The sequence below is a fragment of the Nerophis lumbriciformis genome, linkage group LG27 (genome assembly GCF_033978685.3).
Source record: "Nerophis lumbriciformis linkage group LG27, RoL_Nlum_v2.1, whole genome shotgun sequence".
Lineage (NCBI taxonomy): Eukaryota > Metazoa > Chordata > Actinopteri > Syngnathiformes > Syngnathidae > Nerophis > Nerophis lumbriciformis.
In genome coordinates, this window is record NC_084574.2 from 542858 (window position 1) to 614946 (window position 72089).

The window sequence follows — 72089 nt, forward strand, 5'->3', positions numbered from 1 at the left end:
GACGCTGCTCCTGCAGCACCCGGTGGAGGTCTTCCAACAGGAGGTCCAGGAACATTTTCTCTCCAACGGATGGCGGCTCGTCCACCGGCTGGAGGCGTGGCTGGAGCTGCACGACGCCGCCGAGAGGAGTCACGCCGCGTCCTCCAGGGGTCACCACGCTAAGGCAGAGCAGGTTCCTGTGGCCCACGGCAGCCCCAGGAAGCCTGGGGTCGGGGCGAGTATCTTGGAGGAGGAGCTGGAGGATTCAGGACTGAGCCCCTCCACCTCTCAGCAGGAGGCCAGCCACACCTCAGACAAGTCTATAAGCGGGGAGAACAAGGGCCACGCTGGCGAATCTGTTTCCGCCGCCGCCGGCGATGCGGGGCCGGTGGTGCGACCGAAGAAACGGAGAAAGAGCTACCGCAGTTTCCTCCCGGAGGGCAGCGGCTACCCGGACATCGGCTTCCCGCTCTTCCCGCTCTCTAAAGGCTTTGTGAAGAGCGTCCGCGGCGTGCTGCTGCAGTATCGAGCTGCGCTGGTGGCCGCCGCCATCCCCGATTGCACTGAGGACAAGTAAGTGCCTCCTTCTCATCAGAGCAGAGGATCTTTTACCCATGGAGCGCTCTCGCCTTCCCTGCTGGCCCCATTTCTCATGGCTCCGCCTTTTCTTCTTTAAAAGCACCTTTCCTCAGGAGCGCCAGGCCGCCACCTGATCTCCTGTCTTTGTTCTCCTCCAGTGCCGCGCGTAGAGAAAAGGACCTAGTCTGCACTGGAGAAAGCCTCACCTGCAGCACACACAGGTAACCACACAGGTGTTCTCTTGACGGAGCAGAAAACAAACCGTGCCATGAATCCTGATCCACCTCATGAGGAGGCCATGTTTTTAAAGCCGCTGCCACTTTGTAGCACTACTGACACCATCCTGCACTTACCCTTACCTGACTCCCCCTTTTTTCTATGCTTTCTGCCAAATCCCACACTCAAAATGTACTGAATGTTATCAAACTGCCAACTGCTTCTCCATTGCTTTCACCGCACACGCTGAAGCACGCAGCAAACTCAGTGTGCCAACTGCACTTGCTTGCAGAGTTCCTTCACAATCCTTACGTGCGACCAGAACACATCTTTCTGTTAGTTCCGACTCACAAAGAAACGCCAGCAAAAGTCCGCTAACAATGGAGGTCATGGCAGTCGCTCTATTCTGCCTTTAAAGCGCTGTAAAACTCTAAGTATATGTGTCATGTAGTAACAGGCACATTCATAATAACATTGCATATTTACCTATTTTGCTCATTTGGCGTATTCATTTCTGACGCATCACATTTTCTTCTCCCTTCGACAACAAACACTGAGCGTCACGTAGCGGTATTGCTAAGTGCTAAACAAGAAATACAAACAAAATAAAACGGTCACCTACTGTACAAAGTCTGCTCGCACTGATGGGATGTTTATATCTTCCCGTTTAGATGAAGAATTAATCATAAATTATCATTAAAAAAAATAAGAGCCGGAAAGTCAAACTTGACCAACTTCCTGCTTTATGGCCACAACCTTCTTCTACACGAGTAAAAGGCATGATTTATAATCTAGAATTACCGTATTTTTCGGAAATGCATATTAAAGAAGGAAAAAAACATACATAAGTGGCATTTTTGGGGGAAATGTATTTGATAAAAGCCAACAGCAAGAATAGACATTTGAAAGGCAATTTAAAATAAATGAAGAATAGTGAACAACAGGCTGAATAAGTGTACGTTATATGAGGCATAAATAAGCAACTGGTATGTTAACGTAACATATTATGGTAAGAGTCATTCAAATAACTATAACATATAGAACATGCTATACAATCTGTCACTCCTAATCGCTAAATCCCATGAAATCTTATACGTCTAGTCTCTTACGTGAATGAGATCAATAATATTATAATGTGTTCATCATTTCACACATAAGTCACTCCTGAGTATAAGTCGCACCCCCGGCCAAACTATGAAAAAAACTGCCACTTATAGTCCGAAAAATACGGTACCTATTTTGCTCATTTGGCGTATTCATTTCAGACACATCACATTTTCTTGTCCCTTCGACAACAAACACTGAGCGTCATGTAGCGGTATTGCTAAGTGCTAAACAAGAAATACAAATAAAATAAAACGGTCACCTACTGTGCAAAGTCTGCTCGCACTGATGGGATGTTTATATCTTCCCGTTTAGATGAAGAATTAATCATAAATTGTCATCCAAAAAAATAAGTGCCGGAAAGTCAAACTTGACCAACTTCCCACTTTATGGCCACAACCTTCTTCTACACGAGTAAAAGGCATGATTTATAATCTGGAATTACCGTATTTTTCGGAGTATAAGTCGCACCTGCCGAAAATACATAATAAAGAAGGAAAAAAACATACATAAGTCGCATTTTTTGGGGGAAATGTATTTGATAAAAGCCAACAACAAGAATAGACATTTGAAAGGCAATTTAAAATAAATAAAGAATAGTGAACAACAGGCTGAATAAGTGTACGTTATATGAGGCATAAATAAGCAACTGGTATGTTAACGTAACATATTATGGTAAGAGTCATTCAAATAACTATAACATATAGAACATGCTATACAATCTGTCACTCCTAATCGCTAAATCCCATGAAATCTTATACGTCTAGTCTCTTACGTCAATGACATCAATAATATTATAATGTGTTCATCATTTCACACATAAGTCGCTCCTGAGTATAAGTCGCACCCCCGGCCAAACTATGAAAAAAAACTGCCACTTATAGTCCGAAAAATACGGTACCTATTTTGCTTATTTGGCGTAGTCATTTCAGACGCATCTCATTTTCTTTTCCCTTCGACAACAAACACTGAGCGTCACGTAGCGGTATTGCTAAGTGCTAAACAAGAAATACAAACAAAATTAAACAGTCACTTACTGTACAATGTCTGCTCGCACTGATGGGATGTTTATATCTTCTCGTTTGGATGAAGAATTAATCATAAATTGTCATAAAAAAAAAAAAGTGACCAACTTCCTGCTTCTTCTACACGAGTAAAAGGCATGATTTATAATCTAGAATTACCTTTCACCAACTCCGAGGCAATGCAGCAGCTCGCCGGCTCACTAAAGCAGCTAGCTCTCTGTGATCACAGCTTTTAAAACAAATAGTGCTAATACTTGCCTACTATGACATGTAAATGGAGTATTGTTGGCGCTTTTTGGATGTTTTTTCGAGGGCTTGAGAGTACTCCCGTTAGCTGCATTGTTAGCCCCTCGTACTTGCATAAAAAATAAAAATGCGTTCTTGTCCTACATGGGGATTGAGAATTCTCAGCACAATTCCAAAAAAAAGTGCAGTTCCCCTTCATTGTTGACTTTTTATATAATGGCCGCTCCATCACTGCAATGACCTTAAATAAGACAACCTACCACTCCATTGTCTCATTGATATGTTGCCTTACTTGGGGGGAAAATATCTTGTACAGAAAGAAAAAAAAGTCCCTCCACCTTGTTGCCAGTGTAGAGTTTTGTATTTATCCCCCTTCAAAGTGCATGAAACTACACTCGGTCCTAGCCCACCCGTGACGGGAGTGGTGGACAACGGGAAAAAAGAAAAGGAGAAGTTACAGTCCAAAGTGATGCTGTAATTTACTGTGAACCACAAAAGTGAGACTTGTGCTTCCTCGGGAGTCTTTTGTTTACATGACTTTTCTTTTTAAACAACAACAAAATGACAATAAAGATATATTCTATTCTATTCTATTCAACAAACTGCATTCCATCTCACTTGGTTTTGCTGATGCCGTGCTTGTAAACAATGCCGTGTGTGAGCTCGTTAGACTTACACTAGGTCTTACACACACACACACACACACACACACACACACACACACACTTCTTTAGCCAGATGCAGCCATCAGGCCGCTGGGGGTGTGACTCACTATTTTGCTGCAGAGGAAGCGGCTCAAGCTATGAAAGAAAGAACACGTGTGATCACCTGCATACAGCCAAAGCATGAGACATGTTGCTTTAATTCAGTTGAAGACTTGACTGTCCACATCTCCACAGTGGCCTGGTACACACACACACATGTATATAAATATATATACAAAGAAAGTATGATGACCCAGTGCCCATGTCAGGGATGTATTGAAATGCATACAGTAGATGATTATATTCTAAGATGTGTACAAAATACCACTGATGTCATTTTGTTCTTTTTTTTTTTTAATTGCTTTTTTTTGTGTTGAAAGAGTTGTATAAAATTATTAAATGTATTAAACTTTGCAAGCAGTACCATAGTGAACTTGTGGCTTTTGTTTTGTTTGCAATAATGTTTTTTTTATTAATAAACAAACCGTGCAACGTAAACGGATACAAGAGATATATGCCTTTGGACTTTTTGCTGCTGATTTTTCAAGATCATTGAATACATTTGTGATATTTATTATTATGTTGATCATGATTAGAATCTGAACAAAACACAGGACACACATTTTAAGCAAACCACACTTTTATTTTATTTTTTTATCAACAAGCTTGTTTGTGAAACACTTGACATGTAAATATGACAATAATATAACCAAAACAATAGTTATTCCCTTTTGTTTTATATAATGATGTACACACAAAATAAACTAACAAAAGTTCATCAACATTTTGCCTCGTTCAAATTATTTGGCTTTATGGACTCAAATCCCTTTTTTGTCCTCCTTTAAACTCATACTTGCCAACCCTCCCGGAGACTCCCGAAATTCAGCGCCTCTCCCGAAAACCTCCCGGGACAAATTTTCTCCCGAAAATCTCCCGAAATTCAGGCGGAGCTGGAGGCCACGCCCCCTCCAGCTCCATGCGGACCTGAGTGACGTGTTGACAGCCTGTTGTACATGCATATGTGACCCACCCATAATGTGTCACATTTTTGTGTTGATTTATTTATTTTATTTTGTGGTTTGAATTCGTTTTTGGAGCTGTCATTACACATCTATCAGTATTCACATTGGTCAGCAGGGGGCAGTAGGGCGTTTCTTCCCAATTGAATGCTATCACCTGCAGACCGGAAGTGTCTTGTCATTCTGATGAGAGCGACCAGTCTGTGAACAATTGAAACGTCCTGTGTGCTTTTTCCTCCTGTATAACAGGTTAGTTTTGGTGAATCAACTCACTGAATAATATCCATGTGATCTTTATAAGTTTAAGTACACATTCTGATGGTGGAGTTGTACTTTGTATTTGTGAATGAATCCAGTGCACAGCTGCAGTAATCAATACAAAATGGAGACGTGAGCAGTACGCAATGTTTATATAGGAACTTCTGATCCTAATTCAGACTCCCAAATTAGAGCTCCCGTTTTCTTATTGATTTTATAATGTATATTTGTATAATGTGTGTGTTCTGAAATAGTGACAGAGAATAGAACAAGGATGGACAATTCAACCCTTAACTCAACAATGAGTAGAGGAATGCTATAAAGTTAAAGTTAAAGTACCAATGATTGTCACACACACACTAGGTGTGGCGAGATTATTCTCTGCATTTGACCCATCACCCTTGATCACCCCCTGGGAGGTGAGGGGAGCAGTGGGCAGCAGCGGTGGCCGCGCCCGGGAATCATTTTGGTGATTTAACCCCCAATTCCAACCCTTGATGCTGAGTGCCAAGCAGGGAGGTAATGGGTCCCATTTTTATAGTCTTTGGTATGACTCGGCCGGGGTTTCAACTCACAACCTACCGATCTCAGGGCGGACACTCTAACCACTAGGCCACTGAGTAGGTGTGTGTATATGTGTAAATAAATGAACACTGAAATTCAAGTATTTCTTTTATATATTCATATATATATATATATATATATAATAAAATATATATGTATATATATATATATATATATATAGCTAGAATTCACTGAAAGTCAAGTATTTCTTATATATATATATATATATATATATATATATATATATATATATATATAAACCACGCCCCCCGCCCCACCCTCGACCACGCCCCCCACCTCCCGAAATCGGAGGTCTCAAGGTTGGCAAGTATGCTTTAAACACATTTATAAATAGTTTAGTAATATTTTTCAAACAATATTTATTAACCAAAAGTTGGTTTGTGTTTTGGAAAAGGCATGTTGAACGTTGAAATGTTGGTGTTTAAAGGAAGACTAAGCACAAATAAATTGTGTTCAGTTCATTTTGATGGGCGTGACAGATTTGAGATACGAGCGTTTATGTTACGAGTTCTCTCGTCTACCGCAATTTTATTTTCCCTTGCGGTGTTTCTCTTTACGTCAACATGACGATGTGAATATGAATACTACTTATATTTGTCAGGATTTGAAACAAGCGAGCTGATAAATATCGCTTCCGTATCGACTCAAAACTGCTACGACCCTTTGTATCGATAATATTGACAGTTGAATGGCTCCGCCCACTCCAGAAAATCCCCGGATGTGTGTGTGACGTAATCACCCCGGTGAAGCCAGCTGGACAATTAAGACTTGGTGTAAAATTGTAAGTATTCAAACTTTTTGCTATTTGACTCCAGAAGATAAAAGCTGGCGAGTTTAGTAAATGTTCAATGTTTGTTATGTTTGACTGTCATTTGAGCTAGCTGGCTAGGTTCACTTGCTATTAGCTAAGTATGGAATGTTGAGGATCTATGCTAACCAGAGTAATGTCTGCTAACTTGACTGGAACATTCTGGAACAAATGCTGTTAGAAGTCATATGTTCCTCATACAAAACTCCTCAGTAAGGGAAATGATTGATTAATTGAGACTTTTATTAGTAGATTGTACAGTATAGGGATGATGTTTGATAAGAAATTATCAAGTTCCAGCCTATTATCGAATCCTCTTATCGAACCGATTCCTTATCGAGTCCAGATAGGTTGTTGTATATGGGGAAAAAAACACAATACTTGGTTTAACAAAAGCTCACTTTTATTTTATGAGAAAAAAAAAAAAAATATTGACTGTTACCCCCCTAAAAAAAACAAAAAAACTATTTACTGTTGTTACCCAAAGTATATTAAGTGGGATTTTTCAGAAAAACAAATATATACAGTAACACAAAAACAACCTGTCTCTGTGATCACTATAGGTGTATAAATAATAATATAGTGTTAAATAAAATCAGTCTCTTGGGCACAAAACTGAAAATAATACAGCTCTCCAAAAAGTGCACTTCTGCTGCTATTGGAACATACTGACTACACACACTATGACACGAAGAACATACTAACTACACACACTATGACACTAAGAACATACTAACTACACACACTATGACACTAAGAACATACTAACTACACACACTATGACACTAAGAACATACTAACTACACACACTATGACACTAAGAACATACTAACTACACACACTATGACACTAAGAACATACTAACTACATACACTATGACACTAAGAACATACTAACTACACACACTATGACACTAAGAACATACTAACTACACACACTATGACACTAAGAACATACTAACCACACACACTATGACACTAAGAACATACCAACTACACACACTATGACACTAAGAACATACTAACTACACACACTATGACACTAAGAACATACTAACTACACACACTATGACACTAAGAACATACTAACTACACACACTATGACACTAAGAACATACTAACTACACACACTATGACACTAAGAACATACTAACTACACACACTATGACACTAAGAACATACTAACTACACACACTATGACACTAAGAACATACTAACTACTCACACAGGCAGACAGCTAACAAACAATCCAAGACGTCTAATAAAGTTCCAAAGCAGATAATCCATTTAGGCTCTTTATTGTTGTTGATCTTGCCTTGTCTTTTGTTATCTTTACTTTTGTCTTGCACTGGACTGTTTTTTATTTATTTTTTTAAACTGAAATACACACAATGACAAATGTATAAGCTATGTGATTCAATTAACATACTGAAATGTAATACACAATATGTAAATATTAGCTTCACACAAATAAATAGTACTATCCTCAAACAAATACTTCTGAGTGTTGAAACTATTTCAATGGTGGAAATACACGACTGGGCAGCCATTTTAGGTCCTCAAAACATCCATTGAAACAGTGCACAAAAATCGTTTTTCAATAAACATCTTAGTATCAAACTTAACCACTTTCCACCTTAATATTGACTTACATAAACAAGTTAAACAGTTTACTTACACACTTATCTTTTCCACGGCTTGTAGGAGCTAACACAACTTGTCTACTTCTCAATTGTCTCATGAACTGAACTGACGTCGCTAACCCGGAAGTGCCCAAACTAATGAGGTGTAGTATTTTCATATCGCCACAAGGTGTCAGTAAGAGTCTACAATCAAATGGGCATAACATTGCAGGTCCCACAGGGCATTTCCTGTGGGAAGGGATTCGTTCCCAGGGATTCGAATAAAGAACCAACTCTTTTTCTTTACTATAGTGGCCTCGATAACGGGAACCGGTTCTCAAAAAGGGATTAGAGTCCATGGAATCGGTTCTTTTCTTATCAAACAACCGGGAGAACCGGTATCGAACATCATCCCTAGTACAGTACATATTCCGTACAATTGACCACTAAATGGTAACACCCCAATAAGTTTTTCAACTTGTTTAAGTCCACGTTCATCAATTGATGGTAGGGAAGCAGCTATTGGCTGTCCTGAAAGTCGCTCCATGATGTCATCGCCTCATTTGCATAATTCATTGCGATGGATGCAGTAGGAGAGAAAAGTGGCTTTATAATGATTCTTGGGTGTAATGATTTGATTCAGATTCGATTCTCGATACAAAATCAATCTTGTTTTAATAACATTGGGTGTCAGTCGCATGATAAACTTAACATGACACAACAAACAATTACACAAGTGACTTGGTAAATAATCTGAGTATTATCTTTAACCCAACTCTCACTAAGAGTGTTACTAAAACAACTCTCTCCTTTGAGTCACACATTAAGAGTGTTACTAAAACAACTCTCTCCTTTGAGTCACACATTAAGAGTGTTACTAAAACAACTCTCTCCTTTGAGTCACACATTAAGAGTGTTACTAAAACAACTCTCTCCTTTGAGTCACACATTAAGAGTGTTACTAAAACAACTCTCTCCTTTGAGTCACACATTAAGAGTGTTACTAAAACAACTCTCTCCTTTGAGTCACACATTAAGAGTGTTACTAAAACAACTCTCTCCTTTGAGTCACACATTAAGAGTGTTACTAAAACAACTCTCTCCTTTGAGTCACACATTAAGAGTGTTACTAAAACAACTCTCTCCTTTGAGTCACACATTAAGAGTGTTACTAAAACAACTCTCTCCTTTGAGTCACACATTAAGAGTGTTACTAAAACAACTCTCTCCTTTGAGTCACACATTAAGAGTGTTACTAAAACAACTCTCTCCTTTGAGTCACACATTAAGAGTGTTACTAAAACAACTCTCTCCTTTGAGTCACACATTAAGAGTGTTACTAAAACAACTCTCTCCTTTGAGTCACACATTAAGAGTGTTACTAAAACAACTCTCTCCTTTGAGTCACACATTAAGAGTGTTACTAAAACAACTCTCGCCTTTGAGTCACACATTAAGAGTGTTACTAAAACAACTCTCGCCTTTGAGTCACACATTAAGAGTGTTACTAAAACAACTCTCTCCTTTGAGTCACACATTAAGAGTGTTACTAAAACAACTCTCTCCTTTGAGTCACACATTAAGAGTGTTACTAAAACAACTCTCTCCTTTGAGTCACACATTAAGAGTGTTACTAAAACAACTCTCTCCTTTGAGTCACACATTAAGAGTGTTACTAAAACAACTCTCTCCTTTGAGTCACACATTAAGAGTGTTACTAAAACAACTCTCTCCTTTGAGTCACACATTAAGAGTGTTACTAAAACAACTCTCTCCTTTGAGTCACACATTAAGAGTGTTACTAAAACAACTCTCTCCTTTGAGTCACACATTAAGAGTGTTACTAAAACAACTCTCTCCTTTGAGTCACACATTAAGAGTGTTACTAAAACAACTCTCTCCTTTGAGTCACACATTAAGAGTGTTACTAAAACAACTCTCTCCTTTGAGTCACACATTAAGAGTGTTACTAAAACAACTCTCTCCTTTGAGTCACACATTAAGAGTGTTACTAAAACAACTCTCTCCTTTGAGTCACACATTAAGAGTGTTACTAAAACAACTCTCTGGTTTGAGTATTACATTAAGAGTATTACTAAAAGAACTCTCTCCTTTGAGTCACACATTAAGAGTGTTACTAAAACAACTCTCTCCTTTGAGTCACACATTAAGAGTGTTACTAAAACAACTCTCTCCTTTGAGTCACACATTAAGAGTGTTACTAAAACAACTCTCTCCTTTGAGTCACACATTAAGAGTGTTACTAAAACAACTCTCTCCTTTGAGTCACACACTAAGAGTGTTACGAAAACAACTCTCTGGTTTGAGTCACACATTAAGAGTGTTACTAAAACAACTCTCTCCTTTGAGTCACACATTAAGAGTGTTACTAAAACAACTCTCGCCTTTGAGTCACACATTAAGAGTGTTACTAAAACAACTCTCGCCTTTGAGTCACACATTAAGAGTGTTACTAAAACAACTCTCTGGTTTGAGTCACACATTAAGAGTGTTACTAAAACAACTCTCTGATTTGAGTCACACAAGAGTGTTACTAAAACAACTCTCTCCTTTGAATCACACATAAGAGTGTTACTAAAACAACTCTCTGGTTTGAGTCACACATTAAGAGTGTTACTATAACAACTCTCTGGTTTGAGTCACACATTAAGAGTGTTACTAAAACAACTCTCTGGTTTGAGTCACACATTAAGAGTGTTACTAAAACAACTCTCTGGTTTGAGTCACACACCAAGAGTGTTACTAAAACAACTCTCTGGTTTGAATCACACATTAAGAGTGTTACTAAAACAACTCTCTCCTTTGAGTCACACATCAAGAGTGTTACTAAAACAACTCTCTGGTTTGAGTCACACATTAAGAGTGTTTCTAAAACAACTCTCTGGTTTGAGTCACACATTAAGAGTGTTACTAAAACAACTCTCTCCTTTGAGTCACACATTAAGAGTGTTACTAAAACAACTCTCGCCTTTGAGTCACACATTAAGAGTGTTACTAAAACAACTCTCTCCTTTGAGTCACACATTAAGAGTGTTACTAAAACAACTCTCTGGTTTGAGTCACACATTAAGAGTGTTACTAAAACGGCCTTCTTTCATCTGCGTAATATCACAAAACTACTGCATCAATCATGTATGTACACAGATTTATTATGCAGCATTTGTGTCCAAATATTGGTGTCTTTTTCTTAAGTTCATTTCAATTATGCAAGCCAGTAATTAATCCATCCATTTTCTACTGCTTGTCCCATGATTAGAAAACGTCATCATTTGACAGCACTAAAACATGTTTTTTAAACTTGAATATTATATAATACTGCAACAAATTCTATATGATCATATAGTCCAAACATTGGTTTTTAAATCAATATTTAAATATCTGCTTGACATGGGCGGGCCAGATTGAAAAGATTAACGGGCCCCATGTGCTTAATTTGCCCAGATCTGGTTTAATTTAACAGCAAAATCTACATATATTTTTTAGCAGTGCACGTAAAAGAAAAGTATTGCAATGTGTAATAACATCATCTGATACACTGATGGTGTTTGACATCCTCAGTCCGAGTCAAGTGGAAACATGTTTGACTCCCATGTTCAATTAAATGCCTTCAAAATGGTTCAATCCCCACCTTCTACCATCCTAGTCACGTCCGTTGTGTCCTTGGGCAAGACACTTCACCCTTGCTCCTGATGGCTGCTGGTTAGCGCCTTGCATGGCAGCTCCCGCCATCAGTGTGTGAATGGGTGAATGTCGAAATAGTGTCAAAGCGCTTTGAGTACCTTGAAGGTAGAAAAGCGCTATACAAGTATAACCCATTTACAGAGGTGGGTAGTAACGCGCTACATTTACTCCGTTACATCTACTTGAGTAACTTTTGGGATAAATTGTACTTCTAAGAGTAGTTTTAATGCAACATACTTTTACTTTTACTTAAGTATATTTATAGAGAAGGAACGCTACTTTTACTCCGCTACTTTTACTCCGCTACTTTTAATCCGCTACTTTTATCTACATTCAGCTCGCTACTCGCTACTAATTTTTATCGATCTGTTAATGCACGCTTTGTTTGTTTTGGTCTGTCAGACAGACCTTCAAAGTGCCTGCCTTACTGGTGACGTTTCACTCCGTTCCACCAATCAGATGCAGTCACTGGTGACGTTGGACCAATCAAACAGAGCCAGGTGGTCACATGACCTGACTTAAACAAGTTGAAAAACTTATTGGGGTGTTACCATTTAGTGGTCAATTGTACGGAATGTGTACTGTACTGTGCAATCTAATAATAAAAGTTCAAATCAATCAATCAAAAGTGTGAAGGAAAAAAGATACTTTTTCATTCCAACCATACATCCCGTCAAAAGCCTAAAAACTGACCGCACATGAGGACGTTCCTGTCTTCACAATAAAAGTGCCGCTCCATCGCGCCTGCGCTTTCAAAACAAGAGTCTCCGAAAGCCAGCGCAAACAAGCTAGCAAGCTACGGAGTTTGACGCCAATATATTTCTTGTAAAGTGTATAAAAACGAATATGGAAGCTGGACAACTAAGATGCCAAAAACTCACCACTTTCATGTGGTATTAGACAGAAAGGAGGAACTTTTGTTCTCCTCCATTTGAAAACGTGGACGTTATCATCACTACTGTCTGATTACAATCAACGCATGTCATCAGAATCAGGTAATACACCAACTTATATTCTTGTCTTCATGAAAGAAAGGAATCTATATGTGTTAAACATGCATGTATATTCATTAAAACACCTTTAACATGTAAACAAAAACAGCAAAATAAATACATAAATTATATACTGTATATATCAATGTATATGTATGTATGTATGTATGTATATATATATATATATATATACAGTATATATATATATATATATATATATATATATATATATATATGTGATATGAGTGTGTATGTTACTCATCAGTTACTCAGTACTTGAGTAGTTTTTTCACAACATACTTTTTACTTTTACTCAAGTAAATATTTGGGTGACTACTCCTTACTTTTACTTGAGTATTAAATCTCTAAAGTAACAGTACTCTTACTTGAGTACAATTTCTGGCTACTCTACCCACCTCTGCCCATTTATCATTATTTATTTAAATAAATAAGCACCAGGCTGCTTTTCTTCAATGATGGTGCACTACCCTCCTCCCACCACCAGGAGACAGAAGTATCAAGGCACGTCACAGTGACACACCTGCAGCTCTCTGTACTTGCAGAGGAACAACACTGATGTAAACATCTATTATCACACTTCTATTTATTAAACATCTATTATCACACTTCTATTTATTAAACATCTATTATCACACTTCTATTTATTAAACATCTATTAGTAACTCACTTCTATTTATTAAACATCTATTATCACACTTCTATTTATTAAACATCTATTATCACACTTCTATTTATTAAACATCTATTATCACACTTCTATTTATTAAACATAAACATATCACACTTCTATTTATTAACATCTATTATCACACTTCTATTTATTAAACATCTATTATCATACTTCTATTTATTAAACATCTGTTAGTAACTCACTTCTATTTATTAAACATCTATTATCACACTTCTATTTATTAAACATCTATTAGTAACTCACTTCTATTTATTAAACATCTATTAGTAACTCACTTCTATTTATTAAACATCTATTATCACACTTCTATTTATTAAACATCTATTAATAACTCACTTCTATTTATTAAACATCTATTATCACACTTCTATTTATTAACATCTATTATCACACTTCTATTTATTAAACATCTATTAGTAACTCACTTCTATTTATTAAACATCTATTATCACACTTCTACTTATTAAACATCTATTATTATCACACTTCTATTTATTGAACATCGATTAGTAACTCACTTCTATTTATTAAACATCTATTAGTAACTCACTTCTATTTATTAAACATCTATTATCACACTTCTATTTATTAAACATAAACATATCACACTTCTATTTATTGAACATCGATTAGTAACTCACTTCTATTTATTAAACATCTATTAGTAACTCACTTCTATTTATTAAACATCTATTATCACACTTCTATTTATTAAACATCTATTATTATCACACTTCTATTTATTAAACATCTATTAGTAACTCACTTCTATTTATTAAACATCTATTATCACACTTCTATTTATTAAACATCTATTAGTAACTCACTTCTATTTATTAAACATCTATTATCACACTTCTATTTATTAAACATAAACATATCACACTTCTATTTATTAACATCTATTATCACACTTCTATTTATTAAACATCTATTATCACACTTCTATTTATTAAACATCTGTTAGTAACTCACTTCTATTTATTAAACATCTATTATCACACTTCTATTTATTAAACATCTATTAGTAACTCACTTCTATTTATTAAACATCTATTAGTAACTCACTTCTATTTATTAAACATCTATTATCACACTTCTATTTATTAAACATCTATTAATAACTCACTTCTATTTATTAAACATCTATTATCACACTTCTATTTATTAAACATCTATTAGTAACTCACTTCTATTTATTAAACATCTATTATCACACTTCTACTTATTAAACATCTATTATTATCACACTTCTATTTATTGAACATCGATTAGTAACTCACTTCTATTTATTAAACATCTATTAGTAACTCACTTCTATTTATTAAACATCTATTATCACACTTCTATTTATTAAACATAAACATATCACACTTCTATTTATTGAACATCGATTAGTAACTCACTTCTATTTATTAAACATCTATTAGTAACTCACTTCTATTTATTAAACATCTATTATCACACTTCTATTTATTAAACATCTATTATTATCACACTTCTATTTATTAAACATCTATTAGTAACTCACTTCTATTTATTAAACATCTATTAGTAACTCACTTCTATTTATTAAACATCTATTATCACACTTCTATTTATTAAACATCTATTATTATCACACTTCTATTTATTAAACATCTATTATCACACTTCTATTTATTAAACATCTATTATTATCACACTTCTATTTATTAAACATCTATTATCACACTTCTATTTATTGAACATCGATTAGTAACTCACTTCTATTTATTAAACATCTATTATCACACTTCTATTTATTAAACATAAACATATCACACTTCTATTTATTGAACATCGATTAGTAACTCACTTCTATTTATTAAACATCTATTAGTAACTCACTTCTATTTATTAAACATCTATTATCACACTTCTATTTATTAAACATCTATTATTATCACACTTCTATTTATTAAACATCTATTATCACACTTCTATTTATTGAACATCGATTAGTAACTCACTTCTATTTATTAAACATCTATTAGTAACTCACTTCTATTTATTAAACATCTATTATCACGCTTCTATTTATTAAACATCTATTATCACACTTCTACTTATTAAACATCTATTATTATCACACTTCTATTTATTGAACATCGATTAGTAACTCACTTCTATTTATTAAACATCTATTAGTAACTCACTTCTATTTATTAAACATCTATTATCACACTTCTATTTATTAAACATAAACATATCACACTTCTATTTATTGAACATCGATTAGTAACTCACTTCTATTTATTAAACATCTATTAGTAACTCACTTCTATTTATTAAACATCTATTATCACACTTCTATTTATTAAACATCTATTATTATCACACTTCTATTTATTAAACATCTATTAGTAACTCACTTCTATTTATTAAACATCTATTAGTAACTCACTTCTATTTATTAAACATCTATTATCACACTTCTATTTATTAAACATCTATTATCACACTTCTATTTATTGAACATCGATTAGTAACTCACTTCTATTTATTAAACATCTATTAGTAACTCACTTCTATTTATTAAACATCTATTATCACGCTTCTATTTATTAAACATCTATTATCACACTTTTATTTATTGAACATCGATTAGTAACTCACTTCTATTTATTAAACATCTATTATCACACTTTTATTTATTGAACATCGATTAGTAACTCACTTCTATTTATTAAACATCTATTAGTAACTCACTTCTATTTATTAAACATCTATTATCACGCTTCTATTTATTAAACATCTATTATCACACTTTTATTTATTGAACATCGATTAGTAACTCACTTCTATTTATTAAACATCTATTATCACACTTCTATTTATTAAACATAAACATATCACACTTCTATTTATTGAACATCGATTAGTAACTCACTTCTATTTATTAAACATCTATTAGTAACTCACTTCTATTTATTGAAGTAGTTTGGAAATGAGCTGAGACAACTGTGTTAGTTTTTATCTGACACTCAATCACAACAATGAACACCTAGAAAACAACAATAACAACAACAACAAACAGTTCAATAGCATCCTGTAAACATTGGATCAGGTGTCCAAAGTGTGGTCCAGGGGCCATTTAGGGCCCCTGCAGCGCATCTTTTATTGACAAATTAAAACTATTTGCTTTGTTTGTTGTCTGTTTTTGCTTTTGTTTAACGTTTGTTTTTAAACAATTAACGCTGGAAAAAAGTGTTTTCATGTGAATAAAGTAAAATAAAACAGTAACTTCAATCTTTTATAGGCCCCCTCCAGATAATATAAAGCAGATTGTATGCAAGTTGAGTGTATTTTCTAGCCTTGTTGACAAACATTCCCATGAATCCCCTTGAACAATAATAATAATAATATAATATAATAATAATATAAAGCAGATTGTATGCAAGTTGAGTGTATTTCCTAGCCTTGTTGACAAACATTCCCATGAATCCCCTTGAACAATAATAATATAATATAATATAATAATAATAATATAAAGCAGACTGTATGCAAGTTGAGTGTATTTCCTAGCCTTGTTGACAAACATTCCCATGAATCTCCTTGAACAAGTTAGTTTGAAACTCTTGTGATGACACTTTGATGAAACAACTGAGAATACGGGAGGTAAACTTTTCATGAATGTGTCAAATGTTCATGTTTACCACTAAAATTCTCATTTGATGATATTGTTTGTCCAAAGTCACGCAATCATTAACATTCTAATATTAGCGTGCTAGCGTTTTTTGTCATTTTGCAGGCATACACATCAGCGTCAAACATTTTGTTTATTGACGAATAAAACCTGTTAGCATGTTAATGTTAGTGTGCTAATTCTTTAGCTCATTTTGTAGGTGTACACCTCACTCATATTTTGGTATTTGATGCATGCTAACATGAGCAGGCTAGCATTTTAAACAAATTCACCCCTTAGAGTAATATACTTTAGTACTGGACTCAGGTTACAGTTAGCATTTTAGCATGCTAACATTAGCATGCTAGCTTACTTTTGGACAAATGAGCAGATATACACCTCAGTGTCATATATATTTTTTTTTGCATGCTAACATTAGCATGCTAGCATTTGAAACAAATTCACCCCTCAGAGTAATATATTTTGGTACTGGACTCAGGTTACAGTTCGCATTTTAGCATGCTAGCATTTGAAACAAATTCACCCCTCAGAGTAATATATTTTGGTTCTGGACTCAGGTTACAGTTAGCATTTTAGAATGCTAACAGCATGCTAGCTTACTTTTGGACAAATGAGCAGATATACACCTCAGTGTCATATTTTTTTTAAGCATGCTAACATTAGCATGCTAGCTTACTTTTGGCCAAATGAGCAGATATACACCTCAGTGTCATATATATTTTTTAAGCATGCTAACATTAGCATGCTAGCATTTGAAACAAATTCACCCCTCAGAGTAATATATTTTGGTACTGGACTCAGGTTACAGTTAGCATTTTAGCATGCTAATATTAGCATGCTAGCTTACTTTTGGACAAATGAGCAGATATACTGTACACCTCGGTGTCATTTTTTTTTTAGCATGCTAACATTAGCATGCTAGCATTTTAAACAAATTCACCCCTCAGAGTAATATATTTTGGTACTTGACTCAGGTTACAGTTAGCATTTTAGCATGCTAACATTAGCATGCTAGCTTACTTTTGGACAAATGAGCAGATATACACCTCAGTGTCATATATTTTGGTATTTTACTAATGCTAACTGTAAGCCTGCTATTGTAGTATAGTACTGTTAGCATGTTAGCTCTTTTTTTAGCTCATTTTGCTCATATTTGTTTTATTATTTGACACTATCTGGCTAGCGTGAAAAAAAAAAAAAGTTATATATTGTACTGGTTTTGAAGGTGAACGTTTATCAAATGGCCCCCCACATCCTTGTGTGTGTGTGTGTGTGTGTGTGTGTGTGTGTGTGTGTGTGTGTGTGTGTGTGTGTGTGTGTGTGTGTGTGTGTGTGTGTGTGTGTGTATTGACGTGTTAATGCTGCATGCAGATGGTGACTTTATTTATTCATCCTCCTCACCACAAAAGATGCTTTGGGAGCATTAGCAAACTCTCCTGGGATGAAGAAGGCTGTGCTTCAGTTCACACACACACACACACACACACACACACACACACACACACACACACACACACACACACACACACACACACACACACACACACACACACACACACACACACACACACACTACAGCCTGCCCTTTCAAGACGTACAATGCATTTGGGAAATATTTAGATCCAAATGGGATGTTATGAGTGTGTGTGTGTGTGTGTGTGTGTGTGTGTGTGTGTGTGTGTGTGTGTGTGTGTGTGTGTGTGTGTGTGTGTCATCTAGGGCTGGGCGATAAAACAATATCAATATATCGCATCAGACAAGAAATCAATATAAATTAAAAATGTGTCTGATATTTTTTTGTCTTTGCTGTGGAAAGCAAGGTGACGTACGGAAGCAAGGTTGGTTGCATGGACAAAAGGCACTCGCTGTCTGGTAACGCAGGAAGTGATCAGTGGGGGTGACACGCTAACGGCCAATCAGGTAACAGTATCAACTATCAAGCTCGGTTGCGCCATCTAGTTGTCTCGGGGTTGATTCTCTACATGGAGTGAGAAGAGAGAGTACTAATCAGTGCTGCAGAGAGCAAATATTTGGTGGCTAAAAGAGGAAAAGTCACCTGACAGTATGGCAGTTTTTTTTGTTTTTTTTTAAAATTGGGACCGTAGTCAGACCGAGGTAGTCTGTAAAGGATGCATGGCGCTCGTCCCCACCAAGGCCGCTAATCTTAATGATGCTCACCCTTTAGAGCACAGCTATAACCTGCAGAAAAGAGTTCTTCTCAGGTTTCTCTGTTTCCATTTTCACACTTTGCACTATTTTTGTTCCACTTTTATTCAACATTTTGTACATATTTCTTCTCTGCAGCTTCATTTTAAGAAAGTCTAGTTCAGTGTGACTTTACTATTGTGTTGACATTGTTTGAGTGTTTGCCACGCTTGTGTTGACATTTACTTTCCTTTCTGCCTGAGGGGAATTTTTATCAGAGGAAAGTTGCATTTCAAATAAAAATGTTTACATTGAATTAATTTTTCTTTAAGTCTTTCAATACTATTGAAAGACTTAAAAAAAATAGGACTTCTGCTCGTTAGTAATAAATTCTAATGTTGGATGTTCACTCCTTCACACAGATGAGTATAGAAAAATATTTTCAACGGCCGAAAAGGGCTCGACTTGGAGAGGAGGTAGGCCTACAGTTCGGACCACAGGTGCGACCTGTTCAGCAGCAGCAGGAGGAGGAGGTTGACTGACTGTGGCAGGACACCTCTGCCTCTGTTTCACTTCATGTTGCTGGTAAATAATATGGTTGTAGTAGTAGGCTAAAGTTAAATTATTTAGTATTCACTAATTAAAGGGGCAGAGCTTTAAGAGACATTTTAGCTTTTATATTTTATAAGATATATTTTTTGTAAGAACCACAATTAATATATTTCAGTGAATCACTAATTGTTCAAATCTGTATATAAATATGTACATAAAATGTTGTAATTATATTCCAACTCCACGTTCTTCTTGGTCATCAGCCGCGCCCCCCCCCCCCCCCCCCACCCCCCCCCCCCCGGCCGCCGACCACACCACCACAAATAGATGCCTGTCCTGTGGGAAACACTGAACAGGTGATAAAAAAATATCAATAATAATCGATATAGACTTATATTGTGATACAGTTTCAGCCATATTGCCCTGCTCTAGTTTCATCAACAGTTGAATATAAACACACACAGACATTATGTATAAGCTTTTATTTCATGACTGCTTAAAAAAGGCGGAGGTATGCAACATGTAACAAAATGAAGCCATGCAGCAATGAGTAAGCCACGCCCACAACACGTCGCTGGTTTACTTCCCGGGGCTCAAAGGAAGTTGGTGCTGGCTGCATGTCAATCATCCATCATCTGTCACCACTTGGCTAAATGATGTTTACTTGATGGCTGCTACACATGTCCATTACTCCTGGTCCACATCTAAACTTCATGTTGCTTCCTTGTAAACATGAGCAGTAGTTTGACATCTTTGCTTGTGTGCCGTGTGTGTTTGTGTGTGTACCGTGTGTGTGTGTGTGTGTGTGTGTGTGTGTGTGTGTGTGCGTGTGCGTGTGTTCATCCACAGATGATTCTAGCAAGGCCGCGATGCACCTCGGCTTGCACGGCTCCGTACTCCACCACCTCGCCATCCACCGTGATGATGCCCTGAGGAGACGAGGGCTCCAACCTGAGCGCCCGCACCTTGGCGTGCACCAGATGTGCACAGCTGGAGGCCACGTGCGCGCCCTTCTCCATGGCCAGGAAGAGCTTGAGGAGCGCCGCGCGGGATATCCCCGCCTTCACGTAGAAAAGGTGGATGACGCCGTCGCCCAGAGTGGCGTCCGGCGCCGCTAGCAGGTCCTCGGCCAGGTGGGACTGGTACATGGCCAGCACCAGGACAAAGTCTTCTTGGGGAACCACCACCCAGTGTGCAGGGGGGGGCTCGTCCAGCGGGGGCAGCAGAGAGTCACACAAGCCCGTGGACACACTCTTCTTGGCTTGCAGGGAGTTGTTGGAGTGACAGGAGTTGTGGAAGGAGTTCCGCGTAGAAAAGTCTGCGTCGCTGTGGTGCAACACGCCCGTAGCCTGCTGGCGGCACACCGCGGCGGTGGCGGGCAGGTAGGCCAGCTTGCCCTTGTACACTCGCAGGGAAGCCAGCCTCACCAGCGTGCCCACCATGAAGCGAGCCGCTCCCATGTGGCGGTACTTCTCGCTCTCGATGTCCACGTCCGCCACGAAGCCCCACGCCAGAGACAGGAAGGAGAAGAGGCGAGCGCCGGAGAAGAGGTGGACCGAGACCAGGTCCATGTGGGACACCACACCTTTGCAGAGCAGGAAGCCGCAGCTGAGCAGGAGATCCTCTGTGGACACCAGCGAGGCCCTGCAAGACACCAGGTGGGTCACACACACACACCTCAACTCTTTATGTGACACCATAAACACTGTTAATAATAACTGTCATGTAGTAACATTCATAATAACATGTAATATATACATGATGTAAGTATATATGTCATGTAGTAACATTCATAATAACATGTAATATATACATGATGTAAGTATATATGTCATGTAGTAACATTCATAATAACATGTAATATTTACATGATGTAAGTATATATGTCATGTAGTAACATTCATAATAACATGTAATATATACATGATGTAAGTATATATGTCATGTAGTAACATTCATAATAACATGTCATATATACATGATGTAAGTATATATGTCATGTAGTAACATTCATAATAACATGTAATATATACATGATGTAAGTATATATGTCATGTAGTAACATTCATAATAACATGTAATATATACATGATGTAAGTATATATGTCATGTAGTAACATTCATAATAACATGTAATATATACATGATGTAAGTATATATGTCATGTAGTAACATTCATAATAACATGTAATATATACATGATGTAAGTATATATGTCATGTAGTAACATTCATAATAACATGTAATATTTACGTATTTTGCTCATTTTAAGCATATGTGGTGTATTAATTCCAAAAAAGCATCACGTTTGCTTTTTTTTCACTGATTTCTGCTCTTCATTAGAGCCAACAAACATAATAAAACATCACTTACTGTACAATGTCTGCTGTCATTATGATGCTGACTGCTAGTATGTTCATATATTTCCATTTTGATGAAAAATGTCTGATAATCTTCGCCAAGAAACAGGGGGTGGATCCTAATTAGCTGTCAAAGTGTCCCAATTTGTTGGATTACCTACCCAGACGTCTCATGTCCAGGTGAGAGGTATGATTTATGATCTAAAATAAACTAACAGGGAGCAGGGAAGCGAGGAAGCAGCAGACCACTCCATGATGTAAACATGGGGAGACACGGTAGTGATCACGGTGACTGAGGTGAATCACGGTGCTGCAATAAATAATTTGTCTGTGTTAGCACTTATAATAACAATATGACTAATATGTGTTAATATTTATAATAACAATATGACTAATACTTGTTAATATTCATAATAACAATATGACTAATACTTGTTAATATTTATAATAACAATATCACTAATACTTGAGAGAGAAGCGCCACACGGACTTCAAGTTTTTTCTTTAATTCAAGTGTTTCTCACCTTTCTTATCAAAGTGCTGGCACTCTCAACTTTCTTGGGCCCCTATTTATTTGATATATTTCAGTTTATTCCTTTTTCGGTCATTCTTTTCTTTTTGTGTGTAAATGTGTCTGATTGTTAAATATGTATCATCTGTACATTCACACAGAATGTTTGATGGTTGATTATATGACACAAATAAACTTATTTCATTCATTCAAATAAATACAATGTCATTCAAAGTAACAAGATGCAAAAAATGAAAATCTTCACATTTGGGAGAATATTGTAAAAACATAAGACGTTTTGCCTTTTTACTCATAAATGATAAATGTAAGAAGAAATGTTCTTTTTATATTTTGCTCTCCTTGGACTAGACTGAGTTAATAATTCACGTCCTCTAATAAATAAATACACAAAAAGATGAAAAACATGAAGGTGTCCGCCATGTTTTTTGGGAAGTTTTTGGAAGTAGGTCAGGGCTGTGTGAGTGTGTATATATGTGTGTGTGTGTGTGTGTGTGTGTGTGTGTGTGTGTGTGTGTGTGTGTGTGTGTGTGCATGTGTGTGTATATATGGGTGTAAGTGTGTGTGTGGGTGTGTGTGTGACATGATTGTTTTGGCCCAATGCGACCGAAGGGAGAGAGCAGTTTGATAGAGTCATGAAGGCTGATGGATGATGACGTGTGTGTGTGTACGTGTGTGTGTGTGTGTGTGTGTGTGTGGAGGCTGGCCAGTGAGACAACAAAGACAATCCCATCTGGAGGGAAGGAGAAGAGGCTAGAAGGTCATGATATATCTCTCTGTCTCACACACACACACTTACACACACACACACACACACACACACACACACACACACACACTTACACACACACACACACACACACACACACACACACATACACGCACACCCACACACAAGCCAATCAAAGTGCTTACTGGAGGTCCTATATTCAAATAGTTAGAATGTTGTTATTGTGTGCTATAAAAGTCATATGATATTTCCATGATGATATTTGATGTTTTATTGTCTTTTCCTAGTCATTCACGCTACTCCTTAACATGGAAGCATCCACTCTAATTATTTATTTGTTATTTATTTACTGTAGGCCACAGTCACACTTTGCTGTTTGCTGGAAATATATTGGCTGTCATACATGACACAATCTTATTAACTCAGCATGTTGCCAAACTGCTTAGACTGGAGTCATACTAGCCAGGTAATCATCACTTACATGGCAGGACACTGAGGTGTGTGTGTGTGTGTGTGTGTGTGTGTGTGTGTGTGTGTGTGTGTGTGTGTGTGTGTGTGTGTGTGTGTGTGTGTCTCACCCTGAGTAGTGATGTATAGATGCGGCCAAAGCATTGCCTGAGCCGCCAGGAAGTATACCAAGTGGTGTCCTGATTGCCTCCTCCCAGTCCGACCTCTCCAGGAGACCGTTGATCACCTAACACACACACACACACACACACACACACACACACCGCCACTCTCAATATTCCCGAAGATTTGGAGCATCATTTAGACATGCACCTGGGGATAGGTTGATTGGCAACACTAAATGGTCTCTAGTGTGTGAATGTGAGTGTGAATGTTGTCTGTCTGTCTGTGTTGGCCTTGCGATGAGGTGGCGACTTGTCCAGGGTGTACCCCGCCTTCCGCCCGATTGTAACTGAGATAGGCTCCAACGACCCCGAAGGGAATAAGCGGTAGAAAATGGATGGATGGATTTTGCCACTGTGAAGCAACTATGTTCAATTGCAAGCCAAAAGTAGTGCTGACCTCAAACAGAAGGCCGTCTCCTGACATGATGACCAGAGCACCCCACTGGGTCAGGTCAGTCTCCCTCACCAGCTGGCGGGCGTGGTTCTGGCGCTCTGCAAGAACAAAACGTGTGCAGGAATGTATCATTGTGTGCAGTCCAAGCTTTATGTTATGTTATATACACTGTCCAAAGTGCAGCTTTATGTTATATACACTGTCCAAAGTGCAGCTTTACGTTATATACACTGTCCAAAGTGCAGCTTTATGTTATATACATTGTCCAAAGTGCAGCTTTATGTTATATACACTGTCCAAAGTGCAGCTTTATGTTATATACACTGTCCAAAGTGCAGCTTTATGTTATATACACTGTCCAAAGTGCAGCTTTATGTTATATACATTGTCCAAAGTGCAGCTTTATGTTATATACACTGTCCAAAGTGCAGCTTTATGTTATATACACTGTCCAAAGTGCAGCTTTATGTTATATACACTGTCCAAAGTGCAGCTTTATGTTATATACATTGTCCAAATTGCAGCTTTATGTTATATACACTGTCCAAAGTGCAGCTTTATGTTATATACACTGTCCAAAGTGCAGCTTTATGTTATATACACTGTCCAAAGTGCAGCTTTATGTTATATACACTGTCCAAAGTGCAGCTTTATGTTATATACACTGTCCAAAGTGCAACTTTATGTTATATACGCTGTCCAAAGTGCAGCTTTATGTTATATACACTGTCGAAAGTGCAGCTTTATGTTATATACGCTGTCCAAAGTGCAGCTTTATGTTATATACACTGTCCAAAGTGCAGCTTTATGTTATATACACTGTCCAAAGTGCAGCTTTATGTTATATACACTGTCCAAAGTGCAGCTTTATGTTATATACACTGTCCAAAGTGCAGCTTTATGTTATATACACTGTCCAAAGTGCAGCTTTATGTTATATACGCTGTCCAAAGTGCAGCTTTATGTTATATACACTGTCCAAAGTGCAGCTTTATGTTATATACACTATCCAAAATGCAGCTTTATGTTATATACACTGTACAAAGTGCAGCTTTATGTTATATACACTATCCAAAATGCAGCTTTATGTTATATACACTGTACAAAGTGCAGCTTTATGTTATATACACTGTCCAAAGTGCAGCTTTATGTTATATACACTGTCCAAAGTGCAGCTTTATGTTATATACACTGTCCAAAGTGCAGCTTTATGTTATATACACTGTCCAAAGTGCAGCTTTATGTTATATACACTGTCCAAAGTGCAGCTTTATGTTATATACACTGTCCAAAGTGCAGCCCAAGGACCGTTTGCACCCCTCGGCTCGCCCTTTACTGGCTCTTGGCTTATTGTGAAAATAGAATGCATGTATGATACAGAAATATACGCCCAAAATGGACAAGCGGTAGAAAATGGATGGATGGATGTTGAATTATGCTGGGCGGGGTGTTGTCAAGTCACATACCAGCAGCCAGTGGTCTGGTAGCTGCCATTTTGTTGCAAACTGGTGGCCAACGAAAGCAACTCAATCCATTGTATGCCATTCACTGCATTTACCTATATGACCCAATCCAAACAACCTTCCCAAGTCATGGCGCAGGGAAAAAAAAGAATTCAACAAGCGCAAAAATTCAACAAACATGGTTACACTTAACACATCCTGCTCATTGAACTTTGTGGACGTTACAAACAACTTCCAATCAGCATAAAACTAAAATGACACCCATTTAAAATTCATTACAAGGCATGATGGGAAAAATGTGAAAGACTCTCCACACGTATTATGTAGTTGGCCAAATGTCAGTTTCACTGTGTGTAACTTAGTCATTCAAAGTATATACAGTGGTAACTTACAACTTAGTCATTCAAAGTATATACAGTGGTAACTTACAACTTAGTCATTCAAAGTATATACAGTGGTAACTTACAACTTAGTCATTCAAAGTATATACAGTGCTGCTTTCTACGTGATCCTGTTACATCTCACATTCTATATTTTCATAAACGTTACTTCATTCATTAGAAAAATAACACAAAAGAAAATACATTTTTCTGCATATGTAAATGTATTGACTTATAAACATTCATTCACTTTCTTCTTTCCTTCATGGACCCTCACTTTACCGCTTTTTCTTTATTTTTATTGTAATATTTTCAGAATGTATTTGTTGTATTTTTGTCCAAAGAAAACAATCTGAAGTTGTCTTTATTTGGTGGTTTGAATGGCGTGATTGTAATAGTGTGTGTGCAGCGAGTGTAATAGTCCTCCATCAGATAAAATGACTTTGACACTCCCGTCCTCTTTCACTGTCACTTGGGTCGTCATGGCAACAACACATGTTAATCTCTCTATACAAGTAAAGTGTACCAATAAAGGGTTGAATATATTAAAAAAGGTACATTTTTGTATTTGTTTTCAATGAAATGAAATATAAATGAATATACTGTACACACATGCATGTCCTCTCACACACTCATCATGTTTATGCTGATAAACATGCACAGCTGTTATGCAACCAACACACACACACACACACACACACACACACACACTAAATCCCCTTTTGCCATGATTTGATGTATTTATTGTGACACATTGTAGCAGATGCACGGCACCTACAATATATATAAAGTGAGCAAAACACAACAATATATATAAAGAGAGCAAAACACAACAATATATAGCAACAATATATATAAAGAGAGAAAAAAACACAACAATATATAACAACAATATATATAAAGAGAGCAAAACACAACAATATATAACAACAATATATATAAAGAGAGCAAAACCAAAGCACGGCTGTGGGAAAATTTAAATAATATAACCGTTTGTTGTTTTTTGCCTAATTAATCCTAAAGAAAAGATCATTTTGATTTAATCCCCAAACAAGGACCTTTATATACATTACAATCTAGGACCTTTATATATATATTTACATGCGTGGGGCTGGAAGGGTCTGACTAACCCAAGTCATTATGGGATGTTTAGCTGTGGGCACTACCATAGGGCCGGGGCAGGGGGATTATGGTCAGTCAAGATGACACAATGTTTGCTCATGTCTCCATCCACCCCAGGATGTCTGTCAGACAACAGCAACAATATCTTTGCTGCTTGTGGAACAACTCAACTATTTGTCATGAAAAATGTAATATAAGTCATATTACTTTGCTTGTATAATATAAGTCATATTACTTTGCTTGTATAATATAAGTCATATTACTTTGCTTGTATAATATAAGTCATATTACTTTGCTTGTATAATATAAGTCATATTACTTTGCTTGTATAATATAAGTCATATTACTTTGCTTGTATAATATAAGTCATATTACTTTGCTTGTATAATATAAGTCATATTACTTTGCTTGTATAATATAAGTCATATTACTTTGCTTGTATAATATAAGTCATATTACTTTGCTTGTATAATATAGGTCATATTACTTTGCTTGTATAATATAAGTCATATTACTTTGCTTGTATAATATAAGTCCTATTACTTTGCTTGTATTTGAAGCAGTGTTTCTCAAACATTGTTCAGCTACCAAAAATGTCTGTTTCTCAAATGTGGTGCACAGCGGTACTCAGTTGTAATTAGAGTTGCAAAGGGGTGGAAAGTTTCCGGTAAATTTCCGGAAAGTTTCCGGAAATTTACCACAGGAAGTTAAGCTGGGGAAGTTTGGAAATATTGACCAATTTTTGATTATTCAAAGTAGGACACTGTCCATGGGAATAAATGTGAATATATGGGAATGAATGGGAATGTATGGGAAAGAATGTGAATATATGGGAATGAATGGGGAATAACAATAATGATATATTATTGGGCACTTGTCTATATGCTGCTGCATCTTTGGGGCATTTTTGACGTAGCTCTTTGCCAGAGGTGGGTAGAGTAGCCAGAAATTGTACTCAAGTAAGAGTACTGTTACTTTAGAGATTTATTACTCAAGTAAAAGTAAGGAGTAGTCACCCAAATATTTACTTGAGTAAAAGTAAAAAGTATGTTGTGAAAAAACTACTCAAGTACTGAGTAACTGATGAGTAACATACACACACATATCATATATATATATATATATATATATATATATATATATATATATATATATATATACATACATTGATATATACAGTATATCATTTATATTTATTTATTTTGCCGTTTTTGTTTACATGTTAAAGGTGTTTTAATGAATATACATGCATGTTTAACACATATAGATTCCTTTCTTTTATGAAAACAAGAATAAAATGGTGTATTACCTGATTCTGATGACTTGCGTTGATTGTAATCAGACAGTAGTGATGATAACGTCCACGTTTTCAAATGGAGGAGAACAAAAGTTCCTCCTTTCTGTCTAATACCACATGAAAGTGGTTGGTTTTTGGCTTCTTATTTGTCCAGCTTCCATATTCGTTTTTATACACTTTACAAGAAATACATTGGCGGCAAACTCCGTCGCTTGCTGGCTTGTTTGCGCTGGCTTTCGTAGACTCTTATTTTGAAAGCGCAGGCGCGATGGAGCAGCACTTTTATTGTGAAGACAGGAACTGTGCAGTCAGTCTTTAGGCTTTTGACGGGGTGTACGGTTGAAATAAAAAAGGGTATTTTTTCCTTCACACTTTTGATTGATTGATTTGAACTTGTATTAGTAGATTGCACAGTACAGTACATATTCCGTACAATTGACCACCAAATGGTAACACCCCAATACGTTTTTCAACTTGTTTAAGTCAGGTCATGTGACCCCTGGCTCTGTTTGATTGGTCCAACGTCACCAGTGACTGCATCTGATTGGTGGAACGGAGTGAACGTCACCAGTGACTGTATTTGTTGAAACGCAGGCACTATGAAGGTCTGTCTGACAGACCAAAACAAACAAAGCGTGCATTAACAGATCGATAAAAATTAGTAGCGAGCTGAATGTAGATAAAAGTAGCGGAGTAAAAGTAGCGTTTCTTCTCTATAAATATACTCAAGTAAAGGTAAAAGTATGTTGCATTAAAACTACTCTTAGAAGTACAATTTATCCCAAAAGTTACTCAAGTAGATGTAACGGAGTAAATGTAGCGCGTTACTACCCACCTCTGCTCTTTGCACAGTATTTACAAATGTACACCGCCTTTCTGCCTACATTGGTTGGGGTGAAATGTCTCCACACATCATACGTGGCATTATTCTCTTTGTATTGATTTATTCTTGTAAAAGACTTATGCAATGCCACAAACAGATATAAATAGTCAGCTAAACAATTGGAGTAGTCTTTAAAAATATTTGAGTGATGGACAAATGAATGAATGAATAAATGAACAGTCAATCAGCATGCTAAATGCTACATTCTTGTATGACAACAGAATGGCTAGCAGAACAGAAGGTACACCTTTTCATTTACTATTTGCTACTTGAACTTTACACATCACTAAAAAGGTCCATTCGGATCGCTAACGTTGTTAGCATAAATGAATGGGATTTAACAAAGAGAAAATTAGCATTTCAGCTAATGGAGAAATACAGTAACAAGCAATTACACCTCTATTAAATTTAAACACCATATATCAGTTATATCATCAACACTTACCTGACTGGATGAAGTCCTTGGCCTCAAATACTAGTGTGGCCTCAATAGCCCTGCATGTGTATCTGTGCATGTGATGGAGGAATGCACAGTGCAGGGTTGAAATTCTACTGAATTTGCATGAAATCAGGTTGTTTTAGCTAATAATCATGCTGCAAGATCTAGCATGTTGCATTCAATGTTTATTCCTATTAATTCCCATGGAAAGTTTCCAACTTTGAATATTCCCGGAATTTTGCAACCCTGGTTGTAATACACTTTTGCACCACTTGTGGCAGTAATGACAATATCAAACAAACAGAAGAAGTCTGATGCTAAATGGTAAATGGTAAATGGGTCGTACTTGTATAGCGCTTTTCTACCTTTTTTAAGGAACTCAAAGCGCTTTGACATTATTTTCCACATTCACACACACAGTCATAGAAAGGTTTCTTAAGCGCAAAAATGATGACTAAAGTGGTGAAGCTGTATTTTCATTGCACTTACATTTTATTGACAGTTTACTTAAACATAGTTATTATTAATTTAGTTGATTTATTTTAGCAGTACATATTTAATTTCCATCAGTTATTTATGAGACCCTTCCTATGCATTATATTTGATTAGTACTATTTTTTTTTTTTTAACCCAGCCTGACCTAAGCCTAAGGTTTATGTGCCAGATAAATACTATTCTATGTGATGTTTCATAACATTTGACAAGGTTGTGGACTGTTAAGTCGGTCAGATAAAAGTTTTGAATATGATTCAAATGAAATGTACCATGACTAATTCAGTGTAAATGTTTGAGTGGGCCCCGGGCCCCCTCTAGTGGAAAAGTTGGACTCTTAGGTCAAAAAGATTAAGAACCCCTGATTTAAAGTTTCTTCTCAACATCCTGTCACATTTTTCTAGGAATGGCTACCTTTCACCTTCGAGCTAATTCCCGCTACCTGGAAGACCATACCACTACTCAACGGTACCAATTTTCAATACTTTTGTGTGTGTTAATAAATATTAATTGTTTTTATTAATAACATCTATTTTGATTGCAACATTTCAAAATGAGCTGATTATAACTAATATCTACTTGTTATATATTGTTTGATTGTTACATTTCTCAGTCAATGACTTTGTTGACATTGAATATTGCAAGATTACCTAGAAGAGAGGTGTCCAAACATTTTGGTTTTGGTTTAATAATAATAGATTTTATTTGTAAAAGCACTTTACATTGAACAAACAACCTCAAAGTGCTACAGTACATTTTGAAAAAAACAACAAAGCTAGAACCACAAATAACTGCCCCCAACAAGTAAAATATAGTAAAAAAAAAAAAAAACTAGCACAGCCTAATAGTTAGAACTAGCACACATATATCTAAAAAAAAATAATGATTTTTTTTAAAAAGAAGGGTTTTTAAGCCTTTTTTTAAAAGGTAGGGTTGGGGGCCGCATTGGGCTAAAAATATGTGTCTGGGGACAGTAATGATATATAGTGTGTGTGTGTGTGTGTGTGTGTGTGTGTGTGTGTGTGTGTGTGTGTGTGTGTGTGTGTGTGTGTGTGTGTGTTCTTGTATTTCCACCCATCTTGAGACATCAACAAGGAAAAGTTAGGACATAAAACATGGTCCCAATACGGAAAACCATTTTATCTAATAGAGAGCCAAATACTAGAGTGTGTGAACATTGCTCCAAAGTCAGGATTTTTTGTTGATTCAATTTGCGAACAAAAGTAAACATTGACAGGTGCAAAGGCAGAAATATATGATAAAACAAGACGACAGCTAAAGAAGGACTTCCCTATTCATCCTCGGAAAAACCCACCAGGTGAGCGGCTGATTTTACGACTTCCGGTGCTGACGTAAGACAACCCTCGTTCCATATGTGACCATAGGATGAACAAATACACTGCGGTACTAAGACTATAGTGGCCCCTGGTGGTGAAATCTATCAAAATGAGGGTGGTACCAAAAAGGAGGGATTTTTCAAATTGACTGTGTGTTGGTTTTAAAAGTGCTCCCCCTCTGGTCAACATATGAAATAACAAGTGTGTGTAAGAAATTGAAATGCGCCCCCTTTGGCCAAAATTTTTTTTTTTAAATAAATATGTATACAGAGACATACTGTAATAACTTGAAGTAAATAATGAAGATTAAAAACCAATTACCAACAAAAAAATTTAAAAATTAAAATTAACTAAAAGCAGTCTTTTTCTCACGTGTCAACTTTTTCTTATAAAATTGGGAACAATTTGTCATATTTTTTCTGTTTCTGTAATATTGCAATATTTTCTTGTAAAATTATTTCTTTTTTATGTAAAATTATTACTTTTTAATGCAAAATGGTGACATTTGTCATATAAAATTCCGACTTTTATCACAATGTTGCCAATGTTGTTGTTGTTCTTGTAAAATAGTGACTTTTTTTTAGTAAAATGGTGACTTTTGTCATAATGTTGCCAAATAAAATTCCGATTATTATTATAATATTGCCAAAATGTTAAAAGTTTTCTTAGAAAATTGTGACTTGTCGAATAAAATTACGACTCTTTTCATAAAGTTGCCAACATTTTAAGCTTTTCTGGTCAAATTGCGACTGTCATTGAGTAGAATTCCACCTTTTATCATAATATTGCACAAATGTTCCGTGATTTTTGTCACATTTTGACTTGCGTTGAGTAAAATTACGTTTTTCTTGTGAAATTGTGATCTTTTTCTTGTAAAATTCCAACTCATTTTTCCACAATATTTATGTTTGCATAGTATGTATATATTATTACAAATCTTTATATATCTAGAAAGGGTGGTTCTAAAGAGGTAGGCATTTTTTGGAGGTAATAAATACAAGAATGTGTGTGTGTGTGTGTGTGTGTGTGTGTGTGTGTGTGTGTGTGTGTGTGTGTGTGTGTGTGTGTGTGTGTGTGTGTGTGTGTGTGTGTGTGTGTGTGTGTGTGTGTGTGTGTGTGTGTGTGTGTGTGTGCGTGTGTGCGTGTGTGTGCGTGTGAATGTGGAAATAGTGTCAAAGTGCTTTGATTACCTTGAAGGTAGAAAAGAGTATAAGCCACATATAACAATATTAAAGGGGGTCTATGATGATTCTAATCTACATTTCCATGAACACACTTCTTTGTGTTCTAGGTACTAAGTATTGAATATGTTCTTGTGTACATTTTGCTCCACAATCACATTTATAACCCACAGTGTGGAGGACTTCCCTTTACATTGCAAATGAAACCAAAACTATCAGAATGTATCTTTTAAAAATGTACATAAGTATATAATTGAAACACAAACAATGCCCATACTTTTTTCCAGACATGATGTGAAACATATTGTTCATAAACAGCATGTAGTGTGACACTGACAAATATTTGTTGTTAAATATTTTGTTGAAAGAATACTTCACAGCTCTAATAAGGCTAACCTGGAATGACATCACTGTTGCTTTACACACTTATTGATTTTGGTATGGCACTAAATATAAATAAATCAACAAGACAGCGGCCGTCAAATGCTCCCGTGTCTTTAATCATTTATGAGGAGTATTTTGCTGCAGGAAGGAATGAACATCTTTCTTCAGGACTGAGTGTAGACCAGGGGTGTCCAAACTTTTTCCACTGACGGCTGCACACTAAAAAAATCTAAGCATGTTTTCAAAACCAATACAGTATATATATATATATATATATATATATATATATATATATATATATATATATATATATATATATATATATATATATATATATATACATTATATTGCCAAAAGTATTTGGCCAGTCATCCAAATGATGAGAATCACTAATCACTTGGCCCGGTGTATCAAATCCAGCACTTAGGCATGGAGACTGTTTCTGTGAAAGAATGGGCCGCTCTCAGTGATTTCCAGCGTGGAACTGTCATAGGATGCCACCTGTGCAGCAGTCGTGAAATTTCCTCGCTCGCAAATATTCCAAAGTCAACTTTATTATAATAAAAGTGAAGAGTTTGGGAACAACAGCAACTCAGCCACCAAGTGGTAGGCCATGTAAACTGACAGAGAGGTCAGCATAGTGCAAAGACTTTCTGCACAGTCACTTGCTACAGAGCTTCACACTTCATGTCACCTTCCAATTAGCCCACGTACAGTACGCAGAGAGCTTCATGGAATGGATTTCCATGGCCGAGCAGCTGCATCTAAGCCATACATCACCAAGTCCAATGCAAAGCGTGGGATGCAGTGGTGTAAAGGACATCACCACTGGACTCTAGAGCAGTGGAGACGCCTTCTCTGGACTGATGAATCACACTTTTCCATCTGATGGACCAGTCTGGGTTTGGAGGTTGCTAGGAGAACGCTACATTTCGGACTGCATTGTGCCGAGTGTGACATTTGGTGGAGGAGGAATTATGGTGTGGGGTTGTTTTTCAGGAGTTGGGCTTAGCCCCTTAGTTCCAGTGAAAGGAACTTTGAATGCTCCAGGATACCAAAACATTTTGGACAATTCCATGGGATGGCACTTCAACTTCATATGTGAGTAAAGGCGGGTGGCCACATACTTTTGGCAATATAGTGTGTATGTATATATATATATATATATATATATATATATATATTAAACCTGCAGGGCTCCCTGCAAGTTTGGTCCAAAAATGTTAAAAATAAGTCAAATTTTTTTCCGCCATGCTTGAATCTCTAGATCAACTTTTTTTTTAATGTTTTATGCCATTTTTTGTTCAAGAAACCCCTGATTTAAGTGACAGTTTAAAAAAAATATCCCACTAAAATGTCCAAGAGCCCAACAGTGTCATGATCTGTGGTCTAGATCATGTTTTGTGTAGTTATGTTCTGTTAGTTTTGGACTCCTTTTAGTTCCTGTGTGTGCGCCTTTGTTTTGGTTGCCATGGTTGCTAATTATGTTCACCTGTCTCTGATTAGTGTTCTACTAATCAGAGGCATTATTTAAGCCTGCCTTTGCCAGTCAGTCGGCCTGGTGTCATTGTTTGTTTCATGCAATGCCTCTGTTCTTTGACAACTCAGTTTTTGTTTGTTCCTGCTACAGTTAGTAAGTTTTTCTCATCCATAGTTCATGCTAAGTTTTAGTTTAGCTTCGAGTGCGATCAGGCACGTTATTCTGTCGGCTTGCTTTCTGTTTTGTACTCCTTTGATTTCGTTAAGAAAAAATCATGTTTTTACCTGCACGCCATGTAGTCCGTCTGCATTCCTTGCAGAACGACCCCGCAGCAAGCTGCGACCCCCCCATCGTGACAGGGATGTCCGATAATATGGGACTGCCGATATTATCGGACGATAAATGCTTTAAAATGTAATATTGGAACTGATCGGTATCAGTTTCAAAAATTAAAACGTATGACTTTTTAAAACCCCGCTGTGTGCACGGACGTAGGGAGAAGTACAGAGCGTCAGGCCCAGTCACATAATATCTACGGCTTTTCACACGCACAAGTGAATGCACGCATACTTGGTCAACAGCCATACAGGTCACACTGAGGGTGGCCGTATAAACAAGTTTAACACTGTTACAAATATGCGCCACACTGTGAAGCCACACCAAACAAGAATGACAAACACATTTCGGGAGAACATCCGCACCGTAACACAAAATCAATCAATCAATCAATGTTTATTTATATAGCCCTAAATCACAAGTGTCTCAAAGGGCTGCAACACAACAAATACCCAGAACTCCTTGCAGCACTAACTCTTCCGGGACGCTACTATATACACCCCCGCCCCTCCAACCCCGCCCACCTCAACCTCCTCATGCTCTCTCAGGGAGAGCATATCCCAAATTCCAAGCTGCTGTTTTGAGGCATGTTAAAAAAAAAAGCACTTTGTGACTTCAATAATGTCAGGACTTGGTCTTGGGTGTGTGCTTTTCCGGGATGCAACGGAAAGTTGGCTCGGGCGAGACGGGAATGAAGGTACATGATTTATTTATTATTATAAAAGAAAAAGGAATAAATGAAAGCGCGCACAGTGGCGGAGAATAAACTATGAAACCAAAAGACTATAGCAAAAAAGTACAAACGAAAAGCACGCACAATGGCGGAGAACAAACTATGAAACCAAAAAGACTATAAACATGGAACAAAAACTTACTTGGCTTGGACAAAAATAGTTGCATGAAGAAGGGACATGGGAAGAATGGACAGAGCATAAATGTGGAGAGGTCGTCAGAACGACAAACTGAAAAGAATGAACTTAAATACTACAGACATGATTAGTGAAAGCAGGTGCGTGACTCAAAACGTGAAACAGGTGCGTGACGTGACAGGTGAAAACTAATGGTTGCTATGGTGACAAACAATAGTGCACAATGAGTCCAAACGTGGAACAGGTGAAACTAATGGGGTAATCATGGAAACAAGACAAGGGAGTGAAAAGACAGAAACTAAAGAGTCCTATAACTAAACAAAACATGACTTAAGACAAAACATGATTACACAGACATGACAAATAATAAATATGGCAGTGCCATGTTGGCATTTTTTTTTCCATAACTTGAGTTGATTTATTTTGGAAAACCTTGTTACATTGTTTAATGCATCCAGCGGGGCATCACAACAAAATTAGGCATAATAATGTGTTCATTCCACCACTGTATATATCGCTATCGCTTGATATCGGAATCGGTAATTAAGAGTTGGACAATATCGGAATATTGGATATCGGCAAAAAAGCCATTATCAGACATCTCTACTTTCAACCCTTAAAAATCTTTAGATCAACTTCAGATTCATCCGTTCATTATAAGTTACTATTTTTTTAAGTTATTATTTTTTGTTTTATCCCTTCTGTCATGAAAAACCTTGTTTTTTAATGGCAAACACACACAATATGCAATATTTACCCCTCAAAATATGTCAAAGTGTAATATTTGATGAGAAATAAGTGGAGCCTCAATAATTCATAACATTGATTTTGATTCATTATTATTTTTAGAGCAATGACAGTTTTAAAGAATAAAACCGCCTGAATGGCATCTTCGTGTTATTAGTCAACATTGTAACTTTATATCGTTACATTTCATCTCTTTGCTCTTTTATTTCACTTTTTTTGATGACACCTTTATTAGCCCAGGGCTGTGAATGGAAGCATTTTGGAGCCCTGTGGCACAGACACTAGACTGTGGCACAGACCCTAGACTGTGGCATAAACCCTAGACTGTGGCACAGACCCTAGACTGTGGCACAGACCCTAGACTGTGGCATAAACCCTAGACTGTGGCACAGACCCTAGACTGTGGCATAAACCCTAGACTGTGGCATAAACCCTAGACTGTGGCACAGACCCTAGACTGTGGCATAAACCCTAGACTGTAGCACAGACCCTAGACTGTGGCACAGACCCTGGACTGTGGCATAAACCCTAGACTGTGGCACAGACCCTAGACTGTGGCATAAACCCTAGACTGTGGCACAGACCCTAGACTGTGGCATAAACCCTAGACTGTGGCACAGACCCTAGACTGTGGCATGAACCCTATACTGTGGCACAGACCCTAGACTGTGGCATAAACCCTAGACTGTAGCACAGACCCTAGACTGTGGCACAGACCCTGGACTGTGGCATAAACCCTAGACTGTGGCACAGACCCTAGACTGTGGCATAAACCCTAGACTGTGGCACAGACCCTAGACTGTGGCATAAACCCTATACTGTGGCACAGACCCTAGACTGTGGCACAGACCCTAGACTGTGGCATAAACCCTAGACTGAATATGTTGTAAGTTTTCTTCTCATCTCCTTCCATCCCAACTCACCCGTGATGACCAGCGTGTGCGAGACCCCAGCCTCATTCAGCATCCGCTTGATGTGGTTCTTGTACATCGTGAGGGCTTGGCCTTTCCCGCTCTGTGGATTGACCAGCAGCATCATGTGACATCGCTGGCTCTCCAGCACACCTACGAGCAGAACACACGTGTTGGATATCACAGGAGGTACTGTCTTTAAGTATTCATATCACTGGCTGACTGACGTCCACATTGCATGCACTTTACCTGTAACTTTTGCCAAGAAATAAGAAGATAGGATATATATATATATATATATATATATATATATATATATGTATGTGTGTGTATATATGTGTGTATATATATATATATATATATATATATATATATATATATGTATGTGTGTGTATATATGTGTGTATATATATATATATATACAGTATATATATATATATATATATATATATATGTATATATATATATATATATATATATATATATATATATACAAACTACAAAAGCAGTGAAGTTGTCAGGTTGTGTAAATGGTAAATAAAAAGAGAATACAACAAATCCTTTTCAACTTATATTCAATTGAATAGACTGCAAAGACAAGATATTTCATGTTCACACTGAGAAACTTTGTTTTTTTTTTGCAAATAATCATGAAGTTAGAATTGAATGGCAGCAACACATTGCAAAAAAGGCATTTTTACCAGTGTGTTACATGGCCTTTCCTTTTAACAACACTCAGTAAAGGTTTGGGAACTGAGGAGACACATTTTTGAAGTGGAATTCTTTCCCATTCTTGCTTGATGTACAGCTTAAGTTGTTCAACAGTCTCCCTTCTCATATTTTAGCCTTCACACATTTTCAATGTCTGGACTACAGGCAGGCCAGTCTAGTACCTGCACTCTTTTACTATGAAGCCACGTTGATGTAACACCTGGCTTGGCATTGTCTTGCTGAAATAAGCAGGGGCGTCCATGATAACAACATATGTTGCTCCAAAAGCTGTATGTACCTTTCAGCATTAATGGTGCCTTCACAGATGTGTATAAAGCGCTCTTTTTTTTAGGTTTTGCTGACGTTTATTTTACGCGTTGGAGTGCATGAAAAAAGGCAAACATAAGTCTTACATGAGGATTGTGAATGAGAGGCAAAAGTCCCCAAAAAAGTGCAGTTCTCCTTTGAAGTAGATGAGTTGAGGTTTGCTATGACAATGTCAGAGTCACAATATCTGAGAGGTTTTATTCCAGGGTCAAGTTGCTGTCACACATCAAGTGAATCTCTGTACAACAAGTGATGCAAATATGTTCCAGATCAAACTCTCAGAGGTTTACAACCAGCTTACATTTCAAATCTTTTTAAAACACACCCCGACGATGGTCTGCTCTGAGAGGCGGAGGTGAATTTGGCCATCTGTCCCAAAGCAACGAAGGACAAACTAAATGTCACCCATGCTGGAGAGAGATAGCTTACCACACACACACACACACACACACACACACTCTTCTAAACACACTCTACTTTCACGTTCTTCATGTGTGAACAAAGTCCAGAAAAAGGTTCAGTTTTCCAGCACTTCATGCTACTCCTGTTTTTAGCAGAGCTGTGTGAAGAAGATCAACTCAGTTTATCTTCCATCCTCTTTCTTTATCTAGCACTTTGACTTGCTCAGAACAAACTAAACATCTCTGTAAGCACAACTCATTACAAGACAACCTGATGAGATTTGGATTTGCACAACTAATGAATGAATTATGACAAGAGCGTCCTCGTTCATAAATGATAATGAAAGTGGCGGATGCTTTTTAAATCCACATTCACACTATTCAATTTAAAGGGCTCATATTATTATGATTATTTTCTAAATGTAAAAGACTTCCCTGTGGTCTACATAACATGTAATATTGTGCTCTACATAACATGTTATATTGTGCTCTACATAACATGTAATGGTGGTTCTTTGCTCACAATGTTGCATAGATGATGTTTTACACATCATCTTCAACTCACTTTCTGACAGTCCGTTTTGTGGGCGTTCTTATTTACATGCCTCCACTTCGACTGCGTCTTCTCACCACCATCTTTGTTGTAGTTATTAGCACTTCCATAGCGAGTCTACTGACATATGAGCAGAGGTGGGTAGAGTAGCCAGAAATTGTACTCAAGTAAGAGTACTGTTACTTTAGAGATTTATTACTCAAGTAAAAGTAAGGAGTTGTCACCCAAATATTTACTTGAGTAAAAGTAAAAAGTATGTTGTGAAAAAACTACTCAAGTACTGAGTAACTGATGAGTAACATACACACACATATCATATATATATATATATATATATATATATATATATATATATATATATATATATATATACATTTATATATATACACATTTATATATATATACATATACATATATATATATATATATATATACATATATATACACACACATATATATATACAGTATATAATTTATATTTATTTATTTTGCCGTTTTTGTTTACATGTTAAAGGTGTTTTAATGAATATACATGCATGTTTAACACATATAGATTCCTTTCTTTCATGAAGACAAGAATATAAGTTGGTGTATTACCTGATTCTGATGACTTGCATTGATTGTAATCAGACAGTAGTGATGATAACGTCCACATTTTCAAATGGAGGAGAAAAAAAGTTCCTCCTTTCTGTCTAATACCACATGAAAGTGGTTGGTTTTTGGCATCTTATTTGTCCAGCTTCCATATTAGTTTTTATACACTTTACAAGAAATACATTGGCGGCAAACTCCGTAGCTTGCTAGCTTGTTTGCGCTGGCTTTCGGAGACTCTTGTTTTGAAAGCGCAGGCGCGATGGAGCGGCACTTTTATTGTGAAGACAGGAACTGTGCAGTCAGTCTTTAGGCTTTTGACGGGATGTACGGTTGAAATAAAAAAGGGTCTTTTTTCCTTCACACTTTTGATTGATTGATTTAAACTTGTATTAGTAGATTGCACAGTACAGTACATATTCCGTACGATTGACCACTAAATGGTAACACCCCAATAAGTTTTTCCACTTGTTTAAGTCAGGTCATGTGACCGCCTGGCTCTGTTTGATTGGTCCAACGTCACCAGTGACTGCATCTGATTGGTGGAACGGAGTTAACGTCACCAGTGACTGTATTTGTTGAAACGCAGGCACTATGAAGGTCTGTCTGACAGACCAAAACAAACAAAGCGTGCATTAACAGATCGATAATAATTAGTAGCGAGTAGCGAGCTGAATGTAGATAAAAGTAGCGGAGTAAAAGTAGCGTTTCTTCTCTATAAATATACTCAAGTAAAAGTAAAAGTATGTTGCATTAAAACTACTCTTAGAAGTACAATTTATCCCAAAAGTTACTCAAGTAGATGTAACGGAGTAAATGTAGCGCGTTACTACGCACCTCTGCATATGAGTTGGAACTATCCGCTACTAGAGGTGGGACACTTCACCATTTGACTACGGTTACGATTTGATCATCGATTATTGATGCATCTTTTTGTGTATTGATGCAGTTTTACATTTCTTTTCATTTCACTAAATAAGCGCTCATCACTTGCAACTTTTAAAAACAGTGCATTTGTAATAAGAAACAGTCAATTAATTCCCATTGCATTAATTAAATTATTGAAAATGTGTGCAAAACTGGAGCATAAGAGCCCTAAATAAAGGAGCTGCTCGGATGTCTGGATGAGGAGGCTCGCTGCAGTCAGACACATTTAACAACTGTCTGCATGACTTTATTTACAATAAATACAAACTACAATAGCAGTGAAGTTGTCATGTTGTGTAAATGGTAAATAAAAAGAGAATACAACAAATCCTTTTCAACTTATATTCAATTAAGTTCCAGTTCGAACGTTAACTTCCAACTGGAAAACTTTGTCATTTTTTTTTTTTGCAAATATTAGCTCATTTGGAATTTGATGCCTGCAACATGTTCCAAAAAAGCTGGCACAAGTGGCAAAAAAGAGTGAGAAAGTAGAGGAATGCTCATCAAAGACTTATTTGGAACTGTCACGACTAGGACTATGGCGTGGTTTGTTCTCCCGAGGTGCAAAAGATTTGGACCATACGTGGCGTGAAGGGGAATACATGATTTATTTAAACACTAAAACTACAAAAAAAGGATCAAACAAAAGGCGCGCACAGGGGCGGAGGTACAAAACTAGACTATAAACACAGAACTTGCACATTGGCAGAAACTATGAACAATTAAACAAAACACTAACTGTGGCTTAATAAACAAAAACTTACTTGGCATGGAACCGGCATGGAAAAAGAGTAGCAAGGGTCATAAGGGTGTGGAGAGTGCGCAGAAGCATGAATGCGGGGATATCGTCAGAATGACAAACTGAAAACAATGAACTTAAATACTATAGACATGATTAACGAAAACAGGTGCGTGACTCAAAACGTGAAACAGGTGCGTGATGTGACAGGTGAAAACTAATGGTTGCTATGGTGACAAAACAAAAGTGCACGAAAAGTCCAAAAACAAAACCGAACATGACAAAACAAAAACATGATCACACAGACATGACAGGAACATCCCACAGGTGAACAGGCTAATTGGGAACAGGTGGGTGCCATGATTGGCTATAAAAGCAGCTTCCATGAAATGCTCGGTGTAACGCAGGTGTCAAATCCATACCTTTTGCAGTGACTGGTATTATCTTGCTTTCTATTTACGCTTTGCGCTCTTCCTAGTCACGTGACCGCCACAGTCCAATCAGCTTTGGTTATATGCCGGTAGCAGGAAGTGACTGGTATGCTCTTGATTCTATTACTCTTTGAGTGCTGTGCGCGCTTCCTAGTCACGTGACCGCCACGGTCCAATGAGCTGTTCTTATAAGCCGGTAGCAGGAAGTGGCCAGTAGACAGAACGTGAGGGGAGACAGATTGTATTTCTGCTCCAGGTAGGTTTTTATTCTCCTTTTCACCTGAAATATTGTGCTGACTGAGTCTAAACTAAAATGCCTATTTGTAACTTTATAGAGCCAACTACCAGCGCCAAAGTTTTTTCTCATGAAGCTGTGTGTGACTGTAGAAGAGTTGGTGAGTCCATGTTTATGAACATAGCACCTTTAGCATGAACCTTTCTTCACTTGTTTCATTGCAACAGTCTTTGTGGCATATTCTCTATGGTCCATATACAAGCTTTATGACTTAAAACTATTTGTGTATTGAATGTACTTTTAAATGTGTTTTGATAATAAGCACGTTTAGTGCACTGACTGCTTTGTATAGGTCTTATTTATGCTACTAATAGTTATTTTAGCATTTTATTGCATATTGTGATTCTAATTTATATTGCACAATACTGAGGAAAGAACTAGAACATATTCTGAATACTTTATAATACAATTAGTGTTATTTAAAGTAGATATTTTGTGTACACATGGATTTATAAGACTGGTCCTGGCTCTTACACAGGCCAGGCTTCTCTTTTTGATGGCGAGCTAAGGAAACGAAGCATCTAGTCCAAGGATCGTTCTTGGAAGATTCCAGCGAGGAGCCCCACCACCTGTTCTGTCTGGGCAGGTAGGAGGCTCTCGAGCCGACCCTTTGCAATTTTCATTTTTAACCTGCAGTACATGGACTGTACTGCCATCCTTTTTTTCAACAACTCTAAGTCTGAACTGAGATTTATTCAACATCCAGAGACAGAAATTAATGAAATTAGAATTGTGTATATGTATATAGTAACTGTGTTGTTTTCCAAATTACTTTCATGTTGAATGGCCATTCAACTCATTGACGTGTGTATATATCTGCTGTCCATCACTAATTATTTAATACACGGTGTCAACCAAACTGCAATTTAAGCTCTGCCTTCTCTCTCTGAGTCGAAACCCTAGTCTCTGTTTCTAGCCCATAACACCCCATATAAATATTGCACTGATTTGTAGCACGTATAGGTTACATCAGTCATTCACAAACAAGGACGGGGCGAGGGTCACCACTTTGTCAACAAATGCCTGAGTAAATTGTTTAAGAACAACATTTTTCAACAAGGAATTTAGGGATTTCAGTGTGCATCCCTTTTTTTAAGGAGTTTTTTTAATGTTAGCACAAACTTTAGCAACTCATCACTCAAAAAAAGTAAATATCGACCCCGGAGCAACATATTAAATGTTCATTTATCCATTTCATTTCAGGTTTCTTATTGTTCCCATTGGGTTGAGTTTTTCTTTGCCCTGATGTGGGATCTGAGCCCAGGATGTGGTTGTGGCTTGTGCAGCCCTTTGAGACACTTGTGATTAAGGGCTATATAAATCAACTTTGAGTCATACTGTATGTGTTTTGCTTTGCCTCCTGCATAAACAAGTAGGATTATTCTCGATAAAATGGGATTGATGTGAATATTTTTGGATGTGATTGTTTGGGTTTGCATTATTTCTTCTGGGAAAATTGTATTCAGTTTTTGTCTGAGCTTTCGGAATGGGTCACTACTGAAGTACTGCTGTTTCTATTTTGGGACAATTCTCTGATTGTCACGGCCTTTCAGAGGATCATCCTTGCAAGAATAACTACACATGATTACAAATGTGTCAGGAAGTTGATGAAAACAACCTCCTGGAGAAAGATGATATTCTAGTACACCTCACACACAGACTTAAGTACAGTTCTTCTTTTATTCTGTCCACGTGCGTAAGGATCTGAGAGTGATACCAGCACATTAGTGGCCTCATGAATCAGCGGGCGAGACGGTGGAAGGCACTGAAGGCCCCGACCTTGCTGCCAGAGACAACCTCCTTGGCCAAATTCAAATCCCTTCCACTTCCTGTGTGCCAGTCCTCCCATTCCAGAGGGTTTATCTACTGTATCTCCCGGCCTCAGTCTGCTTCCAGTTTCCTCCTCCATCATTAGCTGAGAGTGTGACACAAGTTGTATATTTAGCTAGCCATCATGTACTTCAGAAGAGGACTGTAGTTTGTTTGTGTGGGAATGGGTGTAACTCTGATTGCCAAGTGATGTGCAGTTTGTCCACGGAACTATGACTCAGTGAAACCCAATCCTGTCGTAAAAACAGCTGGAGTTCTATGGCAGTCGTGATGGTGACCGACTCCATCACGTCCAACCACAACATCCATAGAAAATCTTGCGACTAACCTCACTGGACAAAGCTGGTGTTGTGATGTGTGATTACGGACGTCTCCTTGGCTCTCTCCCAACCCAGACCATGGGAACTGGCCCAGATCTTAATGGCGTAATCACTACTGAGGTATCCGCAGTAGTATTTCCTACGGCCTAATTGAAGCTGGGGAAAACCCAAGAGCCGGAAAAACGTCTTTATAATAGCTATCTGGCCACAGTCTGAAAATAGATCACTTTTAGACTGGCAGAGCTCACACTCACTAGAAGGTCTGGGATGAAACCATTGGCGTTGTTAGGCCTATTTTAGGGGGGCTCAAGCCCCCCTAAAATATTCTTAAGCCCCCCTAAATAATTTGGTGTTATATTTATTTATTTATTTTTAAATTTAATTTTTTTTACAAATATATCCTGTCATATTCATTATAAAGTGGCCCGAATATGAGTTTAAATAAATAATCATATAACCTGTCATTATTCACTCAGTTTCCCCTCACTTCATAGCGTAAATCACCAAAAATGCTGCCCACTGCTCCCCTCACCTCCCAGGGGGTGAACAAGGGGATGGGTCAAATGCAGAGGACACATTTCACCACACCGAGTGTGTGTGTAACAATCATTGGTACTTTAAGGTAGAGAGCCCCTTTAGTGTGTCGGTATCCAATCCATTCCACTTGTTCATGTAGAAAATGCCCACATCACTCAAAATCCAGTCCGCATGTTCTCTGCGACCTTGCTTGCGGTCCTTGGACTTGTTCATATAAAATGCCCACATCACTCTTGTAGAATCTATATAAAGTAATATACATTAGCCTAATGTTAAAATAAGGAAAAAAAATAATTAAATATATTTGTTTTATTGTATTGTTACATTAATAGTTGTTGCATTATTATAGGATGGCTTGTTAAACATTTCATAGGATTTTCAGAGGGAGGAAAAACCAAGACATTTAATATAAAATGTAAAATGAAGAAAAAAAATGGTTAAAAGCCATCGTCCCGGGGAGCATTTCATTTCGTCCCGTGCATTTTTTAAAATAATAATAATAACAATGAATAATTTTTAGTCTTTGTTAGCCGTTTGTGAAGTTTTTTTCGCTCGCGTCCTGTGCATCTCCTGGGGGCTAAGCCCCCCCCTGTCCTTAAAAGCTAGTGACGCCCCTGGATGAAACCATTCATAAGGTGGATCAAAACCTTTGTACCAGCTACAGTCCCTAGCGACAGGCTCACATCTCACGTTTGTGCCTGTTGCTTTGTGGCCATGAGGCTCTTAAAAGCTGACAAACACCCATTAGGAGGGAATCCAGTTTCCACATTAAAAAGGATTAAGGGATTAACACGACCTGGTGCGAATCTCTCCCTTCTGCAATATGACATACTATATGGCCTCAATTGCAATCTGCTTTTCACTTAATAGTGTAGCTTGTGTGTGTGTGTGTGTGTGTGTGTGTGTGTGTGTGTGTGTGTGTGTGATATTCTAGCTGTATGTGTCCTTTCAAAGGGCAACTGCACTTCTTTTGGAATTTTGCCTATGGTTCACAATCATTATGAAAGACATGATGGATTGATTTTTTTTAAATGCATTGTAAATATGAAATAAAGGTAAATAAAAGTCCTCTATTCCGCCCAGCGTGTGTGCTCTTGGAAGAGACGCCGCTGGACAAGAGGTTAGCCTTCTCCTCTGCTGTGATATAAGTCTACTTTTGCATCTTTTTCCAGGAAAGTCCCTTCTCATCACAATTGAAAACTTGCTTGCTTCCTCAGTCTCTTCAGTACGAGCAAGCACAAGATGAGTAAATGAGTAGTAGTAGTATGAATAGTTTGCAAATCGAAAAGTTTGTAAAAAAAAATTAAAAAAAGGTTGGTAAATCAAGACTGCACAGCATTATCAAGTTACGCAGCAATGAAACGAGACTTCCTTTTCAGTGCAATGTGAGCTTCAGAATAAAAGCATGGCTGTATTAACTTGGATTCTACCACAGAAACTAAAAAAATGCACCCGGTTTTGTTAGCCACCGTAAGAATGTTTTGTAAGTAAACTTTATTGTCATTGTGGTAAAGACATACAAGGAAATAACCACAGAAGCTTTGTTACATCAGAGGTTGAGATATATGACATTGGAATAGTACCGTATTTTTCGGACTATAAGTGGCAGTTTTTTTCATAGTTTGACTTATACTCAGGAGCGACTTATGTGTGAAATTATTAACACATTAGCGTAAAATATCAAATAATATTATTTATCTCTTTGACGTAAGAGACTAGATGTGTCATGACTTGGTCTTGGGTGTGTGCTTTTCCGGGATGCAACGGAAAGTTGGCTCGGGCGAGACGGGAATGAAGGTACATGATTTATTTATTATTATCAAAAAAAAGGAATAAATGAAAGCGCGCACAGTGGCGGAGAATAAACTATGAAACCAAAAGACTATAGCAAAAAAGTACAAATGAAAAGCACGCACAGTGGCGGAGAACAAACTATGAAAAACAAAAAGACTATAAACATGGAACAAAAACTTACTTTGACAAGGGACGTGAAGCAGGATCTTAGAGGATGAAGAGAGTACATAAGCATAAATGTGGAGAGGTCGTCAGAACGACAAACTGAAAAGAATGAACTTAAATACTATGGACATGATTAGTGAAAGCAGGTGCGTGACTCAAAACGTGAAACAGGTGCGTGGCGTGACAGGGGAAAACTAATGGTTGCTATGGTGACAAACAAGAGTGCACAATGAGTCCAAACGTGGAACAGGTGAAACTAATGGGGTAATCATGGAAACAAGACAAGGGAGTGAAAAGACAGAAACTAAACAAAACATGACTTAAAACAAAACATGATTACACAGACATGACAAGATGTATAAGATTTCATGGGATTTAGCGATTAGGAGTGACAGATTGTATAGCATGTTCTATATGTTATAGTTATTTGAATGACTCTTACCATAATATGTTACGTTAACATACCAGTTGGTTATTTATGCCTCATATAACGTACACTTATTCAGCCTGTTGTTCACTATTCTTCATTTGTTTTAAATTGCCTTTCAAATGTCTATTCTTGCTGTTGGCTTTTATCAAATACATTTCCCCAAAAATGCGACTTATACTCCAGTGCGACTTATATATGTTTTTTCCCTTCTTTATTATGCATTTTCGGCCGGTGCGACTTATACTCCGAAAAATACGGTAATAATATGCACAAATGGGGGGAAATGATGTTAACAAACTGCCTTTATTTATTGTGGCCTATTCTCCTTATGTTTCAATGTGCAAACCATGGCTAATTTTGATTCTGGTTACGTCGACAACCGCTTATGTCAGTCAGCTATAGTCCCAAGGGATGTCCCGATCCGATATTTGGATCGGATCGGCCGCCGATATTTGCAAAAAAATGCGTATCGGCAAGACATGGGAAAATCCCGATCCAGATCCAGTTAAAAAAAAAAAACTCCGCTCCGCATTTTCCAGCACACCTTCAACACATCCACAGGTCTGTGGATTCTCACACAGTTGCTTTTAGCTGCTGGCATTACACGACAGGCTCTTCTCACTCTTTCCTGTGTCTCCCTCTCACAGACAGCAAGCGCACCTTCTTACACACGTCACATACTGTCACGTCATACGTCACGTCATACGTCACATACGTATACGTCCTCTCCCAGCAGAGAGCGAGGTAGCAGCATGGCTAACGTTAGCTGTGATACTAGCGCAGCCGCTAAGGTGCGCCAGCGCACTGCTCAAGCGTCCTCTGCGCACGGCAAATCTATGCCACGCACAAAATCAAATAAAAAAAATAAGCGCATAACAATTTTCGACACACGGACACGACAGAGAAAACAGTTTTCGTCATCATTGTTCAAATATTGCGACGTCTGTCGAGACGCTTATCTCCATTCGGTGCCACACGTCCACACCATCAAAATGCCGAGGCAAACATTTCCACATCAACACCGTATGAAACAAATAGTGATTTTTTTTAGTTGTGATTTCCTTCTCTGTATGAAAGTTTAAAAGTAGCATATATTAATGCAGTATGAAGAAGAATGTTTTAATGTAGACACATAGAATCATCATACTGCTGTGATTATATGCATCAAGTGTTCATTCAAGGCTAAGGCAAAATATCCACATATATATGCTGTATCGCAATATGGCCTTAAAATAGCACAATATTAAAAAAAGGCCATATCGCCCAGCCCTAGTTCAATGATGCCATTTCTGTTTGTCATGTATCATTTTGTCTATTTTGTGTTTATCCTTGAATAAACAGGTCAGTTTCTTGTTAGAAACCATTGTGTATTATTCAAACTCCCCTAATTCAGCTGGCTAGTTGTTATCAAGAGTACTAAAACCCTTTTCAACATGATTCTGACAACTAAGTAGGCTAAATAACTTTAAACTTTAATACATGCTCGGATAGGCAGTATCGGTCAGTATTGGTATCGGATCGGAAGTGCAAAAACAATATCGGTATCGGATCGGAAGTGCAAAAACCTGGATCGGGACATCCCTAATAGTCCCATAAACTGTATTTCCGTTACTGAACATATCATTTTGTTGACAGTAGCAATTAGATGCAGTAGACATGCTAACACTTCTCCATCATGTTACATGTACAATAAGTGCGAGTGAGAGACCACAAAGTGTGTGTTTGATGGAGGCTGAGAGTTCTATTTTAGGAGAGGCTGAGAGTTGACCACTTTCACATCCAAATGCCACAGCACTGGGTGTAGTTGTTGCTGTCGTACCTTTGAAGAGAAGTGTGAGAGGAGACTGCTACCTTCAGAGTAAACAAATGTCAACCACTATTTAAATATTCAGCATGGTCATTGGGAACATGCATGGGACCACATGCTGAGTTTACTCATCGCTGTCGGTTAGAAGATACGGTGTTTACAAACCGAAAGAGGCGTAACAAAAATGAACTTCCTTATACCACAAAAAGCAATGGAATGAATCAGTTATGCATTCTTGCAACACAGACAAGTTGAATGACCGATGTACAAATGAGGATGGGAACCTGCACTGTAGAAAATGACCTTAAAAACTACGGCAAGCAATTGTTAAATAGCATCAGTCAAATCAAAAATACTAAGTCTCAGTAGTCAATGCAGTGGGTTCCTGCAAAGCAGGAAATAGTAGATAACATAAATGACTTTGGTTATAATACGTAGAAAACACATGACTTAACTGTGAAATTGTACAAAGCATTTGCAAATACTGTAATGTCACAAGCATGCAAATACTGGACAAATTAAAGACTTTGCAGATTGTATATTTAAATTTACAGCATACCCTAATTGTTTAGGGGTTTGTGTTAAAGTATTAGCCTAATTAACTTTTGGATAACAACATCTTGTATGGGCAAGTGGTTTCAGACATTGAGGGGTTGAACCTATGTGCATGGAAATGAACCACCTGTGTTTAAGCGTGCAGGCAGCTATTAATTAGATAGCATTTAAGCCTCATTTCTAATAGCTCACTTGCATGTTGTGAGTTGCCCAGTGAAAGGTTGTACAAATACCTCCAAGTTCAAATCCTCATGTATCGCTCACGTGTCTGGGAAACACAGCCATTTGGCAGATACTAGTATTGGTGACAGGTCGGCGCGGTGGTTAGCGTTTGTGCCTCACACTGAGAAGGTCCTGAGTTCAATTCTTGGGCTAAGGGCCTTTGTGTGTGGAGTTTGCATGTTCTCCCCCGTGACTGCGTGGGTTTTCTCCGGGTACTCCGGCTTCCTCCCGCCTCCAAAGACATGCACCTGGGGATAGGCCCCTCCCACTTCCAGAGACATGCACCTGGGGATAGGCTCCTCCCACCTCCAGAGACATGCACCTGGGGATAGGCCCCTCCCACCTCCAGAGACAGGTTGATTGGCAACACTAAAATGGTCCCTAATTAGTTTTACAGTGAATTCCTGCTGTCAGTATTTTAGCGTAAGTTGTGTAAGATTTTTTAAAGCGTGTCTGACAGACCTCTCTCAAATTGAGTTCTAAATTGTCCTAAGGTTGTGATTTGCAACTTCATGTCTGATTGGGTCTAAGTCCTCTTTGTGTTTCCACTAAGTCCTTTGCTGCACTAACCTTTTTCATACGTTTGTTTTCTGCATTATACTTTTGAAGGAAGGTCTGCCACAGAAAGTCCTGACGAGTGTCAGAATTGGCGGGTTTTTTCATGGTTTACAACCTCAGCACCAGCATCAGGAATCAAAGGTTCTTCTAGAAGCGGAAAGACTGTCGGTAACAGAGCGCTCACAGCAGCGTGAGTAACTCAGTCTTGGCATGGCTAATAAATTAGTAATAGCATTGACTTGACAAAGGCAGGCCTGGGTTCTAGCTGCTCAAAGGAACATAAGCGATTGTTGATTGATGACTTTTCATCACTGTTGTGTCTGCTTTCACATGATAACCTTGTTGAGTCACCAGCTGCATCGAACGACTATTTTAATAGTCGACTAGTCAGCGAATATTTATTTGGATTTGTTGACAAGTCAAACGATTATTTGCTTCGAGTCTGTTTGAGTTTGACGTTGCTTTGATTTTTACGCATTTTTAAAACCTAATAAATTAAATTGTAAAAAATGACTGAGACACAAATCCATCCATCTATTTTCTACTGCTTGTCCCTCTCGGGATGGCTGGAGCCTGACAAATAAATGGTTTTAAACAAATGATATAACCACATTGACAAATAAATCATCCCACTTTAAGTGCAGAATGTCCAGTAAACATGACATTAAGTATTTGTATCCAGTACTTATTAAGCTTCTCAATTATTCTATAAAATTGTTATAAGTACACCTCTGCATAACATCATATGCTTGTTAACATTAACACAAAAGGAAGACATATAAGTCAACAAAGATAAACTTTTTTAACGATAACATAGTTGTTTAGCCTCTAACAGAAAATATTCAAAGTGCGTTTGCCTGAAATAAAAAAATGAGTCTTATACCAATTTTTTGAACTACTGATACTAAAAAATGTAATTAAATAAACCAAATAACTAATAATGAATTCAAATTGATCAGCAACATTAACTCGAGAGCACAATACATTCAACACTTTAACCTACAAAACAAAAATGAATAAAATAATATGTGCTGTTTTTTATATTGATAAAAACGAGAAAGTCTGACTACAACGAGCACGTATTGTACTGCATGATACTGATAAAGCATATTCCCAGCCCACTATTTGACAAAGACAGACCTAAAATAATGAAAGTGTAACTATGAACATTCCTGGTGGTCTATCAATTAAAACTGTATTAAGCAATTTGTCTACAATAACAAATCTTTGTCAATAAATTATGATCGACATTGTTGATAATGTCAACTAAACTAATTAGTCAAAATAGAATAGAATAGAAAGTACTTTATTGATCCCTGGGGGAAATTCAGCACCACAGTTTGCTCACAATAAACAATAAACACTTAGGTATTTTTTACATGTGAATAATATAAATGCAGTTTATTATACAGCATTATTCACATGTGAATAATATAAATACAGTCTATTATACGGCATTATTCACATGTGAATAATATAAATACAGTCTATTATACAGCATTATTCACATGTGAATAATATAAATACAGTCTATTATACGGCATTATTCACATGTGAATAATATAAATACAGTCTATTATACAGCATTATTCACATGTGAATAATATAAATACAGTCTATTATACAGCATTATTCACATGTGAATAATATAAATAGTCTATTATACAGCATTATTCACATGTGAATAACATAAATACAGTCTATTATACAGCATTATTCACATGTGAATAATATAAATACAGTCTATTATACAGCATTATTCACATGTGAATAATATAAATACAATCTATTATACAGCATTATTCACATGTGAATAATATAAATACAGTCTATTATACAGCATTATTCACATGTGAATAATATAAATACAGTCTTTTATACAGCATTATTCACTTGTGAATAATATAAATACAGTCTATTATACAGCATTATTCACATGTGAATAATATAAATACAGTCTTTTATACAGCATTATTCACTTGTGAATAATATAAATACAGTCTATTATACAGCATTATTCACATGTGAATAATATAAATACAGTCTATTATACAGCATTATTCACATGTGAATAATATAAATACAGTCTATTATACAGCATTATACACATGTGAATAATATAAATACAGTCTATTATACAGCATTATTCACATGTGAATAATATAAATACAGTCTATTGTACAGCATTATTCACATGTGAATAATATAATAATAATAATAATAACTGGGATTTATATAGCGCTTTTCTAAGTACCCAAAGTCGCTTTACATGTACAACCCATCAATCATTCACACCTGGTGGTGGTAAGCTACTTTCATAGCCACAGCTGCCCTGGGGTAGACTGACGGAAGCGTGGCTGCAATTTGCGCCAACGGCCCCTCCGACCACCACCTATCATTCATCATTCAATTCACCGGTGTGAGTGGCACCGGGGGCAAAGGGTGAAGTGTCCCGCCCAAGGACACAACGGCAGCGATTTTTGGATGGTAAGAGGCTGGGAGCGAACCTGGAACCCTCAGGTTTTTGGCAATATAAATACAGTCTATTATACAGCATTATTCACATGTGAATAATATAAATACAGTCTATTATACAGAATTATTCACATGTGAATAATATAAATACAGTCTATTATACAGCATTATTCACATGTGAATAATATAAATACAGTCTATTATACAGCATTATTCACATGTGAATAATATAAATACAGTCTATTATACAGCATTATTCACATGTGAATAATATAAATACAGTCTATTATACTGTTAAAATGTCGCTTTTGACTGCTGTTTCTAGGCATTTTAATTTGAAGTGTTTTTAAATTTGACCCATGTCACCAATAAATGCTGACAGGACAAAGACGGACATCCGACATGAAGAAAATGGACAGTCCCGATGTACTGAATCTCATTAGCTGATACATTGTCATTCATAGCCTTTTGCTTAGCAGACTTCAACTCATCCATTTTAGCAGCAAGCTCTTGGGCCAGCTGCCATGGCCCATAATAATGATAATGCTGAATCCTTTTATTGACCAAATAGGATCAATAGTGTTGAGACAAAGCTGTATAAACGTCTAAAGGGACAATATGTATGGAAGTGGATCTGGCCCACAAAGATTCTCCCACGTATCATTTTCATCTGAATGAATTCCTGCAAACAAGAAGGGTTGCAGCAGAGATGCCTGATGTGATTCAGGTGGGTGGAGTGCATTACTTGACAACAAAGAAAGGCTAGGAAGACAGTAAAGTTTCCCATGGTGGAAAACCTGTCTGATCAGTGGCGTTTCATGTCAGGCAGCAGACAGCAACATCACCCTGCACCCTCTCTTACCTGGGAGATGCTCACGGTCACACCTGAATGTTGCCACACCACTTAAGGACATGGCTTGTCTTTAACAATCTGAATCATCACACTCTGAGGTTAATGGCACTCGTTTGCATGACAACAATTCCAATGATGTTAGTTATTACTTCGGCTTTTTCTGCCTTAAGGTTGGGAAACGCTGCAGTAGACAGAGATATGAGATATGTGTCTGGTGCTCTATGGAGATGACATGAAACTACATTCCCACAATCAAGCAAACAACCCCAGAATAATACATTCAGCAGCCTTTGGAATTAACTTTGAACTTAAAGTGCAACTGCACTTTTATTGGAAGTTTATAAATATTTACATAAAACTTAGAATTTTGGCAGTATTATAATAAAAGTCGTAATTTTACTCAACGCAAGTCAAAATTTTACAGGAAAAACTGAACATTTGTGCAATATTATTATAAAAGTTGGAATTTTACTCAATAACAGTCGCAATTTGAAATGGTTAACATATTGGCATTTTTATGAAAAGAATCGTAATTTTACTGGACAAGAGCCACAATTTTATAAGAAAACTGAAAAATGTTGGCAATATTTTATTTGACTCAAAAAATGTCACTATTTTACAAGAAAAAAAATTGGCAATATTGTGATAAAAGTTAGAATTTTATATGACAAATGTCACCATTTTGTGTTAAAAAGTAATAATTTTACATAAAAAAGTAATAATTTTACGAGAAAATATTGCAATATTACAGAAACAGAAAGAATATGAGAAATTGTTCCTAATTTACTAGAAGTCGACACATTGCGAGAAAAAGACTGCTTTTAGTTCATTTATTTTTGTAATTGTTTTTTAATCTTCATTATTTACTTTAAGTTATTACAGTATGTCTCTACATATATATATATATATATATATATATATATATATATATATATATATAATATATATATATATATATATATATATATATATATATATATATATATATATATATATATAATTAAAAATATATATTTTTATTTTTTTTATTAATTTTGGCCAAAGGGAGCGCATTTCAATTTTTGTTACACACACTTATTACATATGTTGGCCAAAGGGGGAGCACTTCCAATTTTTACACAAACTTGTTATTTCATATGTTGACCATAGGTGAAGCACTTTTAAAACCGACATACAGTCAATTTGAAAAATCCCTCCTTTTTAGATAGATGTCACCACAAATGAGACATTGTCTATTAGATGCAATGTTATTGGGACCAGGATTTATGGTAATCGGAATTTTACTTGGCAAAATTATGACAAGTCATCATTTTACTCAAAAAATGCCACTATTTTACAAGAACAACAAAAAAATTGGCAATATTGTGATAAAAGTCCGAATTTTATATGACAAATGTCACCATTTTGCAGTATAAAGTAATCATTTTTATATAGAAAAGTAATAATTTTACGAGAAAATATTGCAATATTACAGAAACAGAAAGAATATGAGAAATTGCTCCCAATTTTATAAGAAAAACGCCGACACATTGTGAGAAAAAGACTGATTTTAGTTAAAAAAAAAAAAAAGTTTTGTTTGTAGTTGGTGTCTAATCTTCATTATTTACTTCAACTTATTACAGTATGTCTCTACATAACTATTTATTTATGTATTTATGTTTAATACATTTTGGCCAAAGGGGGTGAATTTCAATTTCTTACACACACTTGTTATTTCATATGTTGACAATCAATTTTTTTGGGACCACCCTCATTTTGACCAGCAGGGGTGCAATTGAGACATTGTCTATTAGATGCAATGTTATTGGGACCATGATTTATGTCATCACCTCCTCATATGGAAGATACTTTTCCTTCTTCATGTCTCAAGAAGGCTAGAAATACAAGAACACACACACACACACACACACACACACACACACACACACACACACACACACACACACAGGATGGAATGTGTGCAGACAGGAAACAAAAATAATGTTATAATTAAAGGGTGCTTAGCAACTTTGAAGGGGGCAGAAGCCAGCCTAGAATAGACTAGAATGAATGGAACCGAGATAAGAATTAAAATATGTTCTCCATTTAAAAGTGCGTGAAAATGGAAAGGAACTTTGAGTATCAACAAATATATAACAGTATAAACAACACTGAAACATGTTTAAAAGAGAAAAAGTCATGTAAAAGTGTGAAAGGTGAAATGTTGAGGCGGCGGAAGTCAGGTGTGTCTTACCGCCTGTCAGGTGCTGCTGGCGGCCGCTGCGCTCCCGCACGCTGCGAGCCCACTTCTGCGCCTCCTCCAGGTTGCTTCGCGGGTCCTGGAGCGCCGAGACGCGGAAGCATTGCTCCACTCTCTGCCGCGACAGCCCGGAGCTCGTCCAGCGTCGCTTGAGCGGGTAAAAGTAGATCTCCAAGTACGCCGCCCGGTCCGAGGCGTCGTCTTCCCGGTAAGCCCGGCTGCCCACGCAGTCTCCCAGGCTGAGGAGCACTCTCTGCCGGCCGAGCCGCTGGACGATGAGCTCCGTGTCCGTCAGGCTCACCGCACACCTGACTTTCCGGTTACCTGTGGCCGTGAATTCCCCGTACAGCGTGTTAATGTCTCCCTCTCTCCCCGGGTCCATGCTGACCTGGACGCGGCGGTCCGGGAGACGGCAGCGGGCTCGCGGTCACATCGCTGCCCGCTTCGAGAGGCGAGAACCGCGCGGAGACAGTCGCTGCCGAGCGGACCGGTGTCAAGTTGAATGGAGGGACATGGTACTATATCCGTTTATTCTACAAAATAAGAGTCCGTTAAACCACTGTATTCATATATGTGTTCCAAGCGAGTATTGCTAAACTTTGAAATGAGCATTTTACAAATTAATTGGCCCTAGAAAATAATAAGTCATTTCTTAAAGCAACAGAAATACAGATTATGCTTTTATTGTAAGGGCTTACCGACACATTTGTAGGCCGTGAGCCACATTAGTGAGCTTGACATGTACACATCAATTCTAACTTTTAGACGTACTTGCGACAAAATGTGTGCTGTGCTTCCATCTAGTGGCAGTTATCAGTATAGACTTGCAACACAAACCTACTTTGGGCTAATTAAAAAATTGGGCTGTAAAATAATTACTTTTTTAAACTAGATTAATACAATTTTGGAATTTGGATTAATCGTGATCAATCACAAGTAATTACAAAATAAATGTCATGATCAATCTACATACTTATTGTGATTAACCACACAAGTTAATATATACAAATTCATGTTGTCAAACGATTCTTTTTTTTTTTAGTCTGCTTAATCATATTTTGAATGATGATTAATCATGATTACTCACAGTAAATGACTTGCTTGCATCATTTATATTAATTTAAAGTAGATCCCAATGTATTTTATTGTCAGAATGTCACAGAGGGACATTTAAAAAATTTTTTTTTTGCTTGAATGCGCTTCAGTTTAATCTAAATACATATTCGGGATGTACTTTCAGTGCAGTCAGTCTCCTCACTCATGTCTGCACTGACCTGATCACTAACCTGATCACTGACCTATAACGACCTGATCACTGACCTGATCACTAACCTGACTAACGACCAGCAATGCATTTAGGTAACCATCCTCGGTGAAGGTAAAGGAGCATGTGTGGTCAAAATAAAAAGGGTGATTAGTCTGCATTGATACATGCATGAATATTGTTTATAAATAAGTGCATTAGTTAACCCATTAAATACAAATAATGGAGGATAGTATTCATGCAAACAAGGTTCATTTTTAACCATCATATATAATTATTTGCCTTTTCTCACAAAAATTGTGCAGACTGGATTGTGTCTCGGAATCGCTTTATTTATGAAGTCTGACTACAAAGTTGCTAAAACCAGTTTCATCGGTAGGTCGTGAGTTCATACCAAAGACTATAAAAATGGGAGCCATTACCTCCCTGCTTGGCACTCAGCATCAAGGCTTGGAATTGGGGGTTGAATCACCAAAAATGATTCCCGGGCGCGGCCACCGCTGCTGCTCACTGCTCCCCTCACCTCCCAGGTGGTGATGAAGGGTGATGGGTCAAATGCAGAGAATAATTTCGCCACACCTACACTGTAAAAAAAAAAACGGTCATCTCCTGGCAGCTACGGCTGCCAAACGAAAACCATAAAATTAAAGTAAAACATTGCAAACCAAATAATGATCAAAAACATATTTACAGACATTTTCATGAAACGTTTTGCGGAAAAATATCGTAATTTTACAGATTTTTACTGAATTATTAAGATCAACCACCTTTAATGAAGTGACGATGCAAACAGTTCTGCAGAAAAATACCTTTATTCTACAGAGTTTTTCCAAATTACGATCAAACACCTTTAATGAAGTGACAATGCTGGCAGTTCCACAGAAAAATACCATCATTTTACAGATTTTTTTCTGAATTGTTAAGATCAACCACCTTTAATAAAGTGACGATGCAAACAGTTCTGCAGAAAAATACCTTTATTCTACGATTGTTAGTATGGACATAGACTTTTATATAACACGCTACATATTTAATGAAAGATAATTACTGTCATTTTACATGAATTTGAAAGTAATTTAAGAAAACAGAAAATGCTATGTATCATTAATTTGGTATTTTTCTGTAAAAAAAAAAAAAGAAATATACATAGTTTTGGCCCTGCGATGAGGTGGCGACTTGTCCAGGGTGTACCCCGCCTTCCGCCCGATTGTAGCTGAGATAGGCTCCAGCGACCCCGAAGGGAATAAGCGGTAGAAATGGATGGATGGATACATAGTTTGTCATTACTGGCATATTACTTAAAATAACAGGCGGATTGTTTATTTACAGATAATGTCTTCAATTCTACAGTTTTATAAACTATTTAAAAAAAAATAGAAAAAATACAGTAGAAATTTAGAGTAAATTAACCATAAAAATAGGATTTTTTTTCAGTATAGTGTGTGTGACAATCATGGGAACTTGAACTTTAAATATGTAAGTGACGGAAGCAGTTACTTGTTGTCACCACCAGATGGCAGTGTTACACAGCACTGATATGAGGCGTGCTCACTTCTAACTACTTTTGAGGGAAACGACGACTTGCCGCCTTCCGCCTGATTGTAGCTGAGATAGGCTCCAGCGACCCCGAAAGGGAATAAGCGGTAGGAAAATGGATGGATGGATGGAAAATTGATCTTTACCTCAGCTTGTACTAGTATTCATATTAGTTGTGTAACATTGTTGCTGCTTCGTGCATATTGAACCTATCCATGTTCACTTCTGATGAGCACGTGTGCAAATCATCCTTACATCGGCTAAAACATGTTATGTATGAGTATTTATTCATTGTGAGTTGCTTAGTTCTAGTACATGAACTATTCCACATGACTTAATCCCTACTAACTCACCAGTGCCTCTATGGCAGGGGTCCTCAAGTACAAATCTTGAAGGTCCACAAATGTTTTTTTGAAACAGGCTGGGTCCGTTTATTATCGGTCAAGCTTATATAGTAGCAGGAGGTAAGTAGTTTAACATTTTCTTAAAATTAACAAAAATAAAATAAATATCCAATAAAATACATGAAATATTTTCTTTGAAACAAAAATAAATAAGAACTTTGAAAAAATGTGTCCTCTGCATTCGACCCATCCCTTGATCACCCCCTGGGAGGTGAGGGGAGCAGTGGGCAGCAGCGGCGCCGCGCCCGGGAATCATTTTTGGTGATTTAACCCCCAATTCCAAGCCTTGATGCTGAGTGCCAAGCAGGGAAGAATGCTGGTATGAGCTTTTAAACATAACCCGTTAACTGCTGCCAATCAAATGGTGAATAAGATACTCTTTAGGGTTCATATGTTTGTAAATCTGACTGTGATGAAGTCAGTGCCTCACCAGCCATCAACCTCACCGCACGTTACTGCTCTGTTGCTATTTGTTGTTGTGTCATAGATTTAACAAAAATCTTGCTTGATGTTTCATATGACTTTTTCAGCCTCGTGATTTCTTTTTTTCTTAGCTCTTAATCATGAGGAAATGTCTCTTCAAATTCGCGGTGTTCTTTCAGATAGTGACGTTTCAGATTTTCACTTTTCACCAGAGCAACAGTACTGTTGCATATTAGACACATTGGTCTGGTACTTGCAGTAGGTAGGATGAAAACATATTGCTCTGTCCATTCTTCCTTGAAACGTCGGTTTTCCCTGTCCACCTTTCTTTTACCAGCCTGAGCCAACTTGGAGCATGCCATTGTGATTTGATTCACATTCAGTGACTGACAAGTGAACAGTTAGCGAAGTAGCGATACGAGACAACTGTGTGCCTGCAGCGAAAGGTTCCATGCACTACACATGTGTATGACCCAGGTGGTAACAGCCTATCAGCGCGTCGTTGTGAAAGAGATGACAACCCATACCCCGGAATTAGCCAATCAGAGTGGCGTTCTCTCGCTCTCACTCCGTCTCTCTCTCTTTCTCTCTCAGAGAGAGAGAGAGAGAGAGAGAGAGACGGAGTGAGTGAGACACGAGAAGTGTAAACGAAACGTGGAGATATTTGACTAAAAACAACGAAGAACGTTGACTTGCGCTAGCGATAACTCACAGATAAATACAATTATTATATTTTTTTATAATAATTATAATTATAATAATAAAAAAAACATTTTTTTTTAAATTTATTTCTTTTATATTATTCGTGCTGGGTCCGGACGGACACGTCGCTGGGTCCGGACATGGACCGCGGTCCGCCTGTTGAGGATCACTGCTCTGTGGTAATGCCCCCCTCTACCTCAAAGAACTGCTCACCCCCAAATCCTCCACACCACACCTCCGCTCTGGACAGGCTAACCTCCGAGGACTAAGCTCCGAACTATGGGAGACCGGTCTGTGGAACACTCTCCCTGACCACCTGAGGGCACCACAGACTGTGGAGGCTTTTAAAAAAGGCTTAAAAACCCTTCTTTTTTAAAAAGCCTTTTTATGTGTGCTAGTTGTAGCTATTAGGCTGGTTTTTTTTTTTTTTTTTAACTATTTATTTTACTTGTGGGGGCAGCTATTTGTGGTTCTAGCGTTGTTGTTGTTGTTGTTGTTGTTGTTTTAATGCACTGTAGCACTTTGAGGTTGTTTGCTCAATGTAAAGTGCTTTTACAAATACAATCTTTTATTACTTATGGCAAGCAGAGCGCGTTCTTTGTTACCCAAACATTTCACCGTCCACCCCCTTTGAGCACAATCCAGCATCAGCCGGTCAAGTCCAAGTGGTGGTGTGTTGTTGTGATGCTTCAAGTCCAAGTGGTGGTGTGTTGTTGTGATGATCTAGGCTTCTAGTCAAAGTGGTGGTGTGTTGTTGTGATGCTCCAGGCAGAGGAGAACAGGGAAGAGTAGGAGGCCAGACCAGAATATATGCAGATGTGAATTAGCAGTCCCAGTAAAGACCTGGAGGCCGAGGGGTATCAGAACATGGCTACTGTAGATCTTCTCCTTCATTCCTCCAGGAGCCACTGAGGCTTGATGTGAACATGAACACATGATTATGTCATTTGCAGCCTCTGAACGTGACTTGAATGTCAGATCATTCAACAAAAGAGGCTTTTCATTTCAAACCGCGGGCTCGAAAAGCCATTGATTGGAAAACGGCGCAGCTGAGGAGCCGTGAATGGGAGACAGGTCCATTTTCTCTTCCACACTCTTGCAGCCGGAAGCTCTCGAGGAGGCCTTGAAGGGGAAGAGGGCTGGCCCGGCGTGCGGCGACACGGCTCACATCCACGCTCACTCACAGTTTTGATGTCAGAGGTTTTGTCACTGATGAGCAGACAATCAATCAATCGAGGACGACTGACACAGGCTTCAAGCGTTGCCAGGGCGACGGCTCAGATGTCAACTCACTGCGTGTCAAAAGTAGAAAGTAGGAGGTGGAGATGTTGATATCCTCATGTTGAAATCAAATTGGCACATTTGCCATCTGGGTGGCTCGCAGGTTTGCTTCATGTGCTCCCCTCTGCCCTTCATTCTGCTCTGTTTCTTCCATTGTCACACTTCATTATCATGCACCGCATCAACACTCCCATGCAGACTGGAGAGGAAGTGAGCAGATGCTTAAGATGAAAACCTTGTCAAGAGCGCTCAGATCCTCACGGAGGTTCTTCCTCCAACCTGACCAGGGTCTGTGCAGCGACGATGCTCACAAAATGTTTGCAGAACTTGTTGGGTCAGGCTGCTAGCTGCAGAAGATGGGTGGGTTGGGCACACCTGTGGACTGTTATGGCATATTGGACAACATCTCAAAGAATCTTTCCACTCTGCAAGGTGAAATTATGATCAATTTGAAAGCCAGAATGGACAATTAACCAAATACAACGCTTATCTACAATTTGACTCCCTCTGCAATGGCCTTGGTAGAGCCGGGCTGTAAACACCCCAGTGAGACCAGTGCAGCAATAGACCCCCTTAAAAGTGCTGTCCCCTTCTTTAAAGACATGTTGACTCTGTTCTGTGAACGCCCGAGCGGAGTGGCCTCCAGGCTAATAGATAATACACGTATCTTTCTTTCTTTTTCTTTCTTTAATTTATTTGGAACATGAACACACTTACAGTATAATACATCACACTATTTCATCCTTGCATCATTTGTATTATTATTATGATCTAATGACTACAACACAGATATGCACTCAAACCCAGACCTCAACTCCACACCTTTGCCGCTTAACTCCTGGTGTCATGATGGCTTACAGAGCAGAACCCGCCGTTGCAAGTCTTAAGTTGTTTGTGTGCTGTAACATGTGTTCATATGTAACATGTGTTCATATGTAACATGTGTTCATACGTAACATGTGTTCATATGTAACATGTGTTCATATGTAACATGTGTTCATATGGAACATGTGTTCATATGGAACATGTGTTCATATGGAACATGTGTTCATATGTAACATGTGTTCATATGTAACATGTGTTCATACGTAACATGTGTTCATACGTAACATGTGTTCATATGGAACATGTGTTCATACGTAACATGTGTTCATATGTAACGTGTTCATACGTAACATGTGTTCATATGTAACACGTGTTCATATGTAACATGTGTTCATACGTAACATGTGTTCATATGTAACACGTGTTCATATGTAACATGTGTTCATATGTAACATGTGTTCATATGTAACATGTGTTCATACGTAACATGTGTTCATATGTAACATGTGTTCATATGTAACATGTGTTCATACGTAACATGTGTTCATATGTAACACGTGTTCATATGTAACATGTGTTCATACGTAACATGTGTTCATATGTAACACGTGTTCATATGTAACGTGTTCATACGTAACATGTGTTCATATGGAACATGTGTTCATACGTAACATGTGTTCATATGGAACATGTGTTCATACATAACATGTGTTCATATGGAACATGTGTTCATACGTAACATGTGTTCATATGTAACATGTGTTCATATATAACATGTGTTCATACGTAACATGTGTTCATATGTAACATGTGTTCATATGTAACATGTGTTCATACGTAACATGTGTTCATATGGAACATGTGTTCATATGTAACACGTGTTCATATGTAACATGTGTTCATTTGTAACGTGTTCATATGTAACATGTGTTCATACCTAACGTGTTCATACGTAACATGTGTTCATATGTAACATGTGTTCATATGCAACATGTGTTCATATGTAACACGTGTTCATACGTAACATGTGTTCATTTGTAACATGTGTTCATATGTAACATGTGTTCATACGTAACATGTTCATATGTAACATGTGTTCATTTGTAACATGTGTTCATATGTAACATGTGTTCATACATAACATGTGTTCATATGTGCTTATTGTTGGCCTGAGGTTTTTTTTCTGGTCTCAAAGTGGGGCTGGTTTGGCAGCTGCTTTTTTCTCCTCTGCCAAACAACCAATTTGTAGAAAACCTCCTGACTTCCATGAAGTCCTGCAAAGAGGCTCCAATCAGGTCTTACTTTAGATTTGAATAAAGGTGCGGATCTGGCTTGTAGCTCATGTTTTTTGGTTTTTCCTTCTAGGGTTGTTAGGCAAAAACCACTTAAACGTTTCCAAGAAACGCTTGGGAGGAATGAAAAAAGAAGAGGTCGATCCCTTCTCTTTCTTCCCCTCCATTTACCTGCTGTCTTTTCTATTTCCAGTTATTATGACATAAATGTATTGTTGCTTTTGAAACAATTGAATTGTTGATAATAGAAGTAATTATTGTTATTATTCGTTATCAATCGTGCTATTGGTATTTGTATTGATCCATTTGTAGTGTAATAATGTTCATTGTCATTTCTGTATTATTAATATTTACTTCAATAACTGCTTCTCTAATATCACTTTTACTATCATATTTGTACATATCTTATTTGCTGATGCTGTTCTGGTCTGGACTACAGGCAGGCCAGTCTAGTACCCGCACTCTTTTACTATGAAGCCACGTTGATGTAACACATGGCTTGGCATTGTCTTGCTGAAATAAGCAGGGGCGTCCATGGTAACGTTGCTTGGATGGCAACATATGTTGCTCCAAAAGCTGTATGTATCTTTCAGCATTAATGGTGCCTTCACAGATGTGTAAGTTACCCATGTCTTGGGCACTAATACACCCCCATACCATCACACATGCTGGCTTTTACACTTTCACCCTAGAACAATCCGGATGGTTCTTTTCCTCTTTGGTCCGAAGGACACGACGTCCACAGTTTCCAAAAACAATTTGAAATGTGGACTCGTCAGACCACAGAACACTTTTCCACTTTGTATCAGTCCATCTTAGATGAGCTCAGGCCCAGCGAAGCCGACGGCGTTTCTGGGTGTTGTTGATAAACGGTTTTCGCCTTGCATAGGAGAGTTTTAACTTGCACTTACAGATGTAGCGACCAACTGTAGTTACTGACAGTGGGTTTCTGAAGTGTTCCTGAGCCCATGTGGTGATATCCTTTACACACGGATGTCGCTTGTTGATGCAGTACAGCCTGAGGGATGGAAGGTCACGGGCTTAGCTGCTTACGTGCAGTGATTTCTCCACATTCTCTGAACCCTTTGATGATATTACGGAGCGTAGATGGTGAAATCCCTGAATTCCTTGCAATAGCTGCTTGAGAAAGGTTTTTCTTAAACTGTTCAACATTTTGCTCACGCATTTGTTGACAAAGTGGTGACCCTCGCCCCATCCTTGTTTGTGAATGACTGAGCATTTCATGGAATCTACTTTTATTCCCAATCATGGCACCCACCTGTTCCCAATTAGCCTGCACACCTGTGGGATGTTCCAAATAAGTGTTTGATGAGCATTCCTCAACTTTATCAGTATTTATTGCCACCTTTCCCAACTTCTTTGTCACGTGTTGCTGCCATCAAATTCTAAAGTTAATGATTATTTGCAAAAAAAAATAAAGTTTATGAGTTTGAACATCAAATATGTTGTCTTTGTAGCATATTCAACTGAATATGGCTTGAAAAGGATTTGCAAATCATTGTATTCCGTTTATATTTACATCTAACACAATTTCCCAACTCATATGGAAACGGGGTTTGTATTACTGTCAATGATCTCTTTTATTGAAGACCCGCCTCCTTAAATGAGTTAACTCTCCACCTCAGTGTTTGATTGACAGCTGTGATGAGATAGTTCATGAATTTAACAGCTTGAAACGTGTTTCCATTGAGGGCCACATCGCAGTTATGGCTGCTCTCAGGAGGTCTTTTGCAACACTGAATATATGAATATTAATGTGTCGCCTCGGGATATCATCACACTATTGACTATACATTACTTTTGTTGTCTTCATGCACCGATGCATATTGTGCAACACAACTCAACTGATGCTTTATTAGTGACGTTCATTTCTACATACTTATGTACATGTTGTTTATTAGTGCCATTCTACTTATGTACATGTTGTTTATTAGTCCCATTCTACTTATGTACATGTTGTTTATTAGTGCCGTTCATTTCTACCTACTTATGTACATGTTGTTTATTAGTCCCATTCTACTTATGTACATGTTGTTTATTAGTGCCGTTCATTTCTACCTACTTATGTACATGTTGTTTATTAGTGCCATTCATTTCTACCTACTTATGTACATGTTGTTTATTAGTGCCATTCATTTCTACCTACTTATGTACATGTTGTTTATTAGTGCCATTCATTTCTACCTACTTATGTACATGTTGTTTATTAGTGCCATTCATTTCTACCTACTTATGTACATGTTGTTTATTAGTGCCATTCATTTCTAAATACTCATGTACATGTTTATTAGTGCCATTCATTTCTACCTACTTATGAACATGTTGTTTATTAGTGCCATTCATTTCTACCTACTTATGAACATGTTGTTTATTAGTGCCATTCATTTCTACCTACTTATGAACATGTTGTTTATTAGTGCCATTCATTTCTACCTACTTATGAACATGTTGTTTATTAGTGCCATTCATTTCTACCTACTTATGAACATGTTGTTTATTAGTGCCATTCATTTCTACCTACTTATGTACATGTTGTTTATTAGTCCCATTCTACTTATGTACATGTTGTTTATTAGTGCCGTTCATTTCTACCTACTTATGTACATGTTGTTTATTAGTGCCGTTCATTTCTACCTACTTATGTACATGTTGTTTATTAGTGCCATTCATTTCTACCTACTTATGTACATGTTGTTTATTAGTGCCATTCATTTCTACCTACTTATGTACATGTTGTTTATTAGTGCCATTCATTTCTACCTACTTATGTACATGTTGTTTATTAGTGCCATTCATTTCTACCTACTTATGTACATGTTGTTTATTAGTGCCATTCATTTCTAAATACTCATGTACATGTTTATTAGTGCCATTCATTTCTACCTACTTATGAACATGTTGTTTATTAGTGCCATTCATTTCTACCTACTTATGAACATGTTGTTTATTAGTGCCATTCATTTCTACCTACTTATGAACATGTTGTTTATTAGTGCCATTCATTTCTACCTACTTATGAACATGTTGTTTATTAGTGCCATTCATTTCTACCTACTTATGTACATGTTGTTTATTAGTCCCATTCTACTTATGTACATGTTGTTTATTAGTGCCGTTCATTTCTACCTACTTATGTACATGTTGTTTATTAGTGCCGTTCATTTCTACCTACTTATGTACATGTTGTTTATTAGTGCCATTCATTTCTACCTACTTATGTACATGTTGTTTATTAGTGCCATTCATTTCTACCTACTTATGTACATGTTGTTTATTAGTGCCATTCATTTCTACCTACTTATGTACATGTTGTTTATTAGTGCCATTCATTTCTACCTACTTATGTACATGTTGTTTATTAGTGCCATTCATTTCTAAATACTCATGTACATGTTTATTAGTGCCATTCATTTCTACCTACTTATGAACATGTTGTTTATTAGTGCCATTCATTTCTACCTACTTATGAACATGTTGTTTATTAGTGCCATTCATTTCTACCTACTTATGAACATGTTGTTTATTAGTGCCATTCATTTCTACCTACTTATGAACATGTTGTTTATTAGTGCCATTCATTTCTACCTACTTATGTACATGTTGTTTATTAGTGCCATTCATTTCCACCTACTTATGTACATGTTGTTTATTAGTGCCATTCATTTCTACATACTTATGTACATGTTGTTTATTAGTGCCATTCATTTCTACCTACTTATGTACATGTTGTTTATTACTGCCATTCATTTCTACCTACTTATGTACATGTTGTTTATTACTGCCATTCATTTCTACATACTTATGAACATGTTGTTTATTAGTGCCATTCATTTCTACCTACTTATGTACATGTTGTTTATTAGTCCCATTCTACTTATGTACATGTTGTTTATTAGTGCCGTTCATTTCTACCTACTTATGTACATGTTGTTTATTAGTGCCGTTCATTTCTACCTACTTATGTACATGTTGTTTATTAGTGCCATTCATTTCTACCTACTTATGTACATGTTGTTTATTAGTGCCATTCATTTCTACCTACTTATGTACATGTTGTTTATTAGTGCCATTCATTTCTACCTACTTATGTACATGTTGTTTATTAGTGCCATTCATTTCTAAATACTCATGTACATGTTTATTAGTGCCATTCATTTCTACCTACTTATGAACATGTTGTTTATTAGTGCCATTCATTTCTACCTACTTATGAACATGTTGTTTATTAGTGCCATTCATTTCTACCTACTTATGAACATGTTGTTTATTAGTGCCATTCATTTCTACCTACTTATGAACATGTTGTTTATTAGTGCCATTCATTTCTACCTACTTATGTACATGTTGTTTATTAGTGCCATTCTACTTATGTACATGTTGTTTATTAGTGCCATTCATTTCTACCTACTTATGAACATGTTGTTTATTAGTGCCATTCATTTCTACCTACTTATGAACATGTTGTTTATTAGTGCCATTCATTTCTACCTACTTATGAACATGTTGTTTATTAGTGCCATTCATTTCTACCTACTTATGAACATGTTGTTTATTAGTGCCATTCATTTCTACCTACTTATGAACATGTTGTTTATTAGTGCCATTCATTTCTACCTACTTATGTACATGTTGTTTATTAGTGCCATTCTACTTATGTACATGTTGTTTATTAGTGCCATTCATTTCTACCTACTTATGAACATGTTGTTTATTAGTGCCATTCATTTCTACCTACTTATGAACATGTTGTTTATTAGTGCCATTCATTTCTACCTACTTATGAACATGTTGTTTATTAGTGCCATTCATTTCTACCTACTTATGAACATGTTGTTTATTAGTGCCATTCATTTCTACCTACTTATGTACATGTTGTTTATTAGTGCCATTCATTTCCACCTACTTATGTACATGTTGTTTATTAGTGCCATTCATTTCTACATACTTATGTACATGTTGTTTATTAGTGCCATTCATTTCTACCTACTTATGTACATGTTGTTTATTACTGCCATTCATTTCTACCTACTTATGTACATGTTGTTTATTACTGCCATTCATTTCTACATACTTATGAACATGTTGTTTATTAGTGCCATTCATTTCTACCTACTTATGTACATGTTGTTTATTAGTCCCATTCTACTTATGTACATGTTGTTTATTAGTGCCGTTCATTTCTACCTACTTATGTACATGTTGTTTATTAGTGCCGTTCATTTCTACCTACTTATGTACATGTTGTTTATTAGTGCCATTCATTTCTACCTACTTATGTACATGTTGTTTATTAGTGCCATTCATTTCTACCTACTTATGTACATGTTGTTTATTAGTGCCATTCATTTCTACCTACTTATGTACATGTTGTTTATTAGTGCCATTCATTTCTACCTACTTATGAACATGTTGTTTATTAGTGCCATTCATTTCTACCTACTTATGAACATGTTGTTTATTAGTGCCATTCATTTCTACCTACTTATGAACATGTTGTTTATTAGTGCCATTCATTTCTACCTACTTATGAACATGTTGTTTATTAGTGCCATTCATTTCTACCTACTTATGTACATGTTGTTTATTAGTGCCATTCATTTCTACATACTTATGTACATGTTGTTTATTACTGCCATTCATTTCTACCTACTTATGTGCATGTTGTTTATTACTGCCATTCATTTCTACATACTTATGTACATGTTGATCAGACATTGCAGGGTAAAGTTGCATCTACACATGACTTGTATACCTTCACATAAATCATGGAAGAAGAAGAAGAAAAATGTAGGCAAAAATGACAGCAATGCATCTAAAATCTATTTAAATTCTAACACTTTGATGGATAACTTGCTTTGAAGTCATGAGTCAAGCAGACATTTAAAATATTTATTTTGAAAAAAATGTTTGGAAGGATAATATAATATTTGATGATAATACAACAGTTTAAAAGTATTGCAATTGCATGCAGTTTATAGAATTGTTAGTGCTGTCAAATGATTTAATTTTCAAATCAGATGAATCGTGATTAATCACGGGTTATTACTCGCTTGCTTAATTGAAATCAACTAAAAGAAAAGACACCAATATTTTGACACAAATGTGTCAAAATGTGCGTGATAAATGTGCGTACTGTATTGTATATAAATTGATGATGCAGTATTTTTTGTGATGAGGTATTTTTGACGCTTCTAATTTTTTTTTCTGTCCAAATGGAAAGAAGTAAGAAAAGAACAAACTGTATTGACTGTATTACTTGCAGGCTTTGGCGGACCATATAAAGTGATGTGGAGGGCCAGACGTGGCCCCCGGGCCTTCAGTTTGACACAGGTGGCCAAAAAGGTTGACGTTATGACTAGCATGTGTGACAATGTGTTGCAGCATTGGAGAAAGAGGCTTCACTTTGTATTTACACATTTAAATATAGATTCAATGTGTTTTTATCTCAATCCAACAATAGTCATTTTCTAAACAAAAGTAACACACTAATTAAATATTTGTCTGAAATATGAATGGAGTTAAATATCTAATAGCATGTCTTGAAATGTCTCCATGGTCTGGGAGTGTGTACTTGTACACAAGCTGGGACTTATTTTATTATAGCCATCAAGAGCAGACCATTAGCAGTTTGAAAGTGGATGATAATAGTGCTTCAAAAACTCATTCCATGTTTCCTAAAGTCTAATTTCATTTAATGAGTCTTTGCTAAACAAACTCATCTCATTATCTCTACAAAGACAAGATGTCTCCTGCTCCTCCATGTGGACGTGAGCAGTCAAGCCGTCATTGCAGAGCAAACTGCTGAGTGGAAATAAGCCACGTTGACAAACTATTATCTTGATAATGTCGCAACTTTTCAGTTGAACGTGAGCAGTAAAGTGAAACTAATGTCCCTTCTTTGTCGGTCACAATGCTTCACTGGACAACTTCCCCGGCCGTGATTAGACGCCAGAAGCTGAGACAAACGACATGTAGGCAGGCACACTTCAGCCTCCTTTCTGGAAATCACATTTGCAGACAATAACCCTAACCACATTTCCATATGAGTTGGGAAATTGTGTTAGATGTAAATATAAACGGAATACAATGATTTGCAAATCCTTTTCAAGCCATATTCAGTTGAATATGCTACAAAGACAACATATTTGATGTTCAAACTCATAAACCTTTTTTTTTTTTTTTGCAAATAATCATTAACTTTAGAATTTGATGGCAGCAACACGTGACAAAGAAGTTGGGAAAGGTGGCAATAAATACTGATAAAGTTGAGGAATGCTCATCAAAGACTTATTTGGAACATCCCACAGGTGTGCAGGCTAATTGGGAACAGGTGGGTGCCATGATTGGGTATAAAAGTAGATTCCATGAAATGCTCAGTCATTCACAAACAAGGATGGGGCGAGGGTCACCACTTTGTCAACAAATGCCTGAGCAAATCGTTGAACAGTTTAAGAAAAACCTTTCTCAAGCAGCTATTGCAAGGAATTTAGGGATTTCACCATCTACGCTCCGTAATATCATCAAAGGGTTCAGAGAATGTGGAGAAATCACTGCACGTAAGCAGCTAAGCCCGTGATCTTCCATCCCTCAGGCTGTACTGCATCAACAAACCACATCAGTGTGTAAAGGATATCTCCACATGGGCTCAGGAACACTTCACAAAACCACTGTCAGTAACTACAGTTGGTCGCTACATCTGTA

General features: G+C 37.1%; 2 protein-coding genes across 5 annotated transcripts in view; one reads left to right on the top strand and one right to left on the bottom strand.

The window, feature by feature from the left end:
* ube2o (ubiquitin-conjugating enzyme E2O) overlaps positions 1-1585 on the top strand; it is a 46958-nt gene extending 45373 nt beyond the window's left edge. For 2 of the 4 annotated variants that reach the window (XM_061923093.2, XM_061923095.2), the window contains 2 exons: positions 1-552; positions 717-1585. The exon at positions 1-552 is cut by the window's left edge and continues 127 nt beyond it. In XM_061923093.2, the coding sequence (XP_061779077.2) occupies positions 1-552; positions 717-783 (619 nt within the window). In that variant the 3' untranslated portion in view covers positions 784-1585. Of the gene's footprint in view, positions 557-658 lie in introns of those variants that run through there. The other 2 variants (XM_061923094.2, XM_061923096.2) reach the window with 2 other exon arrangements.
* Positions 1586-20387: 18802 nt separating this feature from the next.
* On the bottom strand, positions 20388-57123 carry LOC133570263 (sphingosine kinase 1-like). Its single transcript, XM_061923091.2, has 5 exons — positions 56635-57123; positions 37893-38033; positions 24563-24657; positions 24112-24227; positions 20388-21558 (listed from the first exon to the last, which is right to left on the bottom strand). The coding sequence occupies exons 1-5, from the start codon at positions 57020-57022 to the stop codon at positions 20754-20756; spliced, it is 1545 nt and encodes a 514-aa protein (XP_061779075.2). The 5' UTR covers positions 57023-57123; the 3' UTR covers positions 20388-20753.
* Between the last annotated feature and the right edge of the window lie 14966 nt (positions 57124-72089).

Coding starts and splice junctions, on each gene's coding strand:
- LOC133570263 (XM_061923091.2), bottom strand. CDS start 57,022: ATGGACCCGGGGAGAGAGGGAGACATTAACACGCTGTACGGGGAATTC. Junction 38,034..56,634: donor CCAGCAGCACCTGACAGGCG/GTAAGACACACC, acceptor TTCTGCTCGTAG/GTGTGCTGGAGAGCCAGCGA. Junction 24,228..24,562: donor GAGACGGCCTTCTGTTTGAG/GTCAGCACTACT, acceptor TGTGTGTGTTAG/GTGATCAACGGTCTCCTGGA.